Below are 72,089 nucleotides of genomic sequence, written 5' to 3' on the forward strand. Positions count from 1 at the left end.
TAATAGGGGAGCGGAGCTGACGTAAGGAGGGAGCAGTGTTCTGACTGCTCAAAAGGGAGGGGAGACCAAAAGGTTTCCATTGTCTCAAATTAAGTTGGCAGTGAAAGTGGTTTGCTTGGATTCTCCCTGCATGGTGTAATTTGTGAGTATTATATTGATAACCTGCATTCGGCTTCAGTTGTTTGTCTCTTCTCTGCTGTAATAAGAAATGATGGCATATGTAACCGAAGCCAAACGGAATAAGATTTCAGCCAGACGGTTAAGTGAATCACCAACTGTGTTGCATGTGAATTGTACATTTGCGTGACTTGTTGTTTATTGCCCACATTCAACTTCGTGACTCTCTTCCATATTTGTGCCAAGTCTGAGGCCACGTTCCTAAATCTCTCCAGTTTGTTGGTAGAGAAAGTGGCTCATTTTCCTCCCCTGGATTATTCTGGTACATTTCACATCCACTATATTTACTGGGACATGTATATTATACTATAAATATCCCGTGTGTGGCCTGTGTGTGGCATAAAGGATAAAAAAATTTATATTTTCGTGATTCTTATTCTTTCTATAGGAACTAATTCTTTTAAAGAGAGAATTTTAATGAATGTCAGCAGACTTGGATTAATTTAAACCTTTATGTTACTTGTTTTCGTGGCTTCACTCAGACACTCAGTACTGGCAGAATCAGAGGCCACATTTATAATGTAGTTACAGGCACATTTTCATAGACACTTTCATATAAGTATGTGCGGCAGCTCACCTCTATGGAAGAGGATTTGGGCCTTTTTTTTCTCAGAATGATAAAAAAAAATTACAATTTTGAGATAAATAAATAAATAAAAGCACATATAACAGAAATCTGAGAAAAAGTCCAAACCCTGAGTTAAGATCTCACATTTCTGATTTAAACTCAGAATCCTAACATTAATGAATTCAGATCTCTGACAAACACAAAAAGTAATGGCCCAAAAATACTTTTCTTAGTGGCCCCTATTCTCTTCTTTACAGCTCTTCTAAGGGACCTAAACATGGCAGCACTAGTTGCTCTTTTGATTTGACTGGTTGAGTACATGATGACCTGCTGACTCTACATGCTGTAGATGTGGTTTTGCCTTATTAAACTTCATGAAACATGCTGTACAATTTTCATCAGCAGGTGCAAAATGTCTTACTCCATCTGCCTGATTGTACATGAGCACACGAGTGCCAAAATGTGGGATTTATTTAACACTGACTCAAGCTAAACTGTTTTGATCCACTCTGATGTGTTTATTTCACAGGGAAAAAGAGTCTGGTGTGATTTGCATTCTGGAGATTCCAGTTTTCTAAAACAAAATGAGAGAGACTTTCTCCTGGGTCTCTGTGCTAATTTTATGCTTCACGTGCTTAGCATGCGTAACATATTTAAATGTTCAAAGGGTTGAGCTGTGCTAATAGGTTGTTCCAAACGTCCGACAGTGCCAATCAAGTGTATAGGGAAGACCTGTGATCTAAAAATCTTACCTTTCCCAAAATTTTCTCAGCATTCTCGAGGGATTTGGATGGATCCCCGAACAATATGTTACCAATCCTGCATGTTGATTTCTTTTTTCTATATTCTTCTGTGTGCAGAGATGAACCGCATCTGCAAACCCTTGGATGCAGTAAATAGACAACAGTGGAACTGATGCGTGTGTTTTGCTCATGGACTGAATTTCTGTTGCCTCAAGTCAAAATGAATTTGAACCATTGATCAAAGTCTGCTGTAGTTTGTCTGAAGGGTTAATCTGCAAACGATGGCACGTTACCATGTCGGGAATAAGATGGAAAACATCACCATGTGAACTTTGTAATCATGAGCATGTTGGCATGCTGATTTTGCTCAAAGCAGTACCTTTTAACAGCTGTGTTGGGCCTGGACTTTTAAAGAGACAGTGCTGTTGGGTGTTAAAGGAATAATATGTGGATTTTGATAGTTCAGTAGCCTGAAGGACGGATAAAAGGTATCCAATCCGTTCGTTGTTCATTTATTCATTTAAAATTAACAAAAATCATTTTATCTGAATATCACTTCATTACAAGAATCTGTGAATTGTGCATAATTTTAAGCCAGATAAGATAATATGCAACTGATTGATATGGTCCTAAAATACAATTTTTATTTTGAGTTATAATTTAATATTTTGATTTTTGGGGAGAACAATCCATGTCTGATAGTGTTTCACATTTTGAGAAGAAACAGGTAAACAATTTAATATTAAACTTCATAAAGGTCAATATAGAGTAATGACAAAGTACAGTCTCTTTAAAGTCTAAGGTTTTGCATGTTAGGACATAATAAAAATCATCTGGTGCTTAGCTATTCTTAAAAAATTACCTAAATGTGAACTTAGATGACATACAAAACATGACATTTTACACATTCATTATGTATTTTTTTTAAAAAGTGAAGTTAAAATACAGAGGCAATGTGTGAGAAACTAAGTGTGCCTCTACTGCTTCCATATGAATTAAGAGGAGGTTAAGTAGAAGTCAGATGTTGATAATCACATGCACTTGATTAATTGATCATTAGCCAGAGTGAGCACATCTATAAAGCAGATTTGCAGGTTTGCAAAAAAAAAGATCAAGGTGCTGCAATGGCCCACTTAATGTCCAGACCTCAGCCTGAAAGAAATAATGTTGTTGAACCTTAAAAAATGAACTGATCCATCCATCCATCCATGAACTGATGCAACATTGTAAAAAAAAAAAAAGAGTAGGCCAGAAGTTAATGTCAGAGACTTTGAGTTAAAATTAGGTTAAATGATAAAAGTGGTTCTATAAGCTACCTAATGATACTGAATGGTGTACCTAATTTATACACTGTTTCTTAATAATGCCACAGTGTAACAGTCATGTGCTGTTTTTCATCTCAAGCTGTATTTAGCTAGTTTTCAGACCTGGTAAGGACTGGATCGTTTTTTTATATCCTGACTTACAGTTAACAGAGGGTGTACTTTCTTGTGACAGTAAATCTTCAAGCTAATCTTTAGTTATCTTTTTCATTCTGACTTGTTCGTCATAGCTGCATTTATCTGTCTGCATCTACAGTACTTTGTCTGAGAAACATGTAGTTACTGCATCAACCAAGGAACTTGGAGCACTCCAACAGCCTAATCAGGTTTGTCAGCCTACCAACTGCAGCGAATGTCTGGAGCTGAGGCACTGCTGCGCACATCAGCAGACGATTGTTAACAGCGTCAGCGAATTTCAGACGACAGTGTCTCTAAGACTGGGAGGAGGTGTTCAGACAGCGACAATTAGAGTCCCATCTGAAGGGTGATCATCATTTGAGTGCTTTTATATACTTTCCCACAGCCTGTCCCCATCCCACGGGGGACTGCTGATGCTATCTACTGCCAAATGTGTTTACCTAAAACGTTAAAAGAAAAACATCAAGAAGATTTAATAAGGCAGATGACATAAAATTTTGAAAAAATGACCCTGTGCCATGATGACACGATTATGTGTCATCTGCAAATTATCAGATGATCGAGTTTTCAAAATTAATTGAAGACAGCAGATTCTACACAAGTCCGTACTATCTACAAACTGATACAAGTGGAGCTAATCCAAACACTGGCCCACCCTGTGATTGAATTTAATTACAGATGGTCTTCCTGACAACTCATTCACTCAAGCAGCTGTTGCATCACATTTTGACTAAAGTTAAAAATCAGAATTTGCAAACAAGCTCTTTGTTTGGAGCTACTGCGTGTGGCTTTGATGATTTACCCTTTTCCTTTTTGAAGCATTTCGGCGTTGTTCATCAGCCCTGCCTGTCCAGGATTTTGAGGTAAGGTTGGGTTCAGCCTGGATCAGGAGGTCACATCCTTCAGTATTTGTCAAGTTGATATACTGCTGGCTGCATAATTGAAAGGCACGAGGTTGTCTGGCTGGCTGCACAAGCACTTTACAGAGTGTTGTTTTCTTTGGGCACATGGTGGATCTCCAACTGCATATTTTTCTTTTTCCTGTATGGATTTCACATTTGCATGGAAAAAATCTTTCTTGTGTGCTTGGATTTCCATTGTGTGGACAACATAAAGGGCGCTGGGATGGGATGTGGGAAAAGGGAGTGTGCAGTATGCCTAAGTGCATGTTTTGATGTCTATTTGACAGCCTTGGTCAGTGGCTGATGTCAGTACACACACAAAGTTAACGGCCATCCTCTTTCCTACTCTTAAATTCACTAAGGAAAGCCAGTGAAAAGGCTGCTACTGCAGATATCCCACATTATAAAAGTGTGGAACGTTTCCAGTAAATACAATGTTCAATCATTATGCTAAGCCTGGAGTACTTCAAACAACCCAAAAAATTAAACATCTGCGGTTGTGATGATATAAAAACGACTAGAAAGTTTAAAACTGATCAAGAATCTCTGTAATGTGGACTGTAACTGTGCTTGCCCTTTAATTTGAAAATAAGGGCTGATTTTCCCATTTCAGTGGTTCCTTAAACACTATTTTGAAAGGAAGTATCTCAGTCATATGATTTGTCCTGACAAATTGTGGTCACAGACCAATTGGGCAAACAATCACTGAGCAACTTTCACCGAAGTATTTTTTAAACTGGAAATGGGACGTCTGCTAAAAATGTATCCAATTTTTTTCCCTTGGTGTTAATTATTTGTTTAAAGCTCAAATGTTCCCATGACTGTTCTTGAGCTGAGAGCAGCAGACAGGGAAACAAATGTGGACACTGGCATTCATTTAAAATAAAATCAATACCTGTATTTTCTTTTGTAAGCACGCACATCTGTCTCCCTTAGTCATCTCTGAGCCTCAGCTCATGAAATCTGCCCGGTTTTACTGCGTTTGCTATGGCTGAGCCTCATGGAAGAAAAGGGAAGCCTTGCTGCTTCAGCTGAGCATGAGGAGTACCTGAGCACGTCATCAAGTCTGCTTCATGACCCTAGGTAAAGCCTTTGACCAATGCAGGGTGTTGCCTCCAGATTAAACTTCCTAAAAGACTGGCACACTTACTTTCCCCATTCTTCTCTGGGTTCCCCTCTTTATTGCTTTTTTCCGGCTTCTTTTTGTCGTACAAGTGTCCAGAGTGTGAGGTGTTTTAATAAGTGTCCACATTTCCTCTACAACAGGAAATAATAAATCCCAGCTCATTATTTCAATAAACAAAATGTACTACTGTCCCTCAACAACTAATGAGAGAAGTGTGTTTGGCACATGCACGAAACAATGATATGCCAGGTGCTGCCAATCTGTAACTGAGCTGTTCTGGCATAAACCAGGCTAGTCATAATTTTACTTGACACTTAGCAAGAGAGCGTGAGAGCCTTTTTTCTGGGTTATAATAGACTTTGACCCAGACCTGACCGTGTGGTCATCGTTCTGAAGTCACTGACTAAATATTGGTGCATGAGGTAAAGAATGTTTTATGCAAACCTCATCAATCGAGTTTTTCCATCATGACACAGATGTATCGCGCTACCTAGAGTCAGCTACACAGGCGTGAATGGAGGTAAAAGTCAACCACGACAACAGCAAAGGTATGAGGCTGTTGGCATGGGCCAGAGAAATGCCTTTCACGTCCCTGTGACTGATGTCACCTCAACAGGCTAAATAAAGCCTGCGGAGGTCTTGTTACACATGCAAGATATCTGAGCGATAAAACTTTATGCCACTCGGTGAAATGACACTATGTTAGACTGTTTAAAGCAAGTCAGTATAAGTCATTGTTAAATTTCAATAACATTATGCCAGTTCTTCCCCTAGGAATGTTACATTTTATTGCATTCGGTCACAATTTTACTTATCCAGTATAAATAGCAAATGTTCAACAAATTCAAAAATTAGTCTCCGACATTTGTTTTAGTTCTTGGCTCTCTTCATGGGAGGTCAGTGCAGATGATACTGTCATTCTAAAGTGTGATAAAGTGTCAGGGTGGATATTTGCCAAAATCTGGGTTTGGACCGGACTCCTCCAGTTCAAGGACAACTGTCTCCTTGCTCCCTCTGTTATCCTTTCTAACCACACCACTCCACATGGGACGGAAAGACCATTCCTGACCCTTGTGTAAAAGACAATAGGAAATATGACGTGGGAACGTCTCAATTGTCAGGTTTTCCAACACTGAACACCACAAGTCAGACCGGGAAGGGGATCCCCAGTTCCAACCTGGGAGCCTTTAGTTAGTTGTGGGAACAATCACTTATCCTGTTTTTCCTTCCGGTGCTGTGGGTGCCCACGGCCAGGATTCCCCACAATTCTTGAAAGTGGAAAATGACCGTTTGTGCGGAGAGTGATTGACAGTCTCTCAGGATACTGCTAAGCAGTGGGGCCAAAGGAGTTTCCATGGAAAGCTCTGTTACAAGACTGAACCAAATGTGAAGACGTGGTCATGTAAGCTCACTTTTGAGGTGCTGACTCCTTCAAAACATCTCAGCTGTAGGAAAATTTGAATTCACGAGTGTCATGACTTATTTATTAAGTCAGTAGTGATATAAAAGTGTTATTATGCAACTAGCATTCTGTATTTAACACCATCCTGCCCTTGACTTCTAAAAAGTATGATGTCAGTACAGCATTCAAGTAATTTTCATTCATGTCTGTAGCATAACTGATGAAATGTGCTATTAGTTGATCTTATTTTAGTTTTTTACTCAAAGTTACATTAAATATTTCCACTGGATTTATGTATACAATATGGCTGCAGTAGTTAAAATTAGTAGCCAAATTCATGCCTTTACTCACCTTCCCAACAGCTGCATGAACTGGGTATGTGTTTGGATTGTCTATTTTGAAAAGGAAGCAGCCCCTCATGATTTCTAAACAAGGGGGGGTGTGGACGGTGTTAGATGATCTAACACACTCTTTTGCCCAAAACGAGGCCTTTATTTTTAGCTTCTGCCTTTGTAACCTTGTTAGGAAACATATATTTATTACTTACTGGTGTGGTCTTTGTTTCATTGTCACCTACCTCACTAATGCATATTTTGTCTAATCTTCTCGCCATCTATTTGTATTGGACTTATTTGGATTGCACTTTTCTGTAGAAATACAAGCAAAACTTTCATCATATCAGAGATCATTTCAATGGTCGGGTCATAAGGGTGGATACAAAAATCCCACCTCTTAAATCCAGTTCTTCTTCTCTCCCCTTGGACCAATACAAATCCCACACCCAGAAGCCCAACCACCACCACCACGGGCCCAAAATGTGTAATGCAGAAGCACAAAAAGGGGAAAGAGAGTTGCCTGACCAGTGAGGCTCTTTCTTTCGTTTAATTGAGTCTGGCATTCTTTCTCCCTGCCTGGACCTGCTCTGTACAACAAGGGTGCAGCTCCAGTGGCTTAGGCCACTGGTGGCACCTGTCTCCTCTTCAGCGCCAGGCCGGGGAGACTGCTCTACTGGTCTTGATCCCTGCGCTAATTATTTTCAAAGCAGCTGGGATTTATATCACTCTCATACAGGCGCCAGTGGCGCTACAGCTCCCCTAAGAAGCAGCTTTTCTGGCTGTTCTCTCTTGCTTGGTGGGCAGAGATTGCTGCCACGGACATAAGCACTCACTGCTCTGGCACCATCAGAGAGATCTGGCCAGCTGGGTGGATTTTGATGTTTTTCCAAATTCAAGTAGCTTTGTTTTTAGCAACAGAAATAATTTCACAGGTAGCACACTGTCACAGTAGTTAGTGCTGTCACTTCCCCGGGCTTGTGACCCATGTGTGTGGAGTTGAATGAACCTGAACTGGTTTTCTCTGTGTAGTCACTCAAAATCAGTCACATTGATCTGAACCTCTCCAGGACATACCCCAATCCAGACCCTCCTCAACTTTTTAGATTAGCAAATTAGCAAATTAATGGATTGATATTATAAAACAAAAGACTATGAAACGTTTCAAAATAATAGGGACATGTTTTGACCTACCTTTAGAGGTGTATGGGGTCAAAAGCAGGGAAAAGAGCATGATTCTAGTAAATGGATTTGCAATATGCACTTTAATTATTATCTTTGTAAGCCAATAAAAAAATCAAAGCCTTTTCTATTATTTGGAACTTGCTCAGACTCTTCCCAAGCTGTTGCCACATCCAGGATGTAGAGCCTGCCCGTTTTTAAATAGGTGAAATATTTTGGTTCAACAGACCATAAAACACAAAGGAACTTGAACTGCAACCTTTCCACATACAGTAGTCTTTTCTCTCCTCTCTTTGTTTTGCGCAGAAGTCAGTCTGGATCATTAATTTTACAGGCTCCTCAGGGCTCTGTGCCTTCTTTGATGTTTTCTGATACACCGCACTTAACATTCCACATGTATTTCTCGCCACTCTCCAGCCTGACGTGACTGGCGAATAAGTTATATCCCAGGTACCACGTGCTTATCTAAATGCCGAGCAAAATAAGGAAAAGGCATGCATTCTTGGGCCCGTGCCAGCACACCATGTAGATCAAGTTTCCATTTGGTGATGTTTCTTGAAGCATGAAGCCAACTTAGTTAGGGTCAGAGTGCTCTTGCCTTGGGCAGCTCATATGCAGCAACACTTACAGAATATAATGGACCAAATGACAAATGTTCAGTTATCTGGTGCAAGAAAACTCCTTTTTGCTCTTTGAGAAATCTATAATACTTTTGTTTGATTTCATTTAAACTGAGCAGCCTGCACTCTTCTTAAAATCGCCAAAATCAGGACGTTAATATATAGAATAAAACATTTAAATAAATAAATTAAAGCAAAGTGAAGTTTAAAGATAAAATATTTGTTGAAACAGTCAGAGATGTTTGTCACAGTGAGCTTAAGGAGGAATGGAAATTCATCTTCTTTAAGCTTCCTGTGTTTTTCATTTAAAATTATAGCGCTTGTCTTAACTCAGTCTTGCTGGCCCATAAAGACGTTTGTTTCTAACCGACCGACTGGCAGGGGTGCTGTTGCTCCTTATTGGCGACAGGTAAAAAGTCTTAAAGTTATTCACTCTGAATCCCAAAGGGAACCTAGAAAAACAAACCACCATGTTTGACCTTTGCAGAGACTCTTGTAGCAACAGGCTCCTCTTACAACACATATCAGCTTCCATTGAATTACAAACAAAGGCTCAGTAATAGTAACCAAATAGACAAACGGAGCAGAAGTCTGGCATGGGCTGGGGAACATGAACACGAGGTGAATCCAAACTTTATATTATAATTATAACCAAGCCCATGGCAAGTATTTGGGGTCTTTTAGGATCACTAATTTGATATTTTTCATTAAAAGCTACCTTTTCTTTTCTTTTTTTGAGGGTACACTCTGATCACATTTGATGCCAAAAGTCACAACTTTCCACAGTAACTCAGGAGAGGATGGTACTGCCAGGGGAGTAGCCCATTACAACTGATTTTATAAATATTTAGGCTTAGTCACATTAAGCTGATTTTGGTACTTTACTCTGCTGGTCTGCTGTGAACACTTGAGTATAAATCAGCTTAATTTGTTCTGTGCCACTCCGCGCGAGTTTTACATTCTCCTGAGATAATGTGAATGCAGATTTTCCAGTTATGTCATAACGCGTTTCTACTTATTTAAGAAGAAATTACTCGATGTTTTGCGACTTAATGATTGACGACATTTGCGTAGAATTTGATCTGGTGTTTTTCGAGCCTCTGAATAGAAAGAAAGGCTTCCTTCATCGAATGGGAAAGTCAGAGCAGATTTGCGATCATAGATTTGGGAAGCAAAGACCCTAGAAATGCTGGCAGTTGCGAGTTCTGGGTGGGTAAGTATCCAATACCAGGTTATTGTGGTGAGACAGCGGAGATGTTGCGGTCCAGGGCTAGGCCAGGCTCTCTGGGTGAAGAGCAGTGATCCTTGCGGTTGACTGAAAGAACAATTACTGGAAGATTAAAAAGGCCTTCAAGAGAAAACATGATCAGCATTATAAAGAGCTGAAATAGAGATGTTTGTTTTTCCACTGAATCGTCTGCCCCGTTTTTAGATTTTAGACATTTTTGTGGAGCTCGATCAAAAACGAGGATGCAGACGAGAAGACTGTGGTTCATCTTTAACCCCTGGTCTCAAGGTGCTTGCTTTGACCACAAGGCAAACTTATAAAATTAACCCAAAAGGGTGTGTTTCATACCAAGAACCTGACATCAAGTACAGTAGATATTAAAATACATTTCCCAGGGTAAGTTAAAACTTTGGCCTGGTCATGGCATTCAAGGTAAAAGCTAGATTCGATACTTTTGCATCTAAAGCATGGAAATCTGCATCAAAAGGCCGGACCAGCAAGCAGGTAGCCAGCCCAGCATCACTTTGCAATCAAATATTGCATGTTTGTCTTCCTGCAAAAAAAGGCAGCCAAAATATTTACAGTGATACCCATCAAAAGCCCCTCCTTTTCTGTGCATCAGTACTGTGATTTGATCTGCGGAGAGCCTATTAGCCTCGCTGCTCTCTCCCTCACTGAACCTACTATCTTGGGCAAAATTCTTAACACAGCCAATGACAAGCTGGTCACACAAGTATTATGTTTTATGTTTTCCCCATTGCTGTCTAATGTTTCACATTGAGGTTGGGACCATCAAGCAAACTACAGCTCACAAAAGAATGGGCCCATTGATTCTCAGAGGAATAATTTTAGTGGAGGGAGTATTTAGCACAGACCCAGCTAGAGAGACCTATTAGCTGCTTCTCCAGCGCTGTGATCCATGACTGGAGAGGCTCAGTGTGAGGAGAGAAAGAGGACCCTCGCTTGGCACGGCCTCTGCACTTGTTTCACCATGCAGCCACTTTGCTGAAGTCACGTTTCGTGGCTTATCTAAGTCATAAAAACATGGTTTCGGTTACATATTTTTTTTATCTGATTGCACAAATAAACATAGCTTTAAATTTCCAACATAATTTAAAAGCACTTTTATCTCTTGATATGATGGTAAAAGAAAAAAAAAATACTTGTAACGCTCTGTTGCACCTGAATAGCAAATTTGCATAGATATGAAATAAACACAGTCGTTGTTCAGGAAACCAGTTCTGCGCATAAACTGACCCTCTGAGATTGGGTCTGAATTCCTTGTTCTCAGGAGAAACCAAAGTGGTCCATCATTACTGCCTCCTCCCCTTTTCCCATTTCAGCACCACACTGAGCTAAGATATCAGCTAACACATTATCCTCTTAGCCCCGGAGACTGATAGCCAGCGAGGGCCTCGAGCCAGGAGCAGCCACACAGATCAGGGAATAAAACTGGCATTGCTGTTACGGCAACAGTAAATTTAACACAGATCAGATATTGCTCACTTGTTGATCTATTGAAAAGTTGCTTTAAAAAACCAAACAGATTTGTTTTCAGCCCCGTGTACTGTAAATACATCCCTCTTACAGTAAGAAAGTGAAAATTGGACTTTTGCGTTCAATAATAGCGCTTGGATTTATGAAAGCGGTAAAAATGCTCAGTTAGAAGTTAGCAGTGGGACTTTAAATGTAAAGCAGAAGCATTCATGCTGCAAAAAGTATTTTTCTAGTATTTACTCGTACACATGAGCCCCACCCTGCTCCTTGTAAGGTTACACTACCACAACAGAAAGACCATTAGTATCAGCGAGTAACATCAAACCATTATCCCAATATCACCGAATATCAAGTGACATTATCCTGTCTGCATTGCCCACCATGACTGGCTTTTTCAAGACCATTTGATTGTATTTCTTGGCCTCAGGCATCTCTGAGTCAACAAAGGAAGCCAAACCCACCAGGTTTTTACGATTAAGTGGACAAAGTCAGGAGGGTTTTATTCCAGAAAGGTTGCCAAGTCATTTTATATCAGTAAAACAAGCCAAAAACTGAACATATGAAATTACATTAATAGCTGTCAATGTAAAAGAAACAAAAGCTCGTAAGAGTTGAGGGATGTTTTACAGCAAATCCAGCATTTCTCAGGCACCGTGTTTTTATCATAGCTCAGAGGCATTTTATGTAATAGCTCAAGCCCTTAAACAGAGATGTCATGCAGCTAAAAAACATTACAGCAGCCACACATGCTGGCAGTGGTCCAAGATGCACCTGCATTGTCAATTACTCATCGAGTAGACTTCTCCCTGCTAGTCTAGACACCTGCTGCACATTAATCTGTAATGGTCTCCACTGCCGGATATTTCCAGTTAACAAGACAGCATTTGATTGCCACACCTTTCCCACCTGCCCCTCAGGACCACGCTGCTCTTTAAAGGGCCGCATGCTCAGCTTAACCAACTGATACTCATCACAGAGCATGTGGTTCGGGGCTCTGAGGGGAAAAGCCAGGAAGGTGGCAGATCCGCTTCACGTGAATTTGCCTTTTTGGCAGCAGGATCGTCAGTTTGAATGAAACCGAACACCTCCATCCAGATTCACTGGAAGGTTACAGTGTTTCTGGAAGCGATCCATGGGTCTGGTCCTCGCCAGCCACCTTCTTCACCATCCACACAGTGATGTCATTATTCCCTGTAGGCAAAACTGAGAGCTACAAATTAAAAGCAATCACAATCTGAACTGCATACTCATATTTTAATGACCTCCAGTTTTTAAATATCACTAAACTCAGCAGGTATTCAGGTTTTGCTCATATAATTCATATTAGCGGTTCCAAGCAAGTGAAGTTTACTTTTATAAAGCTGATCTATATATATATAATATATATGATTACACACACACACACACATATGTACATATAATATATAATATATTTCACTTCTTGTTTTAAAGGCATAAAAACTCTGCAGGGATACAGAGTTAGATAAAAAAAAAAAAGGAAGAAAACAAACTTAGAACAGCACACTGCTGAAGAACGTAAAGCTCAGCAAGATCTCAAGTGAACAGCTGTGCACTTTTACAGGAATCAACACATTACTCTATGCGACTTGTATGAGCATTTTACCCAAATGTCATAGGTCACTTTACAGAAAATACACCTGCTTTATAATTAATTGTATTTTTTGGCCACATGAACAAGTGGAGTGCCCGAAGCTTGCAGCATCAGCGAAATGTTTAATAGCTTTTAAAAAAAAATGTCTGACTCCGTTTCACTTCCCTGGACTTCCCTGAATCGCAGTTGTAACGTCTGAGAGGATGCACTAATAAACAAATATACACATGCACACTGAACTAAACTAGCAGAATACTAATTGATCCGACTATATTAAAGTTCCAAGTCTCAGCTTTCATTTGAGAAGGTTTGTGCCACTATTGAAAGAATTTTGTGGGAAATATAGCCTCGGACGTAGCCTTGGCTCATGCACAACAGAGCTCATGTGTCTCAGAGCTGACTGAGACATGAAAGTTGCCCTTTAGAGTAAGGTGGAGTTGTCAGTAGGAAAAGTTTAAAGAGGTCATCGTACAAGTGAATAAGACAACAGCCAATTAAACCATTGCATTTGATTTCCACCACAAGGCTAAAAATGACGAGTTGCAGTGGAGTGCATGACTTGCATTTTAAGCATAAATACTGTAGAGATAGTGAAGATCGCTCTTTGTATTGTAGGCGTCCATGGCTTCTTGTCAATTCCAAGATCAATACGTCATGCACTCAAAAAAAAAAGATTCCTTGGACTCACAAACATGATGCAATAATTTGGAGTAAAGCGCATCTGAAATGTATCAAATAAAATGTTTATTTATTCAAATAAATAATCAATTAAGGCAAATATAAAATTTACATGTAATCAGATAACTTTAATATTTATGCATTTTGAGCAGAAATATTTTTGGGGGAGTTCGATGGTATCTCAAAAGATGCATACCTGTGGTATGTCTCAAAACCAGAATAAAAAGAAAATGAAAAAATGTTTTATGAGCTGATGAAACTACAAATCAAATTTTATTAAAATTACACAAAGAGGAAGCTGTGGAGAAAAAACAATGAACAGCTCATTACCCAAAGTGCCACCCAGTCTGTCAAAAACAGTGGCGACCTTGCTATAGCTTGGGTGTGTGTGGCAGCTCGAGGAAATAACAAATAGATGATATCACTAATGATGAAAGCAAAAGGGTGAATGCAGATCTACACAGAAGAATTTGGTCAAATTAATAAAAACTCACCCGGTTACATTGCATCATTATGTAGGAAAGCAGGCCCAAAACAAACAACCAGTACAAGAGAGGTGAAATATCACATGAGCTGTGAGCCTGACCGAGCTGACCAGAAGAGGCCACAGAACAAGCAAAAGCTGAAATGGTCTCTTATAATTATCATTTGGAAATGTGTGCCTTTAATGGGGAAAACTGGCTTGACCACATTGGCTTGACATACAAAAGGACAGTATCAGTGCTATTTTTCTAAAAATTATATTATTATGAATAAAAAATAAATGGTTTGCTTTTTTCCTATGAAATAAATGTAAATATAATAGTTGTTCAGTACAAGGGGATTAACAGAAAGTGATAAAGCTCAACATATAGACCTTCTTGTTCTTGACATAGTGTAATGTTGGCTCTCTAACGCCGCACAGAAAATAAGAGTGACTGGCATGAACATCTGACAGCAAAACCAGAGTTGGGATCATTACTCACAAAAGCAATTAATTAAACTATCTAAGTTACTTTTCACTCCCATGAGAAATAAATGTGTTGCACTTCTCATTACGTTACTTTTGCATTTTTTTTACATAGCCTTCGATGTGCTGCCATTTAAAAAATATCTTAGGGTACAGTTCTACAGAGGGAAAGGACGAAAAGCCTCTTTAATTTAGTGTGTAAGCAGTAAAACAAAGCTGGCAAAAAAATAGTCCAAAGAGTGTGTCACAGTAATCACTAAAGTGATTCTACTATAGAAACAGCCTGATTGCTGTTTTTGTTACCTGGAATCAGACTCCGGCTGCTTTGCTTGGGTCTGCATACACTCAGCTTTAAAATTATTACGGGTTCTTCACTCTTAGCTTGGTGTTAGTATGCTGTATTAGCAGATGCTTGCAAAGAGTCATTGTTGTGTTAGCAGCAGTTGTCTTTTGAGGCAGTAAAAATGAAAGAAACACCTACATCTGCACATCTCAAAAGTTGTAGAGTTCTCATGCATTTTCCTCCTCCATGTATACATAAGACCCTGATCACATAGGCCTGTGAGCAATTGCTGGCTGTTTCTGAGTGAAATCAATTGTAAAGAATGCTCTGTACCCAAAACCTCCTTGTGATTGTATATTGTGCTCGCATATTGCCACAGTCGCCCATAGTTTGCATGGTAGACACTGACTTGTCTGACTTGCTAACTTACCACTGACCAGTAGGGAAACTTGTAAAAATATAACACAAATGAGAAACAGAGAACATTGAAAGTTCTCTGAAACTTTGAACCAAAGTTTGGGCACCAGCTAGCAATTTGCCAGCAACCAAAGCAATCACAGAAAGTTTTGGTACACCACTGTGTATCTCTTTGCAACCAATTACACAGCAACTGCCAGCAACTGCTTGCCAAACCATTTGGGTGAATACACATTTATTCATGATGGCACTGATTTTAAGTCCTGTTCTTGCATAATTTGGCATTCCTCTGGCTTTTCTCCCCGTTTCCCTTCTTTAAAAGTGACTTCTTGATAGCTGCCCTTCCACTGAGATCATTTCTGATGAGATTTTCTCAAACAGGAGACGGACCAACTAAAAGGTCACAAATATCTCTCAGGTCCTGTGTGAGGTCTTTCCCCCCTTTTTTTGTAAAGAACTGTTCATCTCCTGCAGACAGTTTTCCAGGTTACTACTTTCTCTTTTGTCCTTCACTTTTCACAGATATTTTAAGCACACACTGCACACCATGTTGAGAAATGTTAAATTTCTGGCTAATAGCTCTTTCAAAATCTGCTTGCTGGTGCAAGAACAAATTGACTAAAGATCAGACATGGGCAGTTACAAGTAACGTGTTACTGTAGTCCGATTACTTTTTTCAAGTAACAAGTAATGTAAGGGATTACTATTTTCTGCTGCTTTATTTGCATCTATTTAAGTGAGTATAAACACAAAAAAATATTAAATTGTATATGCCAGAATATGCAGAAAATAGGTTTAAATGTTAAACAAATTTCTTCAAATCAAAGACTCTTGCATATAATTCAATTTTTGCTTGAGGCAATGTGCATAAAGTTAAAAGATTAAAACTCATAAAACAATTTAAAAAAAATAGACTTTTTCACTTGATTACATTTTATATGATGGATTATGCAAAAGAATAGAATTGGGCTGAAAGGTCTATTGCTTTATTACCTATTCAGGTTGCGTATTATGTTTTTAAAAAGCAACTAAGTAACTAATTACTTTTGAAAATTAGTAATCAGTAATTAGTTATTAATTACTTTTTTTCAAGTAACTTGACCAACACTGCTAAAGATACAATTTAAAATTCACAGTTTTTTGCTAAGATGTCAGTTATGTGTAGAAACAATGCTGGTTTATCCCTTCACTGCAAAATCTCCAGTGTTAAATTGACACTAGAAAGTGTCTATATGTATCCACTCTTTTGAGTGTGAAATTAACACTTTTGACAGTGTTATATTTCTAACAGTAACCTAGTCAGTGTTAAAGATTAACAATGACTAACATTAGCAGTGTTGTTTTTCTAACACTGAAACATTACTAGCATTTTTAGTTATTTTCCAGTGATAGAAAATCAGCACTGCTCAGTGTTAGTCATTGTTAATCTTTAACACTGACTAGGTTACTGTTAGAAATATAACACTGTCAAAAGTGTTAATTTCACACTCAAAAGAGTTAATTTCACACTCAAAACAGTGGACACATAGACACTTTCTGGTGTCAATTTAACACTGGAGATTTTGCAGTGTTGAGTTAGGTGCCTTTTTTATGCTTGAATGACTCATGGGTCAGCGTTACGTGGTTTAACAAGCAAAAAGAAAGCAAAAAGAAATTCCTTTGAAAATAGTCAGTTTAAAGAACATGACTAAAAATGAGTGTAACAGCCAATGTCCAAAGACCTTCCAAATGCCTGGGGAACTATTGCTCAAGACTGCTTACAACAAAGCCTGGCTCCTTGGAAGCAAAACATAAAGTAACGAGTGGTGGTGCAAGACTTTTGCACAGTACTCTATATTTTCCTGCACTATTCCTTATAACTGCTTTTACCCATAAAATCAGATCTTCTAAGATTTGATAGACTGCGTTTTAGCTGCACTGTAAAACCGTCCACTGCATTCACTCAAAACATAGTAATGTGTAATTTAATACAACATATTTCATTGATGTAATTTTAAAGACGAACACCTTATCTTTCAACAGTAATTTAGACAAACTCCTCAGGTTCATGTTACATGGCTTGAGCAAACAAACAACTTTGCTTTTGTCACACAACAGTCTAGAAAAAAAATCAACTGGCTGGAGTAAATTAAACTTTTGTCTTTGGCCAACCAAAAAAAACCTTTTTTAAATCGATCTATTATTCGTGTCAGCAGGTGGATATCCATGTGGGCGTCTCACCCACAAATGAAAGCGCATGAGATCTCCCTTAGTCAAAAGATTTAAAGCAGCCCGAGGCTTCTGCTTACATGGATTTCTTGCACATTTCCTACATTGTTTAAAACTTTAAAATGAGTATCCACCACTGGTTCCCGGGTCTGCCGTCCAACAAGATTCATACAAATATTTCTAACCACTACCTACATAAAGAGTCTGCTACTTTCTGCATTAAATGTTGGTGTTGGAATTATATCATAGGTGCCAAATTACAAAAGGATACGTGGGCATGTTTCTTGTGTCATTCAGCTGGTCAGGAGGAGAGGGGTGAACGATAAAGACTTGGGGTCAATGTGATTTGAGACTGCAAGGTGCAACCTTCTACCCTTGCTAGCTGCAGCCAAGTAATGGAGCACACACTGACAGCTGCAGCACAGTGTTGAATAAAGTGTATGCAAGGAAACACAGAGAGAAGGAGACAGTTGCTCAACCTGTCGACAGCTTCTCCATAATTCAATAAGTCAAGGTGGAGGACCATTCCTGAGAAGCTACAGCAGCTCCAGAAATAGCTGTCTAGTATGATGGGTGTTTTTTTTCCATGGTAATCTTGCTTGTCTCTCTCAACAAGACTGCTAAGATAATTGAAAACACACACGTGAAAAAAAACACAAGTATCACTGACACCAGGAATGTTTCTTTGTCCTGAATGGTTCTGCTTTGACTGTCCTGTTTTAACATGTTCCAAGAATCTCTGAATCTGTCTACAGGTCAATATATTTGACAATGCAGCCCTTGTTCCATTATCTTTAAAATGAAATTATTCATCACTATTTTCATGCATGATGACAATGTGTCTCATGTTTGCATTGCCAACGAAATACTGGCCTGTCAGTGCGATATAAAGCAAAACATTTGTGTAAGATTTTTGGCATTGATTGTGAAGTTTTTGCAATTTGTCTTTTCAATAAGTCTGCCTAAAAAATGTACATGTACTTCCAAATGTGGCTGGCTGTTTTGTATTTCTGTTGTGAAATATCAAAATATTACTAAAAGCAAATTACAAAGTTTAGTGTAGAAAAATAGTAAATGACTTTTTAAGAAACCTACCGCAGACTGTTGCTTCAATTTCCTCTTCAAATTCCCTCTTTTTGTCAAAGAAAAGCAGTATTTCAACTTTCCCACCATCTCCTCTCAATATATCTGCCCCGCTCCAATTGTGACTTAAGTCTCTGTTGGACCCCGGCCAGCATGTTAACTCCAGCTAAATCAGTGGATTAACAGTTTAGTCCAACCTCATCTCACACACACACACACACACACACACACACACACACACACACACACACACACACAGACACACACACAGACACACACACACACACACACACACACACACACACATGCACGCACCTTCAGCACCACCAATACTAATCTTAAGGAGCTGACCTCAGCCAACAAATGACCAAATTCACACAAAATGAAGACCCGCCCCCGTCACCAATATGGTCTTTCCTTTCTTCTGTCCTTATGAGAGGCTCCTATTGAAGCAGCCAACCACACTTGTTGAGATTGTGGTGACAGATCCTCAAGTGCCTCTCTCTTAAACTAAACCCCACTATCCTTTGGGATTCAATTTAGTTGGCAAATGCTTGTCACAAAAACAGCAAGGGTGGGAATCCAACTAAAGCAAACTATCTTGCATTTATAGATGGGATTACTATCTCCTTAGCTCATATTCCCACACCAAATTTGTCATTTGTGGCATAACAGTTGAGGCGATGACTGAATGAATGATCGGCCTTTCCATATGCCTCGCACTTTTACCCTATTTGTGCTACTCTGTCTTAATTTGTATCCAATAGCAGCGGCTTCACCGCCTGCTGTTAGCAGGCTACGCTGGTTGTGACCCATGAGGTCAGCGTTACTGTTGAACCCGTGCCACAGCGTCTGGTACAGTCAAGCGGGCAATGTGCAGCTGTGTAGGACTCTGGGCTGGAGAGCCACTAACACACACCATGCTGTCACACTGTTTGTCATTCCTCATGTCTGTCATACTGAGGTCTCTGAAGCCAACAGGAACACATTTTAGTAAGATGATGCAAAAGGAGAAGCACTGAGTCTTCCTGTGTCTGCATCAGTGTTTCCCATAGGCAAATACTCCAAGACCTACTCTAATGACACAGAATACATGCGGTTGGTTAGGCTTTATAGCACACGCAAAACCATTATGGCACCTGTTCTGACATAAACGGTAGTAACCAGACCAAAAAGCAGCGCACATTTCGGTGCTTTTTCGGTGCTTTTTTTTCCCTGAGATGTCATACACTTTGGATTCTAGCCAATCATTTTACCTTTACAAGGATAGTAGGCGGGCCCAGGTAGGTACGTTCTTTTAGAGCAGAGCTACAAATTAAAAATGCCCAAGGCGAAGCGGTCAGAAGTCTGGCTGTACTTCACAGCAAAAGATGCAAACTCAGCAGCCTGCAACAAGTGCTTTAAGGTGATACTGAGCAAAGGAGGTAAAACCTTGATTCTGACGACGAACCTGGCGACGTATAGCGTTTTGTTAAAAGCCAAGAAATGCAATGTATTTGATAGCTTGCTGCGAGACCTCACACCGGCACATCTACTGCGGGTGTGGTGCCTGTTATCGACCCGGAGTTAGCAACATCCCCCAAGAACCTGAAGAGTCCTGGCCCCTAGCCCTGCCAGTGTAGCAGAAATGATGACGGATGATGATGGCAGCAGCAGCCGTTCGTCTCTGCGTGAGTAGCTTAATGTTGTTCGAGTGTAATGAGTAGGCTAACCAGGTTATTAAATTAATGCCTGTAAGGTGAACTAGCAAACACCATCAACAACACCAGTTACATGTGGCTGTCTTCTTGTTTGTTGGCAGATACTCCCTTCACCCTGGCCAAAAAGGCTAAAATGACCAAGAAAAAGTGGAAAACAGCTAAACAGGTTTTTGGACAAAGTTTGAGTTTTATTTCCATTGTTTAAGCACTTCATCCAGCCAAGAGTGATACCATATATGCCCTATAGCTGCAGAAAAGGCTAACATTGTTATCTTTTTACAAAAAAGAGCTAAACATGAGAGGTTTTTGGACAAAGTTTGTATTCTCCATTCTTTAACCACTGGTTCGAGCACCGTTTAAGCACCGGCACCGTTTCAAAAGTACCGGTTTGGCACCGGTATCGGATAAAACCTAAACGATACCCATCCCTACACATGACCTCCACAGTCATCTGATTTCAATCCAATGGAATGTGGTGGAACAGGAGAGTCTTATTATGGATGTGCAGCTGACAAATCAGTAGCAACTGTGTGCCGCTATCATGTAATTATGGAACAAAATCTCTGAGGGATGTTTCCAACACCTTGTTGAATCTGTGCCTTAAAGAATTAAGGCAGTTCTGCAGCCAAAAGGGGGTCCGATCCATTATAGCAAGGTGACTGTATGGTTCTTAATTCTCTGATTCTTTCTTTAACTTTGCAATGAAGTAATATGATTTCAAAGTATACAATAGCAATTTTCATTACAGAACATCTCCATACAATACTAGTGAGCATAATTAGTCTGCTTTGTTAAAGTGGTCTGTATAAATGATCTTGTAATTAGAGGACGATGCATGAAGCTAGAAAAATAAATAGGAAATTGAAGCTCACTCGTACTTTGTAATCCATCCCTGATAAGAAAACATCCTAGAAAGCTAAAGCTAAACATGAAGTTTCTATCCATTCAGCAGCTGTGGATAATGATGCCAATTAAGCCAACACTCTATAGCACAAAGTGAATGAAACATCAAGATGAGTAAATAAAGTCCTGCTTCCTTGTTAAATTGTCATATTTGTTCTATTAACTGTGAAGTGCTGTTCTAATTGAAAAAAATAACACATACAATCTCAACAGTACAACCAGCCTGTTCACTTCAATTAAATCGTATTTATAAAGCACCGATTCGCAACAACAGTCACCTCAAGGTGCTTTAAATCCTTTAAGCCCTACAATATCACAGAGAATCCTCCAACAATCAGTCGATCCCCTATGAGGTAGCACCTGGCAACAGTGGGAATCAAGAACTCTCTTTTAACAGGAAGAGACTTCTGGAAGAATGAGACTGAAAATGAAAGCAAACACTGAGTGCTAAAACCTTAAGTCATGTTTGTTTTGCCATCACCACTATGCCTCCTGGGTTGGTTGTTTTCTGTCTTTTGAAGAGGAAACCTTTCCATAAGTCATTTCAGGAATACTATTATTACTGGTTATTTAAGACGACAGGTACATATGACCTGAAAGATGGAAGCCTGATTGTGTTTTGGAGGTAAGCAAGTAAAATGAAGAAAGATGGGGGCAGCATGCAATTTAAGTCATCAGAATACAACTTTGCAGTTATCCAGGATCAGCATTATGCACTGGGTTATCAGAAAACCTTTGTTTTTATCATCATCACTAAACCCTTCTGGTAATTTAGCACATGTTCGTGTTGTGTTGCAATGGTGCAATAGCTAAGCCTTTAATACCTAAAGGTAGCAACAAACCCATGTTTTACGTTGGATGTTTTTGGCCTCCACAGCATCACCCGTCCATCCTTTTTCCTCCCATCTCATCTCATTCTGCATTCTCCGGGTCAGAGGCGCCTGGTCTAGCCACGGTGCCATGTATCCTAATCACATAAGCGCACAGGCTAATCCTTAGGACAGCTGGGGAATCTTTACTGCACAATTGAAGCATGAGCTGGACAGCAGCTTCATGGCCCATCTCTGTAAACCCCCACGCTTTCATTGGCCTGCCATTTTAACCCTCCATCCACCAACACACACATAGTCACCGCAAGTGCACCTAATTTCCCTAAATTACACACGCACAAATGAGTGTTTCGAAGGTCAGCGCAGCTGCTGATAGAAACTTCCAGATCTTCTTCAAATTGCAGTTGTACAACTTTCCCTTATGTGCTTATATAACATCAACATTTTGGGGGGAAAAACTAAACAGAATTTGTCCCAGTTGTTAATATTTCATACATCCCTGATGCACAAAACAGGTGGTGACCTGGTTAAAGGAAATTTCTCCTTCACAATTGTAAATGACTGTTCTATTCTGACATTTAATGTTATGTAGTTATGGTATTGAATATCCATTCACTGATCTCCAAAGTACTTACTGTCTAGGTGAATTGATGGACTGAGGAGTATATATCCATCGCATACATCCTACTGGTAATACATCAGAACACTGTCCTGTCTAGGATATCTACTTTGATGAACTGTTTTCCTGAAAACAGTCTCTGTTAGAGCAGTTAGCGCATCCATCTCCTCCGAGATTATGATGAATAATGGAGTAATACGAGGAATTTCCTCAAGAATAAAATGTTTCTAACCCTGCACCTCTCCTGGCTAGCAATACAATTCTCCTGGTGCAACTGATGTCCAACCCCCCCCCCCCCCCCCCCCCCCCAAAAAAAAAAAAAAAAAAAAAAACCAGGCATCTCAACAGATCTATGTTTATCCCATCCCCCTAGAAACCCTGCTATGGGGTCTCTGGGGCTTTCCCTGGTCTTCAAGTATGTTTGCCAATGTAAGAAACATATGCTCCATTATTATTTATAGAACTATTTGTTTGTTTAGTATTCTATTTTTTCCAGAAGGTGAATGTCAACTCAGGTCTGCTCACTTTTTCTTTTTCTTTTTTCCTTTTTTTTTATTATTTACAATTTATGTGCCATATTAAATTCTTCATTTGTGCAGAGGTAGGAGTGGAGCATGTTATAACAGAAGGAGTGTTTTTTGACAAATGAGCTTAGTCATGTGAAGCTGACATTTTTATGATTGTGAGCAAGTGTTGAAAACCTCCCGAGCCAGTTATCATCATTATCCATCGCAGTTTGTGGAGAGGCCTCAGTCATGGTCTATGAGCTTTCCCCCTACTCACAGGTTTGAAAAAAAAAAAGCATGGGGACCTCCAGTACAGAGTGATTCATTCCAGTGAAAAAAACAACACTGATAGTTTTTACAGCAAATAGTATCACAAGACATATTAAAGATATATTACATGTCAGCGGTCATGATGGTGCTTAGTCATTTGTGCAGCCGGTTCATTTTCAGTGTTTTTTTTTTTTAATGTTTATCTGAATCTGAGTCACAGCTGCTTCCGGAGGGGATACTGAGGTGGTCCTAGGCCAGCAGAGCGATATCTCCAGCGAGTCTGTCCGGGGTCTATTCCAGTTGGTCCCGCCCTAAAAACCATACGATGAAGCTTCACAGACAGATACCCAAACTGTCTCACCTGGCTCCTGGATGCGGAAAGGCAGGAGCACTACTTTTGGTTCCTCCCGAATACCTAATCCCAAATCCTCACCCTGTCTCCAAGGTTTAGGCCAGACACCCCTCAGAGAAAACTAATTTCTGCAGCTTGTATCCACAGTCCTACTCTTTCAGTGTCCGCAGCTTACGGCCACAGGTGAAGGTAGGAACATAAATCCATGGGTAAAATAAAAGCTTCACCTTCAAGGTCACGTCTTCACCACAACAGAGCAGTGCTGCACTCTTGTGCAGGATTTGAATTCCTCCACTTCAGGCAAGAACTCATCCCTTACTCAGGTAGCAAATCCACAGTTTCATGACTTGACAACCTCATAGTTTAGATTGATTTTAAAACTAATTTGGTTACAGTTTTTACTGTAGAGCTCAGATCTGTGTTGTTTTTAAAACCTTTTGTATGACTGACCTCAACTTCCAGTGAAGAAAATTTTCCTGTGGTTGCACAGGTTTGTTAAATGTGCTGCTGATTGTAAAGGGTGAGTTGAAATCTTTTATCAGACTTGGTTCATTATATATGGAGTGTTAATCTTTATGTAAGCTGCCTTGCTTAAGGACACAGCCTCTCTAAACCTTTTCACTTGTCTTAACTGAAATTCTTCAAGCAATTCAACTAAAATCATCCTTGTACAAACAACAGATCTACACCACAAGATGTTCAGTACACATTATACTGAGTAATAATATTTTTCCATATTATGGTGCTTTTTTAAAAAAAAACCCATGTTTTGAGAGATTCTGAGCTCACATGTTTTTCCAGCATGAGGAACAAGCAGGAGCTTTGACAGGTGCTTAACAACAATCAAAAACAGTTATAAACAGGGTATGCTATTGGGCAGGGTGCAGGAAGAAGGCAAGAGGCACATACTCTTTAGACCCCTATCACACTTTCCAGAGAGGAACTCGCTTTTTCCCAACTTACTGAAAAAAAAAAAAACAGAAATCTGTGAGTTGCTCAGACCGGAGCTATGAGCTAAGGTGTTTTCACAGTGCTCAGCACATATGTTAAAGCAATGTTTTGATGTTTATAAAGCTAATGCTTGAAGATTAACTAATTATAGTAAATCTCATATTCCTTTATGCACTGATTTCGAGTGCCTTTACCTTTTAAAGTACGATGAAACTGTTCAGAGTATGACTTTGTAGCCAATGCAGTTGACCCTTGTCTAAGGGTCAAACACTTTAATAATATTTTTAACGTCAACTTAAAATTAACTATTAAAAAAAAATTAAAATTAAAAAAAATGTACTTGGTGTTGCAAATTAGTTGCATATGGATACAACTTTGTGGAGAACGGGCTCTTAATATTGTGACTAAGGGTCACTATTTACGTCCAAATCTCAACAGTATTGATGTCAACGCTCTTATTGGTATTGGATTGATACATCACTATAGGATTGTTACTTTGTTTCTATCCTGAAGTTCAGTATGTAGCCCACTGAATTTGTTTTAGGGGGGGGGGATTAGAAAATATACCTCAAACATCCACTATAAAAAATGTCTGAAACCTTTTGTGGTTTTTTATTTATAACCTATATCACATTTAAACAACAGAGGTTGACCCAAAGTACTTTAGAGGCAGGCGTATTTATATTTAAGGTCTCTAAAAACCCAGTTTTAAAATACATAAAGAGCTGAAAGCTGTTTTTTGTTGCATTAACTAATTATTGTGGAAAGTAAAATGGAAAGTGGAAAGTAGAATTTGCAAACTGATGATGAGAAGTGTTCTCTCCCTTATAAAAGTTGCCCTTATAGGTTATTGGCAATACTGGCCCTGTACTTATTTGGTATTGGATCGATACCAAAATTTGCATTATCACACATCACTTATTTGTGACGTTCGTATTTATTTATCCTATTTCTTTATCCATTAAAACCACTCCACAATCAACACCTTTTAGTTAAGCCCTTTCAAGGCAGCATAAATGCACCGTGTGCAGAGAGGTGATGCTGGAAAAACAACTCATCTGCCACTTTCAGCAGTTCAAAAATAGTCTCTGCCTTTCTGCTTGACAGCCACAACCAGAGCAGACTAGGAGGATGACAGTGGGAATGGTAGGTTGTCAGGAGGAGGTGGGGAATGACGCTCTTTTCTACTTTTTTTCCACCTTGTGCTTTAGTTGCACCCTCTTCCTTCATGCTAACAGCTGTCAAAACGTTTTTTTATTACAGCAGACCGCAGAGTTGCAGTTCATATTAGAGGCTGGTACAGGGCAGGAAGTTTGGAGGAGTCCAGCAAGCGGGGCACATTAAAGCTTCCTAGTTTCTCAAAGCAAAGCAGCTAGGACCCAGGGGACGAATTGCTAACACCAAGAAGGTACTGCTCCCACGCTAATTTAGGTACACATGTCAGACATGTCAAAGGCTTTTGCGCTGATGTTTTAGGTGTTAGAGCAGATACTCTCGTAATTGTGTTTTGTTTTCACTACTGTATGTGAAGCTTCTATTAGCCTAAGATCACAGAACCACTTTCCTCTTGGATTAATTGAGCTTTAAGACTTACATGATGAGGCCTCCACATATTTGAAAGATTGTTGAAAGAGAAAACTCTGAAATCTCCACTCTGCTCGGGGGATAGAGCCTGTTGAAATAATATGAGTTCGACACGGTGATTCCCCAGCTCATAGCAAATGTCCGAACACGGTAAATCCAAAACAGAAATGTTTATGTCTTGCATTCAATAGTTTTAATGGTTACATTGTTTGGAGTTGATGTAAAAACATCAGTGTTACGGTAATATACAGTGTAATATGTCAGAGGCTTTTATAATCAGTTTACACTAAATCAATATAAATTGTCATAGCAATGGGGGAGCGGGGGGATACAGCATGAAACAGTGACGATCCAGCAAGGTTTGCATCAGATTCCCCAAAACACCTAACCTCAACCGTCTTATTACGTAGCAAAATCACTTTTCTTATTTAAAAGGTTGGTCTCAGGGATTTTATTTTCCCAACATTTCCCAGATGGAGACCTTCTGTGTCTCACATGTTATTTGCTGTTGTAGAACAGAGGAAAAGCTCTGAATACCGGCTTGATTTTGACTACTCACAGATAATAATTATACCAAAAAAAAGCAAACAATTTATTGAATCTTTATTTCTTTTTTCTCTTTTTTCTCCATTTTTGGAAATTTAAGCCAATACCATTCATTTAAAGAAATCTTTATTGAAATTGCTACAATTTAATGCCCGAGAAAAGCCACCCACTCAAATGTAACTGAACATTTAAAATTAAAAATTGCACTCACCTTCCTAGGCATTGAGAACTGCCTTAATTCTTTGCGTCATAACATCAGTGAGGTACTAGAAACATTGCGCAGAGATTTTGGTCCATATTAAATGTGTGTGTAAAATATACACCATACCATTACACCACCATCAGCAGCCTGAAAAGAGACAGAAGGCAGGATAGATCCATGTGTTCATTTGATTTATGCCATAACTTAACACTACCATCTAAATGGCATAGAAGGAATTGAGGCTTATCAGAACAAGCAATGTTTTTTCAATCTTCTATTGTTAAATGTTGGTGATTGTGTGCAAATTGTAGCTTACGTTTCCTGTCCCTAGCTTACAAGAGTAGCACCCAGTGTGGTCTTCTGCTGCTGTAGACAGGCTTCAAAGTTCGACATGTTTTGACATGCATTCACAGATGCTGTTCTGTAATAAGTGGTTATTTGGGTTAGTACTGGCTTTCTACTGCCATTCTCCTTTGACCTCTGGAGGACTGCTGATCATGATCAACTACCAGAAGTTTTCTCTATTTTGAATTATCCATCCATCCATTCGCTTCCGCTTATCCTTATCAAGGTCGCGCAGGGCTGGAGCCTGACACGGCTACCATAAGGCAAGAGGTGGGGTACACCCTGGACAGCCAACGCAGAGAGACAGACAACCATGTAGGCAATTTAGAATAACCAATTAACTTAACCCCACTAACTGCATGTCTTTGAACTGCAGGAGGAAGTGGGGTACCTGAAGAGAACCCCCGCAGACAAACATGCAAACTCTACTGCTAGATGGTGGATTTGAACCCAGGTCTACTTTGGGCCATTCTCTGTAAACCCTAGAGATGGTTGTGTGGGTAAATCCCAGTTAATCAGCAGTTTATGAAATAGTCAGACCAGCCGGTCTGGCACCATGTCACCTTGTTTCAACTTCAGCACATTGTCTTGACTTGTTACGTGCCTAAATGCATTGAGCTGCTGCCATGTGATTGGCTGGTTACATATTTGCATTCATGAGCAGTTGAACATGTGTACCTAAGAAAGGAGCCAGGAATGAACATATTAATTTCTAGTGATGTGCGATACCACTGATTTCCTTTCCGATCCGATACCAAGTAAAATTCAGGGTGGTATCGACGATACTGATACGATACCGATACCCTATACAAAACGTATTTAATTTATTCTATCTCAAATTATAGCGTCATAATGATTACAGGACATCAGATTACTTGTTCTTATCACTTAATAATGCAGAGTTCATCATATAGAAATAAAAAACTGAAGTTTTGCACTATTTGAACACCTTGCCTGCCTGCAGCACTAAAGGACTCAGTGAGAGACATCTGTCTCGCCCTAGCAGCACCTGTCCACTCCTCCTCTTCAGTTCGCCTCAACATATGCTTGTCATATTCTGTGATATGATTTACTCTGAGGTGTTTGACAAGGTCAGTGGTGTTGCCACAGCACCTCACTTTTTTGCCACATGTATCGTAAACCATGCCTCAGCTGTTTGTGGAGGTAAAATACGTCCGCACATGACTCCAATTACGCTCAGCCATTCTTGTGAGTGCGCACGCCAAGGGGCTGCGACACATTTATACAGCTATATTTCACACATGACTATGAAACCCGGAAGAGGAAGTTGTTCCTTCGAATGTAGACAATCCGAATGTTATAGTTTCTTTCCACTGTGTTCCTGTTAATGATAAACTACAAATTTACCCTAAATTACTAAAATATCGATATTTTAATGTGAGAATCGATTCTAGAACATAAATGATTGGTATCGGAGGAATCGATATTTCAGGATCGATCCGCACATCACTATTAATTTCACATTTTCAGAGGCTGAATCCAGCAAATATGTGTCATCAGTAATGGAAGAACTTTAAATTCAAGGCATGATATACTAATTAAACTTCAATGCTACCAAATAATGCACGTACATATTAAATAATTTAAAAATCCATTTATTATTTCAGATTTTTTCCGCCTTTGTTATACAAAGATGTTAAATAACTTAAATACATTCTTACCAGTCATTTGTGATCTGTTTAAACCTACAAGCTATACACATGAGGTAGAGGAAAATAATTTAGAGTTCCCATAAGACATGAATAAGTGAACATGGACAAAGCTTTGTTGGTGTAATATTATCACAAAGGACAATACATAGCTGGTGTATTTTATCTTTGTTTTACAAGCACAGCACAAATCCTAACAAAAAGTACATGTACATGTAAAGTGACCCTAAGGTGAACAAGTCCATACTGATCATCAGTCCTTTCACAAAACCGCTGATTATACAAGATTAAGTTCTATAAAATATTCTTGATAACTGTGATTTTCTTTGCATGCTTTCAGAAACTGCATTACCGCGAGTGAATTAAACCAACTAAAAGTGAGCTGATTTGAATTTTGTTAGGATTTGTTAGTGCTTAGATAACAATCTTGAGATATAAAATGAAATATGTTGATAGTATACACTGCTTCTCGAAGCCTCCACCCCAAAAGGAACAAACACCCAAAAAGAAAACAGAGTAAAAAATACAGGATATAAAATCAATTTAGACTTTGAAGTTATTTACACTAAACACATGCTCATAATATATTTAAAAAATAATTTATCTTTCTTTTCTCTACAACATAGAATTTTGTACATGATCCACTGATGACTAAACAGTGCAGAGTTTTGGATTTGAGAGCGTGGATGACTGTGACATCTAAAAACCCAGCGGACTGCTGCATCATGCTCCTCTTTTCTGGACTAAATTTCTACGCCTATGTACAATCTATAAACAAACAAAAATGCAATCTGTTTGCATTTCCTGTCGTGTCTGTTTTGAATCTGTTCAATGGTAGAGAACCTCACCATGTTTGGGCTGAGGCGGAGTGTGTGGCGCAAACACACACCAGAAGCTGTGGCAAGCAGGCATTTGTGCTTTGCGTCTCTGCATAGCTATTATGGTTTCCATGTAGCGTGCAAAGTTCTATGTATATGTTTTGACCAGTCTTTATTTGGCATGCCATCTCATATCAAAATGCTTGGAATTCATCTCCTTTAGACAAATAAGCCATGCACGGTTCTCTTCTTATCAGAGGGAGCTTTGATTTAAATCACTGTGAAACTCCTTTTTAAAAATGCACTGTGCAGCATTGATGATTGAAATCCGTAATCATCTCGTTTCAGCAGCTGTATGCCGTTTCAGCAAATGCTTCACTCATTTATTTAATTTCAATTTGTGTTTCAGATGCTTGTGAGAGTTGAACATGTGCCTCACTTTTGTCTCTATACCACAGGAGAAGAAACCTTTGCTATTTACATTTTTTAATAAAAAACAAGAAGAAAAAAAGATTCTGCACTGCACTGTATCCATAAATACAGATCTTTAAATACTTTAAAGGGCTTTTGGGCTTCAGTGCGTGAATGGTGCTATAATACAAAGCTGGGTCCCTCACTCAGTAGTTAATTCACACCAATCTAAAATATGGCCTATAAGGTCCTGTATTTGATAAAATATAATGTTTCTAAGCACTAAGTGCTGAGAATATGACAAAATTTTGTCTGCATTGTTTGTGTGCACAGAGGCATTTCTCATAAAACTGTAATGGAAACAATTTGCATGTTCTTCTTATCAGTCAGCTAGTTAGCTTTGCATAAACGCCGCAAACTTGGACACAGCGAGACTGAAATGTGCCCTAAGGTATCAAAAGCCACCTTTCAGTACCTTTAAGGTTCACTGATTAACAAGTTACATCCTGTCTGTTTAATATGTACAAAAAAGCGTAACAAAGACGAGGCGTGGTTTAACTTCCTGGATTAAACAAACAAGATATAGGAGGCCAAACAGTGAGTTTAGAGGTGCTGATGGGCAAATTTTGTTAAAAGTAGCAGTTTCCTCTGTTTCTTTATGATAGGCTAAGGAAAAACCAGACTGAAGTTTATTATTTCATACCACGCAGTACTTCCTGCAGTGTCAAACCATCACTCTTGTATGGTGGGGTCAGCATGCTGCGTTGTGTTAACTGTGTCAAAAGGTGCTCAGCAATAAGATGAAAAGGTAAAGTTAACTTATAAAAACAACTTCACTGACTTCAGAAAGAAGACAGCCGATTAGTAAAACGTAGACATAAATTTGCGGAACAATTACACAAATATTAGTTTTATAATAGATCTTTATATTAGCTAAGAGGCTTGTGCTTTCAGCTTCACTTGAACAAAAAGTCAGTCGCCCCATACTGTTTGAACTTCCACTGTACACACTGCGTGTCAATGTATTTCATATGGCTCAATCAAATTTGTGGAAGCAGAAGAGGAAGGAAGAATACGAAATAGCAGGGAGTTAAATTCCTCCAGTTCTCCACAGTTTTCTTTAGAACTACAAAGTAGATTTAAGCTTCACAAAGCTCTACACTTTTTGATCCGAGTCTCACGTGGGCCTTCTGCTGATCAAGAGATCACCTGTTGCTATGCTTTTGACTGTAATAACAAGGCCGCTGTCATCTCCACCTTGGATTCAGATGTTCTTTCTGGTTTAGTCAAACACATATAGTGGTTTAAGTTATTCCCTGAACACTGGCCGAGAATAGCCTAAACTGACTGGTTTAGTTATCTTCTGTTAATGTATGCACTAACAGCTTCATATTACAATATTACAAAAAAAGAAAAAATTAAAGATATTTTTGTTCCTCCTCATGAAGGAGTAGTCCCAAAGGATCTATAAATTATCCACAGAAAGATGTCAGACACAAGCGTGCTGCTTTCCAAAGGGCCTTGTCAACATGAATCAAAAAGAAAACTGAGCAAGAGCACACAAACAACAAAACATTTGTGTGGTTAGTGGTTTGTTTTAACATAGTTAGATAAGTGGCTTATATAATATCATTACAATATAACTGAATTTATGTACATATATATGCAAACACACAATGTGTGTGAGTGTAAATATGTGCGTGTAGAGTAATTCTTACACCCTGTCTTTTTCCTTTTTTTTTCAGTTTCCGTATATGGTTTTGAATCGCCATAAAAAGTCGTCACTTAATTTTTCCGCTCCCCCCCCCTCGCTATCTACCTCATGTTCACATGCTTACAAATACTGTACACACGTAAAAATTGACAAACACACACACACACACCATTCCTCTTTGGGCAAAGCCCCAGAAATCAGTCTGTTGATGTAACTGTCCTTGTGTTGTATCCTCATTAACTGGGCGTTAATCGGTTTTCTTGTGAATTGATGACAAAGATTTTTGTTTTTCTTAAAGGAAAGTGAAAGCGTCTCTCTTCAAGGTAACGCTGTGATAAAGAGCTTGAGATGTTGACCCAGTTGTCTGAGAAAGTTTTTATTCTGCAGGACCTCTGAAACCCAACCCACAGAAATCCCTCAAAGTGCTTATTGCTTCTTGGCTCGCTCCTTTTTTGCTTGCAGAATGCTGCTCCGACACTGAAAGCAAAACTCTGCATGAGAAAAAAAAATGCTCCTCTTCAACACAACCACCTTCCTCAGACTGAAAGGGCTGAACGGTGCCCCGTTTACCCCTTGCAGGTGTAGACCTCCTCTCTCTGTGTGCACTGCTTGCATTCAACGTAGCAGCACCAGCGCACCTGGCATTGGCAAGGCCTGGTCACCTCCCTGCTTTGAGTGTTGTGGCCTCGCCCGCAACAGATAGCATCACAGTTTTTGTCCTTGTAGCATTTGCGGGCTGCGGTGCCCGGTGAATATTTGGTGGGTCTACAGAAACTGGGTGAGTCCTCGATGTGGAGCAAGTCCATAGTGCGGGGGATTTGATCGTTCAGGCCGGGCAGGGGCTGTTGTTGTTGCTGCTGCTGCTGCTGCTGGTTGCGGCCCGTGGAGATCTCTCCCTCCCCGGTGGCCTCGTTGGTGGAGCTGCCGACCTTGACGGAGGTCTCGTAACGCTGCTTCAGCTGCTTGCCGATCTCATGGAAGGGCTGGAGCTGCCTCCAACAGGTCTGGACGGTGCAGGAGCCAGATACGCCGTGGCATTTGCAAGTGGTCTCCACTCCAGCCTTGATTACCTGGACCAGAGACAGAGCAATACTGTTAACCACTGAGAACCAGTGAAGGCACACAATGAAAGGTATGCAATTTAACAAGCTTTTGTTTAGCAAACAGAACTTGAAAGAGCCGATTCATTAAAGTATTCTCACAACTAGATGAACTGGGTGGAGTACGGCGGCTTGGGAAGGTTATAGACATATATTTTACATTCATTGCTCTCTTTCATATCATAATTAAAGGGGAAAAACTTCACTTATTGCTTGTGAACTAAAGGAGAACAATGGCGTCTGAGGCTTCTTGTATAAAAGAAAAAGAGAATTATAGTTTGTGGGAGGATTGATTTTGTTATAATAACCACAGATGAAATTTTGATTAAACAGTTGTGGTTATTATGATAAGTGAGGGGAGGTTATGGGTAAGAAGAAGCCACAAAACAATCCATTCAGTCAACTATGGGAACCCTTCATACCTCCTCCTGTACTGGGTACTTTACTAAAATGTGTTTTTTAAGCCCAGAGTTGATCAACCCAGCGCTATAGTGCGGTCATTTTGGCATAACCCAGAGCAAAGTCACGCAAACGTTTGGGAAGAGAAAGAATATCGAAGAAACCGTTTTTTGTCTTACACAAAATCACACATAATTGCAAGTGAAACAGAGGAATTATCAGCTAAAGAGACCACAACACGTTACTTTAATATCACTTGACCCCCTAGCAGTCAGCCAGAGTTCATTTCTGCATCCACCACAATGTGTAAAGCAGAGTGTGTCCGCGAGAATCAATGACAATAACATATTGTCTTATACAGGGTTTGGAAACAATTTACAAATCTTTTCTCAGACTGTGAGCGAGATCGGGGAGCAGGAAGTGCATATTCATCACACCAGCAGGTCAAGAAAATTTGATAGGTCAGCCTTTAAAATGTCGGGGGGATGCAGAGGCTCGCACATTCCAATTTTGTCCTCGGCGTGGGAATTCATCCTGAGCGAATGCGATACACCTCGCTACATGTGCAAATTATGAAAAGAAAAAAACAAAGAAGGAGCCAAAACAATGTTGTAAATCTTTTATCACAAATAAAATCTCCAAGGAGGCTGGATTTAGGAGAGCCAAGTTGAAAAGGAAGAGCTCGCATTCGTTTGGGGGAGAGTTTTATATCTGTTAATATTTGGGAAGTGTGCTTTAGCTGTAATTCATTTTGAAACCAAAATGAAAAAGGCCACAACAGGCACAAAGCACAGTAAAAGAAATATATTCCAGACCATTAGTTTGCTTTGGCTTGACATATTAGGAGCATTTATTCTGCTATTAAAAACACTTCCAAGATGAAAAACCCGTATTTGCTCACCACAAACAATCACTGAATTCTACCAGAGCACAAATGAGACTCTTAGCCTATCTAATCTGAGAGAGAAAACCAAATATTGACTAATGAACACTTTCAGATTTCACTAAAATTTACAGCAGCATTACTCTGGGTTTCTTTTAAACTTGTGTGTTGGATTTTTGAAACACTTCACAATTTTCAATTGATTTTGCTCTCCCAAAATGCCCCAGTTAACATCATCCAGGTGTAGGGAAGTTCAGGTCCCATCTGGTGATCCTAATTACATATTTGGAGACAGTTAAGATGGAGCAGTTTGAGTCAAACAGCAGTGCTGTAATGTTTAAACTCCAGTACAAAAGCAAAAGCCAAGATATGGAAATGCAGTGTATCCGGGATATGGCGCAAAATGAATCGGTACTTCACATTGATGTTTGCCGACAAAAAGAACTCAGAGTATATTGTATTAATGCTATTTTCCCATCGTTTAAATGATTCATACAAGCAATTAGCAAACCTTTCTGTTTACATAATGTCTGTCTCGCCATATGAACTCTGACCCTCTTCAAACTGAAGTGTGTTTCCTAGTTAGATTCATGTGTATGGAATAACTCAAAGTCTGTAGAAATTGCAGCGTTAATAAAAGGCGAGTGAAGCTGACACTTTGGGTAAATATACTGCTATGAAATTAGAGTTTGATAAATCTTTCTTTTTCTTTGACTGTTACTCCTTAAAAGTTTTCCAACATCGCTGACATGTAGATGAATAACTGTCACAAATTAAAATGAAGTCGAATTTAATGTTTTCAATAAATTATTAGCTAATATTGTTGCTGTCACAGACCATCATATACCTCTAAGAGGCAACAATGTCGTAGAAGGAGTTGGAGATCTGAGATCAAAGCAGCAGATGTTGAGATATTTGCTTTTGTTGCGTCGGCTGACTTTTGGCTCGAAGCACGGGTCAAGCTCCAGAACGAATGAATCCCCCATTTCCCATGGTGCAGCTAGATCGCGTCATTGGATAGACCAAGTAAGTAAATAGTGCTATCGGTCGGTACGTCATGACCATTTGACGCACTTACCTTCATGCCCACGTTCGTATTGTGCATGTCCACACGTGCACGTAGATCCTTGTTCGAGCGTTTGCCCAGGAAGTCCTTGACAAACTTGTTTGCGTATTTGAGGTTGTCTCCGCAGCCTCCCCACTGCCACGCCTTACGGTTCTCCAGGTCGGGGGCCTCGTCGCATGTACAGCGCTCCATGCGTCCTGCGCTGCAAGCTTTGGCCATGGCATGAGTTAGACCCGCTGAGGAGATGGCGTACAAGAAGGCCGTCTCTTTAAATCCTAGAGAAGCCCGATGGAGAGTGGCAATTGGGAGACAGGAAAATAAAGGGTTTTCTAAAGAGTTGGCTCACTCACACATTAGGTTTTAAGTGCACAAGAATAAAATGCATATTCAAATGGGAAGAAAAGTAGTAATAATCACCTCTTTTTAATATGTTGGCTCGGTGGCGCCCCTCTAAGGTGCAGTTCCACCTCTCAAAGCGGAATTGGTACTGGCATTCTAGGGCGCTCATGGTGATGGCCTCTCTTAGAGTCTCCGCCACGCCCGGGTCTCGTCTGCACATCCTGCGCTGCTTCTTTTCTAGTTTGAGCCGGTCACACAGCTTGAAGTGGGCCCTGCCTATGCTCTCCTCTGGTAAAGAGTTCAGTGGCAGGACAGACAACGGTTCATTACCTGTCAACCTGGAAGAAAGCATCACAAGCCATTTGGAAACAGAAAGATACTGGGATTGTCTTGATAAAGTATTCAGACAGAACAACAGGATACTGACAAAGCTATACTGCATAAACAGCACAGGAAGCACAGCTGCTCACATAATGCTCAAAAGTTTGGTTAATGTTCAAATGAATTCAGCTGTTCAGTGGTTAATGTTCAGGGGAATTCAACATTTGCTGGAGATTGAGATCAACTCTCGGTGGAGGTGTGTCTGAGTAAAGAGCAAATTCTCTGCAGTGGTGGAAAAGTCAGGTTTACCATGTAATTCTTTTGAATTTTGGATACCTAAAAATCCCGTTGTAGAACAATGGAGTTATAATTAGCTTTTGTTTTAAAGCAAAGGAGAAACAAATTATACTGTTAGCATTTTTGTGAGAAGTTTTTATCCACGGGGAAATTTAAAAGATACGGGGCACTTAATGTAAGAGTGCCTCTGGAGTACTTTCAAAAAAGAAAATGTACTCAGTAACTTTTTATTTCAGAAGCAGGGAAATCAATATCTCTGCCCCTTACAATGTAAGTACACAGTATTATTAGTGGTGTGGGCTTTAAAAATACCTGTAGTTGTAATTAGTTTCTCCTCTCCTTTAAAACTGAAAAAAGGTTACTTACTATGTTTTTTTTACTGTAGTGACATTTTAAGTACCAGTAGGAACACAAGTCTTTGTACTGAAAATTGCAACCTATTCACAAAGATTTACATGGGCAACTGGACCGTAGGTTATGGGCTGTATATTGACGTTCTACCAAAGGTTCCTGAAATCAATTTTTTTCCATTTTACAGCAATAAACTTACAGCATCAGCTGCATACTGAACACTTTAATACTGCAGTACGAGGTTATAATGTGCAGATGACAAGGCATTCAGTTAATGTGGGGACATTTTAAACATTTGTACTCTGTGATCGTGTCTGTCGTGTTACAGTAAAACAGTAGCCAGCAAATGGTTGGTTAAATATTTATACCAGATCCTTCAGATGGGTGGCAGGTTGTACCTCGCTGTACAGATTTAAACATGGCACACAGTATTGCTGCTGTCATTATAAAAAGTCTTATATATCGTATAAAAGTCTTTACATCTGAAAATCTAGACTTTCTGTAGGGGACATAAAACGTGGTGATCTTTTTAGTTCTGTGTTTCTGTCCCACCTCACTCTGGGCTAAACTCTCATTTATGATGTCATCAAGGGGTTTCACTTAGGGGCAGACTGGAACAGCAATTTGACTCCATCCCACGCCACTCTGTTCATGCAAATTGTAATCGAGTACTACCTGGTCATCAGGCTTTTTACTACATAATTATTATGTCAAAAGATTATTGGACATCCACTTTGGAAACTGGAAAGTATGTTGATGGTGAAAGTGTCGGTATCTACAAAGAAAAAAATGAAATAAAATAAACTCTACAAAAGAACAACAAGTTAATTCATGTGCTCTTTTGTATTTTGTGATGTTGACATAATATCGTTATCTGATTTGACATAATGTCACAGTTATCATTAATTATGGTATGTAGCAAAACCCCGTCACTGAAACTGGCCCACTTATCTGGAATAAATGTTAACAACATTATAAACACAATGGGACCAACCAGCCAATCTCAACACTGAGGTTTTCAGGTATGCTAACAGTGCTCTCAAAATGCCCACAAAGAAAACCTTGAACTCTGCAGCTTTATTTTTTGACAAACAAAAGTATCAAACAAAATCCCCCGAAACTGAACTTAAGATACACCGCCACAAGAAGGGTGTGTGTTTAAGCTACAGTCCACCCAGACCCAGACCTTTTTTTTAACCTTTTATATTGAAGAAGACCTTCTTAACAGGTGTTACCTGTTAAGAAGCACTCCCTTGCAGAAAGCGAGAATGAGCAGATTCAAGTGCACATCTGTGCAAGTCTTTGGGGTGTGAACTCTGATGCTAAGCATGCTGTGGAGATGCATGCAGTCTGCGGGAGTCAAGGGTGTCTGAGAGGTCTTTCAACTCACTCCTGTTTGCTACATATAATGTAGCAAACTGTCAAGATGACTGTTCACAGTAGCCCAAAGTGGCCCTCAGGCTACTGGGAAATGACACGGTGCTCCAGACAGCCAATGGTTAAAGTTAATCCCAGCGCTCTTGATGAAGCGAGTACAAGTTAGAAATTATATTTTTAAATAATGCTTAAACAAAATTTGTTGTTTATTATTACGCTCAGCAACATTTATGAATCAAACAAAGGCAGACCATCAGGAATGAGCTTAAGACTCTAAGAACAACTGCATAAATGAGGCACCTGTATTCATCCTACAGCTGCAAAGTACTTTAAATACAGCAAGTAAGAATTTCAATTCTAAACATGGTATGGAGAACATGTGGCAGACTTGCACTCCTTTCGTCAGTTTATTTAAGGGATGCATATATAAAACACACAAAGCGGGGACTGCCACATAGCTGGCAAAACCTATAACCAGCGTTCTGAGGTTGTGATGGAGAGCGCAGGGCATTACTTTCATAAACACACACGGGGGACATGACTGTCAGCCTGTGACCATTTTGGTCACACCAACTGACAGGACTGGCACCCTAGTTGTTCATTATGTGTAATTTCTGGCCTCCTTTACACTGTTAAAGTGAAACTGAAGAATAAATGGATTTACTGAACTCACAAAATGCACAAGCTCTCTGGCCTGTGTGCTTTTTGCAGCCGGACTTCAGACTTTTGAAGGATACTCGTGCAAGGAGCGACACAGTATTTATCAATGAGATTATTTATCAATGATCTGGACTTCTGGCATTCAGTGTAGGCTGAATTTTCCAGTGCACTAAGGATTACAGCTTGCACATGTCAACACCAAGGCACAACATCTGAAAAAGCGTACTTGAGAGACAGTGAAGAATTATTTTATTTTGAAAAGAGAGCAATCGGAACTGCATTTATTTTTTGGGCCAATGTTTGCTGCTTTCAGCTGTGATGACAAAACATATTTAGCATTTAAGATTAACACTTTAATCCTTCATATTTCCACTATCACAGCACTAATATACCAACAGTCATAAATTGTTGTCCATCCGTTCCTGGTTGCTAAAAGTATGCATACAGCCAAACCAATTAAAAGAAGTCCAACTTTATAACTGTGAAGCGTAACCGCAGCAAATGGGAACGTTGCCTCACAGTTTACTACAGCCAAGCAGTCTGAAAAGAAGATGGAAATAAATTCTGCAATATTTTTGTAAAGGTGCAGAGCACCTGCTCACTGTCTACACCTGGTTAGTTAATGTACCAGAAGCGATGAGCGCTGATTCGCATTACTCACATTTTAGACTTCTTTATTATTTTTCAGAGAATATTCTGTCACCACTCATGATCACTTGAGTCACGAACAGAAGGTCACAGGATTTATTCAACACAAGATTTGTTTTATTAAGTCCAATAACCGACTGAAATGTTTCCCCTCGAGTGCTCAATTTAATATCAGTGAACTTAATAGTTCACAGATGTTATTTGATATTTTTCTTTACAATAAATTCATAGTCTGGTTGAGAATCCGTGTAGTCAAATCAAAAAAGGAGTCCTTGGGGTTTGCTTTCAGAATGGGTCGAACGGTTTTCTTTTTGCAAAGTGTGTTTGCCTATTCTTAACTTGTCTGACAGCAAGTTCAAATGGAAACCTGGCAAGCTGCGTCTTGACAGAGATCGCCCTCCCAACACACTTGGAGAATAAGAAAAATGTATGGTTTGAGGCGTACGCAGCGAGGCAAAGGGTGTCTTTCTCTGAACAACTGACATTTTCCTCTAAATTGTTTCACGCTTTGTTAAGACACTCTGATTGCAATGTCAAGGAAACAAACATAAAGTCTCTAAACAAACAAATCCAACGGGCCCGGCGTGTCGCGTACGATTGCCAACCTTTCCTCAGCACTTCTTTTGCAAGCGAATGTCAGGGATTGAATAACGCTGCAGAGCAAAGAACCTGTCATGTTAAAGAACATGTAAGACTTTTTTTAATGCACACAACATTTTGCTCATGCAAATGTCTGGAAATGAACACAGAGACATCGATTAAGTGTACTGCTTTGGAAAGACTGCTAATGGTAGCTGAAATATACGAATACCAATATGCTGTGGACATTCCTCAGAAAGACATGCACAGTAACACGTATCAGCTCAGACCTTCCCAAACCCCTACATGCCTGCAAGTATTAGAACGACAGGCCTCAGATGCCTCGGCAACGTCTACTTGTCTGAGACAAAAATGATGGTAAGCGTGAAGCTGGAGGGAAGCCAAAGATGACACGACACTGATCTCAGCACCATTGTCTCTTTTTCAAAGAAAGGTGGGGGGGGGGGGGTTCTAGCTAGCTGCAAAGAAAGCCTGAAGGCAAAGCGAGGAGGAGAGGGACATTCGAGCAGAGAAATACTTCTTCACATCTCTGGAGAAGAAACTACTGGCCAAAGCTCACTCTTGTGCAATGTTTCCACTCTGTGGCAGACGAGAACGCAGTCAAATAGTATCGCAGATGTACCGTGCTTTATTTTCTTCTATATTTAAAAAAAAATGTTTACAAATGGATGCACTTTTTAATACTTGATGAGAGGAGCTGTTCATTTTAATCCGATTCAAATTCGCTGGATTCAAGATAATATTTTCCCTGGATGAAGGACAGTGACCCCTGCTATCACACAAAAGGGTCGCACACATTCCAATAAGATGATCTGAGAAAATAAATAAATAAATAAATCACACTGCTGTTTGCTGAAGAATGAACTCATTCAACTCGCTAAGAGGAAAAGAATTGGATAAGAGTTAACCTGGGTCAATCATAAAGTCGACTCTGAGACTCGGACAAAAAGGAATAACTGGAGTCTTCCTGCAACGGTGACAACAATCGCTCGCTCCATGAGAGCGTTTCTTAAAAAATATGGGACCACTTTTTCTAGAATAAATGTAATTCACAGAAAAGGTCAAAGGTGAACGACGCAAAGACAGCTGCTAATATACCGTGTAGATATCCAATTTTTTAAAGTTACCTATAATTAACCTTGTCAGATTCGTGTTCACATCAACACATCCAACAGTTTTCACTCCTACATGTCGTTTATATCACGTCCATTAAAAGCATCCATCCTGAATCCACGTGATTATCACGAAACGTGCGCGCTTCAAAGCAACGCGCATGCATCTTCGCAGTATCTTCCCCACAGTGAATAAGAAAGCACGAACATGTGTTTTCACATCACGGTCCATTTTCTGTCGTGTTTTTGTTTGAGGTGTTGGCACAGCAACACCAATTACACACGGAATATAACACCAACATATAAAACTCATTATTATCCCATGTGAGGTGGGATTCCTGCTGATGTTTGCTCAGCTTTGCTTTTTCCATTCACACTCTTGCCTCTACACACTGTGCAGACATCACTGACCTACTCTCACGCTGCACCTCCTCCACTGTCTTTCACTTGGTAACAGTGCAGTTTGTTTAGTCCTTTCTCTCCACCTGTCAGCACCTCCCATTGCCCGTGACATTTACTTTATATACATTTTCCAATGCAGCGGGTTCAGCGAAAACGGCCCATTTCACGCGGCGGAGCACGACAGTCAATCCTTCAAGGAAATCATTGACTAACTCTAAACTTTGCCATCATCACTCGCTCTCTGACTTTACATTGCACTCCTGGAAGTGACCCTCAGCTGGTAATTCTGCTCTTTCTTTATTAGTAAGGTATGTAGACAGCTAAGAATACCTACTATCTGTCATAGTCAGAAAAAAAATCCTATTACTTAAATGTGCTAGGCCTAAACAAATTCTTTCTCAGACTACAAACGCAGCTTGTTAATTACTCGTGGTGCTCATGTGCCCACAGAGACATATATTAACAGTCTCTGTATAGACATTAATCTCGAGAGTCTAAAGTTGAAAACCTTAGAAAAAGCAAATCTAAATCAAGCAAACACGCCAAACATCTGGTTGTTGAATAAGAGGTTATTTTCTCCTTTTTGTTAATGTGCGTTTGAATTTTGAACAGTTGGCGGCCAAACAGAAATTTTTGCTGACGATACATAAGAAGGGATGAGTCTTAAAGAATTAAGAGAACGTACAGGGCTTGAGCTGCGGCTCTGTATGGATGCTTTCTATGTTAGGATCTGCAGCCTCTGTAGGAGATATCCATATTCAGTAAACATGATATTACAGATTGCTGACCTAGTGTGTAATCACCCCCTGGAGATAAGAAAACCACCTGCTGAGCAATATCATTGAAAATATGTTTTCTTAAATAAAACAACAAGTTAATACAGTAAAACAAACAAAAAAAACTTTCAGTTTTCTGTTTTTTGGGGTAAGAATTCACGCAGCTACACGCATGGATCTATGTGCACACGCACGTGGAGTCTTACAACCTTAAGTCAACACCTACAAGTTGTGGCTAAATGTGCCCAGACAGGAAAAAAAAAAAAAGCACAAAAGCCACAATTTCTCCATCAGCCTCAACTTGCAGGTTGTGTGGTCTACTGTCTCCTAGATCACAACCAACCCCCCTCCTTCTTCTCCTCCTTTTTTCCCCTTTTCTCCAAACTTCCCCTATTCCCACTGGTCAGTTAGTCTAAACGAATGTCAATCATTCCAACCCAGCTGTTGGCTCAAAACAAAACGGTCTCTAGACAAAACTATTGCCGTCTACGACCTTAACCTACACAAGACAATGATAGACGTGAACATGTGTCCTGGAAAAGTTTAACTGTGATGAAGACAAACTGCCGTGCTCACCTGATATTAATATGTGCAATGTAAGAAAGCATATTACTCTGAAACTCTGAGTTTTTGCAGTAAATTAGGCTTACCATCGGCGATCCCTTTTTCTTTTCCTTTCACTTTTTCCTGCTGCCATAACAGCATTTAAAAATCCTCCTTTTGGGGGGGGAGAAAGTTGTGTGCTTTTCTCAGAAATGTTGGATGAACTTCAGACCACCCTGCCCAAGTCCCATCTGGTGTATCCCAGGCCATGCCAGAGGTAGTAGGAATGTGAGCGTGTGTAGTGTTTTCCCACTGGCCCTCTCTAACCATTGCTGACAATCTGCTCCACAGCTTAGACATGAATAATTGGAGAAACCATGTATCAGTGTCGAATGACTCTCTGGTTGCTGTTGTTCACCTCCAAGAAGAAGTGTAAGAGAAGAAATCCTACACTGACCTCAGGCGTTTTCTCCATGGTGAAAGAAACTGTTAATTCCCCGAATCATTAAAACAAAAACAAAAAATGGGGGAAAGAGTAAACGATTGTGTATATGGCTAAGATAAGATAAGTCCCTAGTTGAAAGCGCTGGGTGTTGTGATTGCTTCTAACAAGCTGTGACTGACACAGTGCAGTAACACGACAAAACAAAGTGGTACTGGCCTGGGACTTAAGTAAGTCATTATTAGTTGAGTAATGAGCCTTTCTGCGTAGTGGGAATGTCGTGCAATGTCTAGAAGTACTGCTGTTCACAAAGCTAGGGGGGGAAGTCCGCTATCTTGTATGACTTAACAGGATATGACCCAAAGTTATGTCATCTGCTGTCGTTTCTGGTCATTTACAACCCACAGAGGGTATGTCAGACTACTCCCATAAAGTATCTGAAGGAGACAGGACTCTGATATTTTAAATGTATATGATACTACGCATGGGTAATAAGTTTCACTAGAAAATACTTTTGTTTTACAGGTCAAAAAAGTAGGAAAAGGGGGGGGAAAAAATCTAGTGTCCAGCCTAACTTTTTAATCCACGACTGTGAATGTGGAAACTGGTAGCCGAGTGGCAGCACTATAGGATCTGGCCCTGGGAATGGGAGTGCGGGGCATGGTAAGAGGTTTAACTGCTATGTGAGAACTCGAGGCTTCTAAGGTCAGCAGCTCAGTTATAGTCACTGTGTGACTGGCACAGATTGGGCGTGCAGCAGTGTCCGCATGACTCCCCAGTTCTAGCCCACACCATGGCACAGAGTAGCCCTGTACCAGCGCACCGACACACCAAACACACTCAGGCACACATACTGTACTCGGCTCTCACCGATTCCACGTGCTGAACCACACTGTGGCTATTTGGTGAGACTTTAAGGTCAGAGAAATTCAGCAAAGCAGATACAAACACAGTACTTTTTTTTTCCACATATAACATGTTATTCCTTTAAATCTCATTTCAAATATTAAAGCCCAAATACCTTTTGTCACAGCATTTTTCAAAGTTAAAGACGCGAAGTGTCGATTAACCGCGTCTGACAACGATTTTTTCGGCTGTTTTTGTGCTCACTCGTGACTCGTATGTTAACGGGAGTGAGAAAAGTTTGACTCTTGACAAGTGCTTGATGATTTAAAAAGCAGCTGAACGTCATGCAAATGGGCCACTTTCAACGTGAAATGAAATCTGCCCCAGGGTGAATCGCAGAACGTCTTCCGTGCCTTGGCCTGTTCACATCAGTGTGTGTCTCACTGTGTCCATTCTCAAACTAATATTCTGCCTTTATGGATAAATAAGCCTTTTGGGAGAATCTTAGAGTATATAAGCACACCCATCCCAGTGAAGCATCTGAGTGCACATCAGCTTAGTCTTCTATATGATCGTGTTTATGCAAGATAAACTCAGGTTACCCTGCAAACAGGTGGATGATACTAAAAAAAGGGTTTTATGCTGACTGCTGCAGAAATAATCTGTTTGATTTTTTTTTTTAAAAGACACTAAATGTATCAAAATCTATTTTTCTTGGATGTGATAAAAGCAGATATTCTCTGGAAGGCCAAAGTTTTAAGTGAGGGTTTTGACAGTCTGCTAATCTTGTCACGTGTGAGGTGCCATGTCTCTTCTATCCCCACAAACTACGCAGAGAAAACTCGCCTGTGGTCAAGGATGGAAAACACAGGACATAGTGGTCACACTAACTAGCATCATCTCGTCAATGCCTGACCACTAAAAGTATCTTGAGTCTATATTAGTTTTCCTGTTTTGCAAATTGCCCATGTCTCCAGCTCCATCTGCAAAGATCATCATATGTTTGCATTTTAACCAAGAAGATTTTCCTCTCCGTATCTTCAAGCAATCCATCAATGAAATGTACGCCTGGACCTGCTGCCCTTTTATAATCAAGCGTCTCTTAATTGTGGTCTGTTTGGCATCCTGATGACACGAGAACTGTACCTCCTTCAAATGTGAGCACGCCAAACGCATTTTGAAAGCCTCTCCAAACCATTCAATCTTCAAAAATATCCATCACAACCATGTTATTACACAGTATGAGCCCCATAACAGCCCACATCAGGGGCCACCGAGCTCTTCTTAACAAAGGTGAGTACCAAGCTCTGTAATTACTGATGGTTCAACCCATAAAATCAGCAGCTACACTATGCATCTTCCAGTTTAAAGACATGTAAATTTGTGCAAAAAAAAAAAAAAAGTACAGCTTTGCTCTATAAGCTTAAGTTCAAAGACATTTTGAACCCATCATGCAGGATGACCACAAGTGGGCATAAGCCAAGTAAATGTTGCACTACATTTACATTTAATGTTTTCACGTTTTGTCTCCTATTTATACACAAGAAAGAGCTGATGGAAGACCATCCTGCACTCTCAGACAGTACTGCACCACCATGTGGTACCCACTAACATAGCAGGACTCCAGAAGGATGTAACAGGGTACAGAGCTCAAAGCAAAGCCTGGCTTAGCTCAAATCTGGATGTATCAAACAGAAATATAAAGAAAACAAAACTCTCTTTTAAGAGGGACGAGCGGTCAGCTATCTAAGCTTCCAGGTTCGCGTGATCTCACTACACTACACTGTCATGAGAATCCTATCTTCTTGGCTCATGCTAAAGTGATACCCTTTGAGGTGTGGCTTTGGCCACAGGATATCCTATGTAGTTGGGAAATCCCTCTATCAACGGTGCTCCCCGCCCTGCTGCACGTCAGGGCTAATCAGTCCTTAAGGCCTGGTAATGAGACGCTTGCCACCACTGTCTGCCAGGCAACGCCAGCCTGAGCCCGCACTAACTCTGCTCCTTCTAATGAGTGGTAATCACCCAGAAGCTCCCCACAAACCACTGCAGGGATGCCAGCACGCACATAAGGCAGGCAAGCCAGAAGACAGGAGGGTTGGGGGGGAGGAGGGAACCAAAGGAAATGGTTAGATGGAGCTGCTTAAAAAACAAATTTTAACATTTTTGCACTGTGCTCAAGAAGTAAGGCTCCTTTGAAACTTAAAAAAAATGTCGTTTGATACATGCCAGGAACTAAGTCAGCAAAATGATAAAATCCTCAGACGGGCTGCACACTGAAGAAAAAAGAAAAGAAACATCACTCCTCAATAAATTTACACACATCCCATTTGCTATCCTGTTGCTCTTGGCTTACTGCCTCACTTAATGGAGCGCTGAAAACAATAATTGCATCTGAAAGGAGCTCTACTCTTCAGGATCAAACCGATGATAGAGATTTTAAGGATATTGCAGCAATTAAATAGCAACCGCTATATTTGCTTCTTCCGGATGCTGCGGCGCGTCTGTGATAGTAAATCCCAGTTGCATGACTGTGGGCAGCCTTCCTGTATATGTCGCATGTGTGCTAAAGAAAAACAAACCCTTGACTCAGTGTAAGGACTCACATCCAGCACAGTTTACAAGACCGCAGAATGACAAGCCTTTTACCAAAACTTAAATTTAAACCAACAGAGTCGTCTCAGAGAGCACTCTAAGCCCTCACGGGGTCACCTGAGCAAACAAATCATCCCCTTTGCTGACAGTTAACGCCATATCTAATCAAGGTGCTGTAACCTTAAGGTAAGTAAGGCAAGCTCAGTGAGCATCTCCAATTCAAGCTCTAATGATAACGGATTTAGCAGAACCAGCACCTGCCACAACAGGCTGAGGGAAAGAAAATGAGTGTTCACATTCTTGTGGCAAAGGATGACAATTTAAGCGGGTGCTTGGCTACGCCAGGAATCCCACCCCACCCTCAGCTACAGCAGACTAGAGGCAGGAGAGATTGTGTTTATGTTACACTTATGCTCCACCGCACTTTGGATATTGGGTATGCAACATTGACCCTCTATTTTGAGTAAATCAGTACCCAGGGATGCCTCGTGCTCATGGAATACTTATTTGAACAGGTTTGTGTTAGTATGCCCCCTGGTCAAAGCTGAGCAAGACTGTGCTGGAGTGTCACCGGTGTCGAGTTTCTGGGAAGCCGGCCACGGGGCAGTCACATTTTGTGTCTGTGTCACCTGCGCAGGCTCTTTCAGTATGTTTCATGTTCCTCAGCAGCAAGGCTAAATCATTCACTGACACTCATTCATATTCCTTTCTCCCTGGGCCACAGAATAATAAATCTGGAGTATTGTAATACCACATGTCTCTCTGCACTACACATGCCACAGATAGAGAACAGACTGACATAGGTAATTGAAAGCAAGTGCTAACTGAATAAGTAAATATGCATTACCATTAGAACCATTAGGGCTGATTTTGGTGCCAATTTGGCACGTCATCTTTAATACAAGTGCCTGCCAAAGGGCGACACTGCAACAGGAGGGGAGACAGAAACAGAGAGCAGTGATACATTTGTCCTTCTAATGCAATTTTAGAAATGAATTGAAACCAAAGACCAAGAGGCAGAGAGAGAAACTACTTGATACGTGCATGAGTATTAGACATGATGATGCTTTGCTCAGAAGGGGCTGAGATATTTCCATCACACGGAACTACTGCAGGTGTCATACAACTTGCTTGCATCACCCAGTTTCCAAAATTAGTGCCAACACTTTGTGCAACACTCCACCCCCACCCCCCAACAAAGAAAAAAATATTACCCAGAGATCTGAAAAACAGTTACTGTGAGATACATAGCGTTTTACTACTTCCAAAACTTCTTTTGCCTTGACTCAATAGCGAATACATACTATTCAGATAACATTTGCCTCCAGGAGAATGTAAAACCCACTTCAACAGGTCGGCAGGTCTGACATACTAGGTTAATGGGCCCTTAGGGGACAGTTCTTGTGCTCTCTTGCAGATTCACATCAGTTCCCAGATCACCTAACACTCCTGGATCCTGCACAACACCCATACCTACCATAAATTTGACTCTGCTGGCAAAGCTTCAAGTGTCATCACTCTGCAGTCTACAACCGTTTGTCTCTGTGTGTCTGTGTGTGTGCCTACCCTGTAGGGGAGCACTAATAGCACCCATCAACAGAGATATTTGTAGATAATACAGAAAAGCACCAAGATCTTAAATGTGTTTAATGTGCATTTCCACTTGCACAGGTACATTCCAGTCTGTGGGTTTCTTTTCGGATTAAAACTCTCCAGCTCCAGGTGAAATATGGCTGCGGTCCCACCTGACATGCTGACCTCATTTGAATGACCTTGGCTTCCCAGCACTGTTAATGTTCTTCTGTAACTAAGACAGAAAAGGAAGCTAAGAGTGTAGAGTGTACGAGTAAGCAAAGTGCAGCATGAGTAGCCACTCTGAAGTGGAGGTCATAGTGGGCTACACCTAAAATCCAAGGCGTTCCCTGGGAATGACTTACTTTGAAATATACACCCGTGTGCGCTTTCTAAATGAAACAATGTTAAGTGCGGGACGCGATTCACGAAACGCTAAATTTTTCAGATTAGTTTCCTGACACGTGTTCCAGCTGTTTTCGTTTCTCCCGTTTTTATCTGATGGAGGTAGCAGAAGAAGAAAAAAACTGCCAAAGTTGTGTGATGTTTTTGCTGGATGGGGGGATTTTTTCTGTGCAAGCTGAGCAGACGTTTCGGCCACCAGTTCAGTCAGTCAGATCGCTTTATTGTTACCAGCTGTTGAGTCTGAGGCATATACACTCACCTTTCGGCTCCACGGCTGTTTTCAGAGTCGACTAAGGATATGATTTTACAAGTGTTTCAGCAAAATAACCCCTTGACCGCTACCTGCCACTCAAACGTGCTGCGCTCACTGAACAGTGGGCGCTGGCTCAATTGTCAGGGAAAGAATGGAGGGGAGGGGGCTCTCACCGGTCAAAATCATACATACTTCCACCTATATTATATTATATTATATTTGATTTAATGTCATTCTAAGATAACCAACACACTGCTACTTTTTTTTTAATTAGCAGCACCTTCACTGAGGTAAATTCTTGAGCAGACAACCGGCTGCACACACCAGCTGTGAGGCCTCCAGGTGATACCTTGCTGACCCGAAATCAGTGCTTTAAAAAAATAAACTTCCTAATTCCACTTTCTAAACTCACTAAAGAGTTTTCAGTGACTTACGACATTTAAAAAAAAAATACCTGCTTTGAACCAATCAAATCAATGAAAAGTAGCATCATGGACTTAACAGTGCGTCTGTCATCTCTTACCCGAAATATGCTATGGTGGGTCCAGGCAAGTTGAGAAGATACACTATAACTGTGAACGATAACCATCCCAGGAGTAGGTGTCCATCCAGCATTTTGCTGCGGCTCCAGGGCAGATCATTTCGTTTCTCCTGAGTAGCTGTGTAAAATCCCTTGTTGAACGTTCAACACTTCTTATACAGAGAGGAGCTGCTCTGCGCTCCTCCCATCAGCGGAGAGAGGGGGGGGAGGGAGCAGCACCGCGATACATACAACCCAACTGATTCACAATTCCCCTCTCATGTTTCAGAAAGATTATTCATCTCAGTGCGTCTTAATTTATGATTGGTGTGACAGTTTCTCCTCTGTGGGCGTTTTAAGCACCACGCAGTCGGTGTTTGTGCAGATTGAAGTCGCTCTGAGCCGGACTGGACGGTGTGATAAAATACCTGCACTCAGTGACTGTTTATTTCCAGAATGGCAAACCAAGAATTGGTTTGAGTGCAGCACAAGCAGCACTGAAATATCGCAGCAGTGTTATTGTAGTCTATACACTGCCCTACATAGAAGTCCAGGTGTGTTTTTGTTTTGGATTTGGTGTTTTAAAATGTCTTTCATGTGCACGTGTTGGAAACTAGCTGAGGGTTATTGTTACAAGTACTCTACTCAGATACTCAAATACTATAAGTATACTTAAGTATGCACAGCTGATGAAAAACCCTTACCACAAGGGCACCGCTGACTACAGAGGAAGATCATGTGATTTTACTGAAAGCACCAGAGCAGCTTCTGGAGTAGTTTTTATTATTATTATTATTATTATTATTATTATTATTATTATTATTATTATTATTACAAGTGTATTTTGCATGGCAATTGTGTTATAAACTCATGTTTGATTTGTTTAGGTTAGAAGTTTTATATTGCTGTTATGGGCAATTCACTCACACTCATTTCTGATACTTTACAAGTATAATTTTACTCGTAGTATAATTTTACCTTAGAACTGAAGAAGCTTCTCGGATGAGAGGTGAAACGTCTTCAAGTAACTTAAAGAAGTCCAGACGCTTTTCTTTGCAAGCTCCTTTGACTATAATTTTACTCAGATTACTACTTACAATAATGTTGTTGTTGTTGTTTTGTTCTTTTTTGTATAAGAAAAAGATTGTGTGCATCCCTCTGTAGACATTTCTATCCTCCAAAGTGTGTCATACCTTGGTTCTGTAATCAGGATTTTGGGGTAGTTCACACATTTACAGCTTCCTGTTTTGTAGATCTTGCCTAAAGAGTGTCTACTGAAGTTAAATATCCGTCAGGTCTTGCCTTTTTGCAAGACGCGGTGATCAGTTCTGCTAAACCAGCTGCGCTGAGGTGAGTTCACCCGCAGTTCACAATGAAGTAAATTTGTCCGCAAATATAACTGTAGGCGATTTCACAAGAAATCTGAAAGCAGAAGATGAAACCTTTAATCGCTTTGCAAAATATCATATTGAGCATCATAAATCAATTGGCAAGCTATCAATCGTTCAAGGAAGTAATGTGAACCTTTTGGCAGGCCTGCTCCTGAAAAATATTTACTCTTCCTACGCACCGATTGCTCAAGATTTTGAGATTACCAAAAGTTTTGGTTATTGTCACAGAATGCCTTCTTTAACATGCGATCACCTCTGCCTCACTGGTGTTTGAAACATGTATGCTTGTAGAACATATATGGCCCATGAACATATACAACTGCAAAGCTTTATTTAATGAATGCACATTTTATCCTCTGATGATACACAATTAGGTTGTTATTTATTTTTCCCAGAAACACCCGGCTGATAAAACAACAGCGTTCATAGATTTCTACACAATCAGTGCAATTACAGTGGGAGTGAGAAGCAGCACTGGTTGACATAGCTGACCTCTTGATTTGTAAATAATATCCACTTACTGTTTGCCAGCTGAGAATATCTTTAGGCAGGGACAACCCTTCTTAACTCCTGTGTAAACACCTTTCAATCGCTCAGCTACCAACTAACATCTTTTGTGTCCACACACACCTTGATTTTTGGCACGTAAACAGAGAGAGGGATCTGAACTTGGGACGAGTCCAGGTTTTGCTCAGCTACACCTGGGGAGCACTCCTGCCAGGATTCAAGATGAAGTCTATTCATTCCCAATCTCAAACAATATCCAGCGCATTCAGCGCAGATGGGCCAAGTGACTTCGCCGAGCCAACTTTCTACTTACTGTGTGTAAACACAACAGCACCTCAAATTAAAGATTAAAGCCAGCAAGTTTTAAAATTATCATTGCACGCTCTGGGTGATATTGGATCTGTGCTGATCACTCCCCAAAAAGACACATCAGCAGTTATTAATCTTTCAAATTTTTTGCGCAATTAATCTTTCGTTCAGAGGTTTTAAGCACTGACTGAACTAGTGTGGAAAAGTATTTATGAGCAGAACTTTGGTATTTTGGGTTAAATGCTTATTAGCTTTCTAGGAGAATATGCAGCTGGTTACCTTAGCTGAACAGAATACAAGCTTAGCTTACATTTGGCTGACCAAAGGTTAAAAAAAAATTTTAAATCCACCTACCAGCACCTCTAAATATCACATATTGGTTTAACAATCCATAGAAAAATCAAGGTAGTTTGACATTTTACATTGATTTATGTGTTGGAAGAACACCACCACAGTCCACAATAAAACTACGTGTTGATGTTTTTATACTCTAGTTTTTGCAATCAGCTAAAGCTTCAGAAAGAGAAGGAGATTGTGTTGTATTTAAAATATACCTCCCTGTTTCCACCCTTTTTATTTAGGCGATGCTGAATATAAAGATTAAAAGATCTTCTCATCTTACTGCCCATCTGAATGCATATTTCTAGTCACTTTGTCAAAGCAGGTTAATCAAGACAGCTCAAGCTGTAGTTCTTGCAAGTTTATTTTTTGCATGATTTCCCTTTCAGTTTGGACAGTGCTCAATATAATCTGAAAATTCGCACAGGTGAGCACATGAAAGCACAGGAATGCGCTTTTTTTTCATCATTATAAGCTTGTCAGTCCTTCCTAAAGGGCAGTTATTCAAAAGCCTATAGGCCCCCTGTAAGGGCCTTGCTTCTTAATAACACCTGGTGTTAAGGAGATCAGCGGGAGGGTTTGTCAGTACATGACAAGAATGGACACTAATCCCAAGCAATACCCACTGGTCCTGCATGTCTCTTGAGTGGGATAATTGATTCCCACACCCTTCTTAAAACATACTCGCCCCCTCTTCTCAGACCGAGCAACCGAGAAAACAGAGCTTGTTTCATTCTGGCGTCGAGGGAACACCGCTATGAGGACAAAAGCGTGTGCTTTTTCTTTTTTACTTTCTTTTTTCCCCCTAAAGCTCCTATGAGAGTTGAACTGAAGGCTGTCATAAGTGTTGTAGGTGGTAGTAGAAATTTGTTTGGTAATAGACCCTAATCTCTTCAGGTTGTCTGGAATATTCCTCTCTTTGCTGTTGCAGATCCCGTAGCTAGGCCTCCTCCTGCTTCACAGACCTTCTCTCAGAGGAAAACATGCATATAAGGGAACTAAATGCATTTTTTTAATAGATTAAGACAAGTAATACAATGCAGAAAAAGAAACAAAAGCACACAAAAAAATTCCACCAACTTTGTTTCAGCTCCAAGTGTGACCAGAATACTCATTTCAGATTAGAGTGTTAGACTGCAGTGTTACATTTCTTTGCAATTACAATGAGGTTCCCTTTGGGCTTTGAGGTTAGTCTGACCATTGAAATAAGTTGGAATGTAGTGTAGGATGTAAATCGAGTCTGGGGTATTTCCTTGAGAAGGCGAATGCATTCAAAACATCTCAGTGTTACGGCACATATTTTAAGAAACAGGGTATACAAGGCAAATTAGACAATAGGAGGTGATCTAGAAAGATGTAGGCAATTAGCTTAATTCAAGGCAGATTGCATCTCGTAAAAGGTATGCAAAGTTCACGCAGAAATATGGTTTTGCATTCTATATAAAATGTCATTTTGAGTAAAGAGCAAAGATTAGATTCCTCCTCCCTCTCCTCGGAGACTTGTGTATTAGCCTTGGTCTGACCTTGTCTTGATATCACATCCCTGGAGAGGAATGTAAATCGTATCCGTCCAATCCCAACCCAGTTACCACCAAACTCCTTGTTCTCACCACCTCTACTCCGCTGCAGGGCCACATGATCTTTTCCATGTACCAGACATAATTTGTGGCTTAGGTTTGGAGGCTGACGGTGCGTCTGCGCCACTCTGCTGTTTCAGGCAACCGGCGCACCATCTGCAGCAGTTCTCAGCATTCAGGATACATACAGGAAGAGTCCGTCTTCGTGGGCTATCACGAGAGCTCTGGAAACCTCCAATCGCATCCGAGACAGCAACAGTTTGGGGATTACTGATCAATACATTTAACATGTTTTTCTTCCACTAGGAAGATTTTTTTTGCAAGTTAAAAAATAAAGGAGCAAAAAGCCCCACTAAAAAACACGCCGCTCTTAATTTAGGAGACACCATGATTGTTGTCTAATTCTCACTCTTGGATTTCTTGTGCAAAAACAAAACAGTAGCTGCTCTCTCTGTTGTGGAACTTAATCCCAGTCCTTCATTTGTGGCAGTTAACCTATCATCCATGCACATTTTCTAGTGAAGTGTTATGACACACCTGAACCAAATTGTATGCGAGCGTGTTGTGGCCTGAAAATGTTTAAGTATGCACATCTAAGCCACTGCTGCCATGCAACTGCATAATGGATACTTTCCTTCCAAAAGGCATATTTTGGATTGTTTCATTGTATAACAAATTTGTTATGTAACAGCTGTATTAAAACAGTTTTGCTCACGCAAGCCTACATTATGCTTTCTTGTAAACAATGACATTAATATCAGACCGCAGGCTGCTATTGCCCAAGCAGCTTGAAACAATCCACCTCATGGTTTTCCAGCCACGTGTGAAACACCCAGCCTGAGAGGTGTTTGCAGAATTGCAGTTTTCTATTTGCCCTTGAACAAGCATTGCTATTCATCTAGGTTGACTTCATTCGACTGAAGAGAGCACCTAGAATGACACAAAGCAGTCTCAACAGTAAAAGCCAAGACATGTCAGCAGTTCTGTGCCAGGAAACTACAGGTTGCTGTACATAGACAGACGGGATGGTAAATGTATAGTGAATGGGTCGCGGTCCTGACCGGCAGGTGTTGTTGATGGAACGGTATGATCTGCTTTGCTTAGCATTAATGAAACAAGACAGAGTCCAGCCGAGCAGCTGCAGCCGGTGCAAGTCTCCCCCTCTGCTGATTGCAACCTGGGATGACCCCAGGAAAAAGTGTCAATGTGTGGGAAAAGATGAGTGAAGAAGATCAAGAAGACAGAGGAGAAATGAAGACTTTGTCGTTTTCTCAGCAGCTGATAAAAAGCACTGCTCCCTGATATGACATGCAAGGCTGTTCCTGTAACGAAAGCTGTTTTGTCTCTTCGTGCTTTCTGGCCCCCAGAGCTTCATCTCACTGCCCTAATGTGTGACTTCACCACTAAGACAATTATCTGAGTCACTCTGAGGAAAAATCTTATAACCAAAGACCTCCACCAAAGACTGATTTAGACTTGCTTTGACCCACACAGAGAGACAATCATCTATTTGCTTCTCAAGGTTTCAGATCGTGACCTCCTAGGGAGTTGTTTTATTACATTTAGATCAAATTCAGCTTGACTTTAACTCTATGTCTACATATGTGTGTAACAGAACCCTGTATATCCTCTAGTACCCCTTTCACCGATGTGTTTTTGTCTTTTAGGCAATTTTAGTATTAGATATGTTTCCCTTTTATGCTAATACTTCTCTAAAGGACTTCTCTTTGAAGCTCTAATAATGTCTTTTAGATAAACTAAGCAGTTAGTTTTAGATTTGTGACTCTACACTCAGTCAAAATCCTCAAACTTTGCAGCATGAACTTTCTGGGTGACATCTGATAACTAGAGTAATTTGAATTCATTTGAAGTTACTTGTCCAATTTTTCTCCAATTTGCAAAGCAGATTCCTCCCTCACTATATTTATAACTGGCTTCTAGGTTGAGATCTGGTGACTGAAGGCTATAACACACAGTATTCTCACTCATGTTTGCTTCTATTAGTTTATCCTTTCAAAAATGTCTTTAATCTTTTCGTTGCATCTGCTTGGCCCTCCATTCTACTGATCGGCTAAGATGCCATATTACAATAAATGACGTGCTTTAGGTGTGTAGTTAAACACAGCAAATGTGACGTCAACATGAGTTTGAAGTTCCTGATTTCCCTTATCAGGAGGCTTTTTACACCCTGTATTGCCAAGAGGCAAGCGGGGCAGATAGAAACGTCAACGCCTGTGGTAATGCCCATCCTGAAGATAAAGTCAAAGCAGGGGCAGAGCCTTAGCTTTGTTTCCCATGTCTGGAGATCGTCAGAGAAGCACAAGGGAAAGTGATGAGTTGTTTCCAGGTGTGAGCTCGTGGGGCGTGTCACATCTTATTGAGGCAGCACACAGCAAACATGTGGTATTGTTTTTAATGATCATTTACAGGAAAGAGCATTTGTGGTTGCGACACAGCACAACAGATGATGATGATGAGAGAGATCAGTGCAGGCTGTTGCAAATGCTCAGCTTACATCTGTTTTGTTTGTTTTCTTCTGTGCTCGCCAGAACAATCAGAAAACATTATCAAAGTGAACCACCACAGATCAAGTCTGATTTGATAGAAATATTCAATAATGTCAACGACGCAGCTACATAGCTCTTTATTTCCTGACGTTTAACTTGTATTTGTTATCTGTTACTGCATTTCCAACCAATTGGGGTTTTTTTTAATCTAACTTTATTGAATAGATTTATCTTTGATTTTATCTTCTTTTATATTGCTTGACATCAACCTCCCTTCCTTAGAGATATAAAAGTGCTTGCCTTTTTTAAATTTCAGATCTTTACAAAAGCAACCAAAATGTGTGCATACACGCTTCAAATTTAGATTTTTTTTTCTATTAAAAGCTCAGCAGTGATAGAAGAGCGGATCACAATTCCACTACAGCGGTGACATCTAGTGGTGCTTTTGCATTTTCACGTAGCACAGACCTAGTTGAGTGCAGTAGCTGCATTAAATCCTTAAAATCCTTTAAATCCTTGTTGTATTTGTTACATCTTATGTAAACACTTTAGTGTAAGAATTAGCATTAACAGCTTCATGTTACACCAGGAAAATATTTGTGGAAAATTGAGTGAAGTAATGAAAATGTGATTAGTTCAGATATTTTTCTATGGCATGATGTTAGCGTGGCTGTGTTTTGTCAAACAGGGGGAGGCCGATGATGCAGAGCAATGACAAGACTCACTTGTCAGACACGACTCCCTTCTAAGGGTGCTTTTCTAAATGTCATCACCATCAGAGTGAGGTCACCATGGGCACACAGAGGTGCCCTGATGTCCTTCTGCTCGCTCCGGGGGAAAACCTGACTAGATGGGCTGCAGGGAATGAAGTAGAGCTGTGAAAGATGGAGAAAAGAAACTGAACACAACCTCATTTACGTTTTGTTAGTGAGCCGGTTATTATAAGAAGACATGTTGATCGTGTGACTATGTAGAAATAACAACATGTTTGCACTCAAATCTTTAAGGAGCTATTTCCACTTCCTGGTAAGTCTTCTATATTCAGGTGCCATAAGCTTAGCAGGCATCACATTTTTCTCATGTATTTAACATTCACTGGCTTGGCCTCAGTACCAGTGCTGACAGCTACTGACTCAGTCCATAGCTGCTCCAAATTCCAGATTTCCACCTCTGCGGTTGCCTAAAACCCACTGACTGTACAGTGCATTTCTCATTTTTATTTAGTGTTTGGTTTTATTTATTTATTAGCAAACAATTTATATTTATGGTAATAGTAGATGAGTTATTTAAAGCAGCAACGACAGTAGGATCCGCAACATTTATCTGACAGTTTGCCATCGTTTTGCTTTAAGAACTGCTTTAATTCTTCAAGGCATAGATTCAATAAGGTGCTGCAATCATACCTCAGAGATGTTCTATATTGATGTGATGACATCACACAGTTGCTGCAGATTGTTGGCTGTACATCCATGACATGAATTTCATTTTCCACCACTTCCCAGAGGTGTTTTATTGGACTGACATCTGGAGACTGTGGAGGTCATTTGAGGCTGTGGTGTTTAAACTGTGTTCACTTTGTACTAAGGGGCTTAAAGTTTGCCAAGAAAATATCCTCCAGACCATTGCACCACCACCAGCCTGAACCCTTGATGCAGGGCTGGATTTATCTGTGCTGTCTTGGTGTTTATGCCAACTGTGTTTAAGAAAAATCCCAGTAGATCACCAGTTTCAGAAATACTGAAACCAGACAGCCTGGCAACAACAACGAAATCAGTAAGATCACCTTTCTTCACCATTTTGATGCTAGGTTTGAGCTTCAGCAGGTCAACTTGTCCGTGTCTACATGCACACAGTTGCTTGCAAAGTTGCATTAATGAGTGGTTGAACATAACAAAGTGACTAGTGAATACATACTGTAGACTAATGCTGCTACTATTATGACTAATGATACATAATAACAACATGATAATAGTAATAATCCGATTTTGATTAATGTCCAAGGAAATAGCAATCTTCAGTTACTGTGGGGAAATATATCCTCTGCTCTTGTTTGAGATTTTTACTTAACATGAGAAAGTTCTCCTGTAGTACATGTGTTGTAAGCAAGTACATGCGGTACTTAAAATAAAAAAAATAAATAAATTTTAAAAAACTACTTCTTCTGTGGCATCATTCCTGTTTTAACTATAATAGCACATATACATACAAATCCATACACCAGTTAAGTCCAGGCAAGGAGTAAAAAGAACAAAAAAAAACCCAAAACGCAGAAACTGTATAAACTTCAGTGTCAGTAAAGAATGAATACTTTAGTAAAAGTAATTGTCTAATGATCATATTCAGGCAAAACATTTACAGACTTAACTGCATTCAAGTCATTTAAAGCTGCCTTACATTCATCAAGTGAGACTCGCTCCTTTAGTTTTAGATGATTCCAGGAGGAAGGAGCTAGGTGCAAATCTTAAGGCTGTTTTTCCAAATTCATTGTAGCAGATAGAAGGAATAACTCTTGGGTATATAAGACAATAAATTCCCACACTTATTGAATATAAGTCTGTAATTAAGATGGGAACAAACCAAGAATAGCCTTCTAAATAGGAATAAACCAGTGCTTGGGTCTATGACGCGACAATGCAGACAATCCAACCTAACGTGCAGTGGTGAGTAAGAGCTTTAAAGTTTGTACTGAATCTTAGTGCTCCGTGATAATGGTATTGCAGTTGATGTTGTAAAGTTAGTTTTATTTGAAAAGATGTGATTACCCTTTGCTTGACTTGCAATGTACAACGATGTCAACTAGATGGCGGTAACATCTAGTCTTCGACCCCATTAAAGGTGTTTTTTTCGTTCTGCGCTGGCTTTCAGCCTTCTGCGCCTTCGGTTTGCCAGCAACGTGAGGAAATTTGAAAATAATGGCAGGCAAAGCTGAGTGGCCACTATGTAGCCAATTAACGAGTCACTGAACCGGCCAGGGAACGGCAAAATGAACGCACCGGGTATACTTATTTTGCAGCAGACCAAGTATGACGGTGTGGAGACCGTAAGAAAGTGTGCAAGACGCACATGGAACAGCTGCATTTGTGCAGTAAAGCAAATAAAACCTTCACTTTGTGCAAGCGTATTTTCTGTACAGGGTAGTCACAGCTATCAAACAATCCATGGCTGGGCATGTGTTGATGCTGCTGCAGCTGAAGCTGCCGTACATTAATCCAGTTTTTTAATTTTTCCTGTTGTTGAACAAATTCCCCCCAAATTCCAAAAAAAGCAATAATAATGCATGTGGATGTTTACTGAAACTGAACTCACTACTCTCGTAGTTACGATCATCTTCATAGCAACGACAGGTGCTGACTAAAACACTGAAGTGACTGAACTTAACTAAAACTTGAAGTAGTGAATTTGTTCCCCCCTCTGTATCGCGTCACCAGCCTCTGATATTGCACAACAGGCAGCTTTTTCCTTTCTTCCTTTTTTAACTCCAACGACAAGCATCACTGCCTGTAGATAAAAGACCGGTCCACCTCATATCAGCTATCAACAGCCACTTGACACTGAGAAGGGAAAAACCGACAGTCAGCTTTTTAGAGACAGTGTTGCGGCCAATTTTATCGGATATTTTCGTTGGAATGGCAATCTGACAGCTCATCATACAGATAGTAATATTCTTAAGTGTGTAGCATTAGAAGTGGATGAAGTAATACCTTTTGAGAATAAAAGAAAATGTTGCTAATCAGTGGCTTTTAAACGCCAAGGTGCGCCTAATTTATCGGCTGATAAAATAGAAATAGAAAATAAATATATAATACAATTAGAGCATCGTTTTCACATTTTACAATTTCAGAAACTATATGCTGCTGACAGAAATCCTGAGGTTTTATATATTTTTCAGATTTTAAACTATATAAAAAGATATTAGCTGTTTATTTGTAGGGAATTTAAATAAAATTTTGTTTTTGCTATTTTTTTTTATTATGGCCAGATTTATTAAATTAAGCCAACCCTTCAGCTTGTTAGAAGCACTTCCAAACCTCTAATTTTACATTCATGACAAAGAGGCGCACATAAAGGACTGGAGAGGCTTAATTGTGGTCTGAAGCAATTCACACATATTTATTTCTGCATTTTAGAAGCTTCAAGCCAGGGAGTGAAATCCGGACAGGTTGTTATAGCTACGCAATCCACAGGGGTTCCGATGTCTATTTAAAAACCTTCAGACCCTCCCTCTCTCCTTTAAACAACATTATATATCACACACACGCTGCATGCTAATGCCGAGCAATTCTCAGTGAGCACTAAAACACATCTTAAAATTAGCTCATTCTGGTGTTTGAGTTCAAGCTCCCTGACATGGCAACAGAGGGAACATATCATCAGAATTCCCCCTTTGGCAATACCTGCTGATTGGGTCCTAAAAAAAAAAAAAAAAAAAAAAAAAAAAGCAAGCGGCTTTTAACTTTTAATATTTGGCTCTGAGAGTTCTGCCACGAGCACTCGCGAAAGAGAGAGTTGCCTCTGATTTTTCTTCTTTCATTTTTTTTCTTTTGGAGAAGAGAAATAAAAAATTGCCAGTGCAGCTTCGTTTTCGTCTTTTGTTTTTCTTTTTTTTTTCTTAGCACTTCGGTTAAAATCCGTACGCGGATGAGTGCGCATGTAGGCATTCTGCTTGAGATGTTTTACGAAACTTTAAGGATGATATACCTTGGATGTTTCCTGTTGCTCTGTGGGCTTACGCATGTCATGGCAAGCTATCCTATCTGGTGGTAAGTTTAATTTTCATTATTTCCCGGACAAGAAGTGACACATTAAAAAACATGCGGGGATTGTGGATGACCTGTAATTTTGAGTTGTTATAGTTGTGACTGCTTGTCTGTCAGCTGCAGAGCTTTAGCGTGTGGTGACGGTGATCTTTTAACGTTACTTTTTATAATATTATAAGACATGCACAATGTGACTTTCTAATCGGGTCATTAAAATGACATTTAGTAACCCATGGAAACCGAAAGTATACAGGCGAAAGGATGGGCTGAATTGTAAACGCAAGAGATGAACGAAACGTGCAACTTTGCAAATCGGGAGCAATTTTGATCTCCAGAATGCAGCAGGTGCAAACTTTATGTGCTTGGAAGCGTGTGTCTATGTGTGCTCGTGCGTCCAGTGTGTGCGTGTGTCTGTGTGCGCGCGCGCGCGTGGTGATGGTGATGTTGTCATTGTATGTTGCCATGTGTTGTCATTTTTGCACTTAGCTCCCGACTTCATGTTTTCAGTCTTTCTGCCATGTAAATGCCAAAAAGAACCAAATGCGTGACGCTGACATTAATGAAGCAGAGCAGAGCTGCGTTAAAATTACGATAGTGTAATTAGTTAAAAAAAAACTACAGGATTATTGTATTTTGGTATGTTGTGCTGTTTTGTAATATTTCAGCTTCATCCATCAGTCTTAGCTGTTATCAAAGCACAGAAATATATACATATATATATATATATATATATATATATATATATATATATATATATATATATATATTTCTGCCTGATTTCTAATAAATCATTCAATATTTGGAGGACGCTTAATCTACTTTTCTTAATGGGTCCCCTGGTGGTAAGACTGATGAGAAACTAATTACATGCTCAGCTGGAAGGAAATCCTGATATAAAAGTGGGCCCTCTGGATGGAGCGATGGGGGGACTGCACAAACTACTTTTTTTTTTTTTTTTTTTTTCCAGTGTAATTGAATGTTTGGTTTACTTTATTTACTTGATGCCAGTGCAAGATAAAGTTTTGCATTTTTTTTCTTGGTACTTTGGCAAACACAGCCAGGGAAAACCTTGAAATTCACCCTTCATAAGAGTTTTCTTTCTTCTTTTTTTTGTGGAGCTTGTTATGAATGACACAATGGAAGAACAGTTTTCCATTCTGTCATAGCTGAAACCCTGCAGCAAGCCCAGAGCTAACTTCTGTGTTGATTGTTTGATTTTGGAGGGTGCCAGTGATTGAAGGGTCTAACAACAGGGGTAAACATAATGGAAGCAAATTTTGCTGCATCACTCCCGCCTATACAAATAATGTCTAAGTGCAAAAGTAACTCATGAAATCACTTTTCAGTTCTTTCATTCCTGACACAATGCTGAACTTTTTTTTAACTTGAAAGATTACTTGAGTGATTTTTCTGTCTCATGGCAACTCATCCCAAGTCAAATAATGTGGTTCCTTTGGGATTGCACTTAGCATGCCTGCATTGTCTTTCCGTTTGCTAACAGCATGCCAGCCATCTATGATCTAGACCTTCTGTGAAAAGCAGCTTATGATGTTTTGCTGACAGAAGCTTGCCTTCAAGCAGCCATGGGAGCTGCATCACTCTCAACCCCTGCACCGCAGTCGTTCTTGGGGATACGGCTCTGCACTAAGACAGGTTCATGTCTGTCTATTCTCGACCTGCCATGACATAGCCTGGCTGCACCCGCCACCCCACCACCTTCTTCACTGGTCCACCCCACCTTAGAAGATAAATACCTGGAGGTGAAAGCTTGCCGCACATTCCTTTTCCCAAACATATTCTCTTGATGTCAAAGTCGGCTCCAAGGCCTCAGGGCCCACAAGTAAAGTGGTAATTCTAAGGCACCCTGCTTGGGCTTGCTGAAATATGCATTAAACCTGTACTGGATAAACTTAGATGAGTGGGGGAAACTTTGTACTGAGGCAAAAAGTCATATACATCGTATATATTTTGCTTAATTTATCTGTAACAGTTATCACTAAGGTGCTCCTTTGAAAACAATAGCCTTAAGAGCATGAGTGAATCCTGTGTTTCCTCATTAGTTGTACTAAACATCACATGTGCAACATCTCTGCAAAGCAGGAGAAAATCAGTGGATTTCTTTTTTTTTAGAAAGAATTAAAGAGATTAAAGTTGCCAAGACTCAATAAATACCTAAAATCTAAATAATACAGCAGGTATTTTAAAATAGTTGTTGGAATTAGTATCCAACAACACAGTCTTTTGTGCAATAACTTCTTAAAAAATCATAAATCATCCATGGTGAAACATGCCCCGCCGCCTCTCACGGGCCATTTCCTAACACAGAAAAGAGGTGGCAGGGATTACTCAGCCCCAATGAGACAGGCATGGAGACTCTTGAGCCAAGCAGCCTAAGCACACTGACTCACATTGAGCTTGTGGGGTACAGTTCAAGACAGTGACAGGGCAGAAATACCTCTGCTGACCCTCATTGGTGTGAGTACAAGGACCTTTAAAGTTGCTGGTTTTCCCAAGATGATATTGCCACTGACCTTCATGATTACCTGCTGTTGAGATGCACACTTGCCAAAAAAATTTGAATGCAGGTTCAAGAAGAGACAGAGAAAGAGCTACAACTGACAACTCCCTTCAAATCCATTAAAAAAAAGAGAGCTCTGCTCCTAACCTGAACATCTGTACCAGTTCTCTTTGGCTGATGAACTTTCACCAGTAAAAAAGAGGTCAATTGTAGTAGGAAACTGCCTTGTGTATTGTTGTTTGTAGCAGACAAAAGGCAGATAAATGCGATATGTTCTGAAGAGGTTTTTAGCATGCCATTGCTCACTTACTGGCTGTCTCATTTATGATGAATTAGGCTGGTGTAGTCTGTAGAAATTAGGCAAGAAATTCTGTTGAAACCAATGTGACTCATTGCTTTGATGTTTTCTTGGGAGAAATAACAGGAGTAACTCATTGGGTCAGTTCATGGCTCAGGAGCACCTTTGACACCTGGCAGACATCCTTAATAATTACAGAGAGCTGAAAATCAACCTTTGAATGTAAAACCTAATTGAGGTATTAAAGGTTGGTACGATGAAAGCCATCAGAAACCGTCAACATGTGGGGTCATTTGACTGTGAGGCTCTTTCTTTTCTTCAGGTTAAAAAAACCCCTGCCTGAGGGCCAAAGTCAGGAATTTGGTAATCTTGTTTTGATCAGCGATTAGTCCTTGAACAGCAGTGAACAGGTCAGCAGATAGTGAGCTAACTGCAAAGCAAAACACTGCACACCTGCTCTTAAGCTGCATTTATAGAGAATCTACATTAACCATTATGACTCCAGCATCGCCCAGGGGATGACAAACTGAACACTCCTTCCAGCGTTCAGTCCTTAATAGACAGTTGATGTAAATTAAGGGCTTGTCTTGATTGCCAGCAAGCTACTTTGTAGCTACTCCAAAAGGTATTTGCCAAAGATAACAGGAACTGTGCTATTCAGTAATTTGGCTGTTCTGTGCCATTATGAAAGAGTCAAAGTGCTGATTTGATAATTTACCATAGAAGGCAATTACTGCAGGCCAGTTATTCATGCATTAAAAGAAAAAATATCATTTTCATCCATCTGTTTTCCATCCATGCTTCTATCCAGCTTATCCCGGCCAATTTATTAATTTTTATAGATATATATATATATAATCAAATGTATTTAAATGGAGAGTTCAGAATCCAAATTCAAACCTGTTAACTGCTTTTATATTGGTAGAAGAGAAGAATTAGAAGCCGGAAGTAAATATTTGATTTGCTTTGGAAATCTGTTTTTTAAGTCATTGAGGGGCAGAGCTTTGCTGTTTTTAGGCTAAAGACAAATCGAATCAGCCTCCAACACTTTTTGCACTGCTTGATTAGAATTCTAAGAAAACTATATAAAATTTTAAACAAAATGGCATAAATCAGTATGCCTTTTGTGCAATGCGGAAATTCCAAAACATGGCCATGCAAGCACCCTGCAGTGTCTTTTTAAGTCCTTCTTAAAAATGGGTCATTCATAAAATGGATATCCAATATCTGTGATTACTACCTGCTAAAAGTCTTAATTGAGAGGACACAGAAAATAAAGACAAAGAGAAAGCAATACAGGCACAAAGAGAGCAAGAGAGAGAGAGAGAGAGATGTAATCAGTGAACCAAGTTTGCACTTGTTGTATCCCAGAATACCTTCCTCAAAAGAAAAAAGGAGGGGAGGTTCAGCGTTACTCTTAATACACTCTCTGAAGTTTCAGCGTAGGGTTTGCACTCTTATTACCCTAAGCTGAAGGCCTGTTAAGTGTGCGGACAGTTAATAACAAGGTGCAGTTTTCCAAGTTGTCAGCTTAAGGTCTATGAAGACCTCTGGATGCATAACGGACTTTCATCTTAAACAGAAACACTGCCTGCTTCTGAGACTGCAGGGCTGCAATTTCAATACACACAAAGGCCAGGTGCCTGCAGAGAGGGTAGTTGAAGGGATAAAGAATGGATGTCTAATGGTAGCATCTGATACAGAAAAATAAACACACACAATCAAACGTACTCAGACGTAAAATTACACTGCACCAGGAGGGAAATTAGTCCCCCACTTGAGTGGTGTTATATCAGTAGATAAAGATGCAGACAGATAAGATATAATTATCCAAATGCACTGACAACACGACTTCCTTTCTGCTTGTAGGTCACTAGCAGTCGGCCACCAGTACTCATCACTGGGCACTCAACCTATCCTTTGTGGCAGCATACCAGGCCTAGTGCCCAAGCAGCTGCGTTTCTGCCGGAACTATGTGGAAATCATGCCGAGTGTGGCTGAGGGGGTGAAGATTGGCATCCAGGAGTGTCAGCACCAGTTCAGAGGCCGACGCTGGAACTGCACCACGATCAGTGACAGTCTGGCCATTTTTGGTCCAGTGTTAGATAAAGGTAATGTTACAAAGCACACAGAGTTTTCTTTCCTGCTACTTTTCTGTCAAAAAATAACAATTTGTAGAGTCCTTAAGTCTATAAAGATATTTTCTTGAAGAAATGCCACTTATCAGTAAAAAGTAGGCAACACTTTTTGCAGAAAGAAAAACAAACTATGCCTTTCTTTGACAGGAAAAGATGACCAGAGTAAAGTAGTATTATTAGCTTATGATGACTCCACTGTCTTTGAATATGTATTTGAGAATGTCTTAATCTCTGCAAAGTTCTTAGAAGTATTTAGCTCTTTAAACCGACTGAAAAAAAGAGCAATAAAAGTGACTTATCATGTCTCTCTCCTGATTAACTCTCCCATTAACAATTCTATATTCCCTTTGTCTTATATTTGCATTAGAAGAGCTGCACTCCCAGCATGCATCATTCATTATGCTGATTCAAATCCTTGTTTAAATAGACTTTAGACTGAACAAGTCTCGGGGGTCTGCATGCATGCAACGATGTACACGACTAGCCTAAGTCGAGTGAGTTCTGTCTTGTTGGAGTTTTCTTTAGGAGGGGATCCCCTGTGATTGCTGGTATTTTCTTCTGATGTACTTTACCCAAGAGATGAACTGAACTGAAGCATAGAGGTTTTCCAAAATACATTTTAGCTTATGCAGTGATAATTTTCAGGCATGTGTCTAATCATGAGCTCAGGCAAGAGAAATCCCCATTGCCCAGAAAACTAGCCATAAAACCAAGAAAGAAAGAAAGATGATATATGTGTATATTTAATAGTTAATGCAGTTGATCATAATAAAAATTTTAAAGAGTGAAATATTTCTTAGTAATTAATGAGGGGCTAGTGCAATATTTAGTGTGCAGACATAAGTGTGATCTTTTTACTTTATTCCATCTCCCAGCAGGAAAGCAAATGAGACTGTTTCCCAAAACATCAGATTCACACTTTGATTGGATAGATGAATTCTTCTTCCTGATTTCTGAAATGAGTTAAAATCAAGAATCCATGCAGGCCCCAGTGGCTGAGGGTCGTGATCCAAACTCGTCATCTAGTTTACGGAAGACTGATGTAAACACAAGGGGGCCGGGGGTCACGTAGGGCAATTGCTTTTAATAAACTCTTGAGCCAGTTGATAGAAGAGGCTGGAGTTGAAGTAGGTGGCTAACGATAGGGGTTCTCAATCCCACTGCTATTGTGGTGCAAAATGCCACCACGTCTTTCCCTCTGCATCCCCTCCCAGGCCTAAATTGCAGGGGTGCTGACTGGAAAGAGAAGGCGGCTACTGGGCTCTAGTAAATCATTTTGATTGGATTAAGGTCACTCAGGCCCTTAATAATGTGAGAGGTCAAAGTGGCTGGATTAAGTGCCTTTGTCAAAGGCTGAGGAGAGTAGCTCAGGGGCTCACAGGCCTTTGATAGGACTTAGTAGGAGAGAGCTTCCATTTCATTGGATTTGATTGATGCTAGTGTTTGTCCATGCAACCAGGCCATTGTCCTCACTGGTGTCAGTTTGTCTGAAATTCAGATTCTTGTTAGTCAGTTTCCTCCTTCCTTTTTGTTGCCAGATTTGAAAGGAAGAGTAGGCACCTTTATTTGCTACAGAGGCTTAGTTACTGTCAGTTCAGTGCATCACTGCCCGTGTCCACTTCAACTCCACTGAGAACATTAGAAGTTTGTTTTAAAGAAGTGGATTAAGAGGGACTAAAGGAGTAAAGCCTTTACAAAAAAGAAGGCAATGTAGTAAACGGAGTTGAACTACAACTAAAAAATCAATTGAAATGAACAGGTTGTGCATTTTGAAGATAAGTTTAATGGGTTACATTAAACTATATGCACATAAAAATGCTCTTACTCAATGTGAGCATACATTAGTTGACCACACAAACACTCATCTAAGAGTATTATTACTTTAGAAAAAAGCATATCTTATATCATGTTCTCTCCTTACACATGGTCTAAACCTCTTTTTTTCTCCACACCCCTGCCTCCAGGCTATGTCTGCGTCAGTGCTCATTAATTTACATTAACTAAAGTGTCAAAACATGCACCACTGGAATCTGCCTGTGATGAAAGGTAATAGAAAGCTGCACAGGTGTTCCTCAGTCTGCAGAGCCGATCCCAGAGCTATTTCGGCATTCTTGGTATTTACAGAAAACCTGAATGCTATATGGGTATAATCAGTCTCCAGTTTATGACTCATGTGATGGGATTAGGTTTCTTTGCTATAAAAAGTGGACAGTCACAGTTTCACAAGTCTTAACACCCGTACAGGAAGTCAATGCACCGTCATTTTTCTTTTTGAAGATAATGAAGTTCACTGGAAATTCCTATTATGTAATTTGTTAGCGATACTGAAAAGTTTGACACTATTGTAGCTCTAGCTTGTCTTCATTCACTGTGGGCACGTTTGCACTGGGCAGGATGCTTTGTTTGCCAGGAAATACAGATACCTAAATTGATCTAAATTATTAAGTTCCATCTAAACTAACCAGGAAAAGGCCAGGGGATGTGGGTTGTGACCTATGACCTGAGGATGAGAAAGAGTAACTATTTAGGATGAGCCAAAAGGTCCCTGCATTTCATGAGACGTATGTCTCTCCATGCTGGGGGAGGGAAGCTGGCTCACCAGTATATCATTAACTCTGTGCAAGAAAGAAAGAAGGGATGTGGTAAATGGAGTTGATGGGGGGACCTTAGCCCCACTCCCCGCTGGGCACTGCTCAGAGCACAATATCTTCGCAACCATGAGATTAAGCAGGAGAAAAAGTGCTTTTCCCCATTCACACGCCCTTTAGATTGTTTTATTAAACCATTTGAATAGGGATTTCCCTGTCTGCCGACAAGCAGGGTCCAGCCAATGCATAGTTCTCTGTTGCTATGACTTAACTTGGTCCCCACTAATCACTAGCCAGGGCAAATTTCATATAAAATATCTGGGGCTATTGTGGGACTAACACAGCGTGACAGTGGCAACACAATAGGGGATTCAACCCCCCAGCAGGTTGTAGGGACCGCTTGGCCTGCCAGAGTCTGGCAAAGTTTGGTGGAAAAGCATTGTCTGAGAAGAAATACCACAAATTGGTCATAAAACTAAGGAAAAGCAGTGGAGCTAATGTCACAGGTGGAGTTTCCAGGTACAGTGAATGCTGTCAGAGGTGGATTTAAATCCAAATGAAAACACGCGTTTAAAAAAATGGGTGATTGTTCTGATTAAGTTTTCATTAGTACCTTCCAGTGAGTTTTTACTGTCATGTATAAATGGGCCACACACGAACAGTGATACCATACCATCGAAACTAAATTTAGAATGTGTTGTATGTTTATAGTCAATATCAACAAAAAAGGTAATCTGATGAATCAGAAGCTTGCAGGTGGGGCAAATGGGGCAAATTTTCAGCAAAGCTCTTCAAAATTTTAGAGATATTTCCATTTTCTTGAATGCTTATTCATTTGATAACACCAGGCTTTGTGAAGATCTTGTAAAGTAGCTTGTGAAAAATTGTAAATACTATATAAGAAATCTATTATTTCACACAGAAATGCCAGGATATTTTTTGTGTGCTTCAATCCTTCTCCACTGACTATTTTACCACAACATTGCACTCCCCTCACATAATTCTATGACAAGTTCACAGAATATCTATGCTGATGGCTGTGCGCTCTTTTTAGTAGCACAGAAGTATGTTCAAAGATATTTTCAGACACAAATGTTAGTTCCAAAATCCTTTTTCGGCATTTGAAATTAAATCTGTTTTCTAAGTCACTTCAGATTTAATGTAAGCCAAACACCTTAGATATTCACTCAAACTGAAAACACAAAGCTCATGCTCAGTCAGCTTTAGATGAAGCATGGTGATGTGTAATTAATCACTGTAGACAGTTCCTTCATGGCGCAGTCTTTGGCTACTTTGACTTTTCACGAAAATGAAACAACACCAAATAAAAAGAAACGTGTTGGATTCACAAAGTGGGATTTGAGGAAGGAGAGCATTAGTTCAAATGTATTTGAACATTAGTAACCTTGTGTGTATACAGTAGTGGTAATGAAATGGGTGGTGAGGGATGCCAGTAGACCTTTTCTCTTGCATCATTGTTTCTAATGCCCTTTAGTCCTGGAACTGGTTGGAACCTGCTGTAAGGGAGGAGCTCGTTCTCCCCTCAGCTTTATATGCCTTTACTTTTTTTCTTTTCTTTCTTTCTTTATCATTTTTTGTTCTTCAGACAGAAACGTGCACTGTTTCTATCAAACACATACTCAAACACATCTCACGCAGACAGCGCAAGATTTCAATATTGATCTTAAACCATTTCTTTTACTCTTTTTTTTATCTTTAGTGTGTTCAGTTCATGTTTACTCCTGAAGTTTCCACTTCATCCTGTCTCTTCTCCTTCTTTGTCTTTGCTTGTGTTTTTGCAAGACCATACAAGTACATATATTCAAAGCAAACACTCCGTCTAATGATTCATGTTAAAGCAGCTGACAAGGAAAGGATAGAAGGAAAGTCTTTCCCTTTTTGGAATGGTATATCTGTTCGCTAAAGACCCATCTCCATGTTGTGTCTATGAGCTGTCCCCTCAGTGTGAGGCTGTTTCCTAACCTTTCAAAAGCTTAATTGAGTCTCTTAATTAAAGGCCTGTCAGGCCCGTCTCTTCCTCTCATCTCTCTGGAAGATCCTGATCCCTCTGACTCATCAGTTAGCTATGTCAGACAGAGACGTAGAGGCCTTGCTGGCCTTATTTAGAGACAGGACGATTGATGTCTGGTTAAATTAACCCACACACTGTTGCGATATAGTAGATACAACCCAAATACAAGCAGCAGACAGGAGTAAAGGTCTACTTAGTTTGTTTGATGCTTTCTTGTTTTGTTTGGTTGAAGATGTTTGCTGCCAGCATATCTTACATATTATTAAATTTACACATTGTATATATTATATATTATGTATTAAAGCTATATCTTTCTTATTCATTTTTATTTAAATTTAATATAAATTGAATTCTGGAAATACTCAAGAGATACATTATCCAAGTGATGCTTGTCTGTCTTTGTCTTTCCAGCCACTCGAGAGTCAGCTTTTGTTCACGCTATTGCCTCAGCGGGAGTGGCGTTTGCGGTGACCCGTGCCTGCGCCGAGGGTTCAGCCAACATCTGTGGATGTGATACACGTCACAAAGGCCCCCCTGGTGAGGGCTGGAAGTGGGGTGGCTGCAGTGAGGATTTGGAGTTTGGAAGCATGGTGTCCCGGGAGTTTGCTGATGCAAGAGAGAATCGGCCTGACGCACGCTCAGCAATGAACCGCCATAACAATGAAGCAGGGAGAGTGGTTAGTTCTCTTATTCATGTTTTTGCTGTGTCTGTGGTAGCAGTTCTTCTGCTTTTAAAAGTTATATTAACTAAACTTTATTTTTTTTAATCTGTAGTCTCTCAACGACAACATGTTTCTGAAGTGTAAGTGCCATGGACTCTCTGGCAGCTGCGAGGTCAAGACATGCTGGTGGTCTCAGCCTGACTTCCGAGTTGTTGGGGACTACATGAAGGACAAGTATGACAGCGCTTCTGAGATGGTGGTTGAGAAACATAAGGAGTCCCGTGGATGGGTGGAGACCCTGAGACCCAAGTACAACTACTTCAAACCCCCTACAGAGCGCGACCTGGTTTATTATGAAAGTTCACCCAATTTCTGTGACCCCAATCCTGAGACCGGCTCCTTTGGCACTCGGGATCGCATCTGCAACCTGACGTCCCACGGCATAGACGGGTGTGACCTCTTGTGCTGCGGCAGAGGTCACAACACGAGGACTGAGAAAAGAAAGGAGAAGTGTCACTGTATTTTCCACTGGTGCTGCTATGTCAGCTGTCAAGAGTGCGTGAGGGTGTACGATGTGCACACCTGCAAATAGAGAGGTTTTTGTCTTTTCTCACCAAAACATAATGACTTCACTGGGTTGAAGAAGAAATGCAGATTCCCACCTGCAAGACCAGAGAGACTGTAAAGCTCTGTGACATGTGCGCGGACAAAGACACAACTGCCTCGTGTTTTTATTTTGATGCTACAAAGAGTGAGTCTCTGCCTAAATTAACTGAAACAGCTGAGTAGGTGTCAAAGTCCACGAACGTCACCCTGATGGATGGATAGTTGTGATGATGGCAATAATGTTGATATCCTTACCGAGCATGAAAAAGGTGTCCTGATGTAGGAAAGGAGAACTTGACAAACACCATATTGGTGATTTTTTTCCCAGTGTAGTTACTTTTAATCAAGAATAGTCCAGCACTACCAATGCTTTCAAATCTGCAAGGCAAAAAAAAAAAAACATTAAAAAAAGGCATTTCGTTGAAAGTGAACGTTTCCTTCAGTGTGTAATCATCGCTTGTTTTT

The 72,089-nt window shown here is 40.1% G+C and overlaps 2 protein-coding genes across 4 annotated transcripts in view; one reads left to right on the forward strand and one right to left on the reverse strand.

The window, feature by feature from the left end:
* Positions 1-28,875: 28,875 nt before the first annotated feature.
* On the reverse strand, positions 28,876-49,562 carry wnt9a (wingless-type MMTV integration site family, member 9A). Its single transcript, XM_082512542.1, has 4 exons — positions 49,399-49,562; positions 35,754-36,013; positions 35,349-35,611; positions 28,876-32,958 (listed from the first exon to the last, which is right to left on the reverse strand). The coding sequence occupies exons 1-4, from the start codon at positions 49,488-49,490 to the stop codon at positions 32,455-32,457; spliced, it is 1,119 nt and encodes a 372-aa protein (XP_082368668.1). The 5' UTR covers positions 49,491-49,562; the 3' UTR covers positions 28,876-32,454.
* A 10,949-nt stretch (positions 49,563-60,511) lies between these two features.
* The window catches only part of wnt3a (wingless-type MMTV integration site family, member 3A), a 13,352-nt gene continuing 1,774 nt past the window's right edge, over positions 60,512-72,089 (forward strand). The window contains exons 1-4 of one of the 3 annotated variants that reach the window (XM_082514131.1): positions 60,512-60,785; positions 65,468-65,709; positions 70,768-71,033; positions 71,131-72,089. The exon at positions 71,131-72,089 is cut by the window's right edge and continues 1,774 nt beyond it. In XM_082514131.1, coding sequence (XP_082370257.1) covers positions 60,664-60,785; positions 65,468-65,709; positions 70,768-71,033; positions 71,131-71,610 — 1,110 coding nt within the window. In that variant the 5' untranslated portion in view covers positions 60,512-60,663 and the 3' untranslated portion in view covers positions 71,611-72,089. Of the gene's footprint in view, positions 60,786-61,009; positions 61,128-62,447; positions 62,543-65,467; positions 65,710-70,767; positions 71,034-71,130 lie in introns of those variants that run through there. The other 2 variants (XM_082514132.1, XM_082514133.1) reach the window with 2 other exon arrangements.

Source organism: Aulonocara stuartgranti (genome assembly GCF_965226115.1).
Source record: "Aulonocara stuartgranti genome assembly, chromosome: 18".
In the NCBI taxonomy this organism is placed as follows: domain Eukaryota; kingdom Metazoa; phylum Chordata; class Actinopteri; order Cichliformes; family Cichlidae; genus Aulonocara; species Aulonocara stuartgranti.

Coding starts and splice junctions, on each gene's coding strand:
- wnt9a (XM_082512542.1), bottom strand. CDS start 49,490: ATGCTGGATGGACACCTACTCCTGGGATGGTTATCGTTCACAGTTATA. Junction 35,612..35,753: donor AGCCAACATATTAAAAAGAG/GTGATTATTACT, acceptor GGGCTTCTCTAG/GATTTAAAGAGACGGCCTTC. Junction 32,959..35,348: donor ATACGAACGTGGGCATGAAG/GTAAGTGCGTCA, acceptor TCTCTGGTCCAG/GTAATCAAGGCTGGAGTGGA.